This window comes from Photinus pyralis, unplaced genomic scaffold (assembly GCF_008802855.1).
Source record: "Photinus pyralis isolate 1611_PpyrPB1 unplaced genomic scaffold, Ppyr1.3 Ppyr1.4_LG9, whole genome shotgun sequence".
Classification (NCBI taxonomy): domain Eukaryota; kingdom Metazoa; phylum Arthropoda; class Insecta; order Coleoptera; family Lampyridae; genus Photinus; species Photinus pyralis.
The window spans coordinates 20279-81755 of NW_022170878.1; the positions used below are offsets into that span (position 1 = coordinate 20279).

A 61477-nucleotide genomic window follows, 5' to 3' on the forward strand; every position below is an offset into this window, starting at 1 on the left:
AGTAACTGCTAAGGGTACAAAGGGTAAGATGTAGAAAAACCTCGCAGTTTGATTAATACAGTCCAAAAGTTAGTTAACAAAATCATTGTAAAATTATCAAGTTTAAACAGTGGTTAACAAAGATAGTAAATTCCTATAGGTACACCAAGTTGGTTACATCCAAGATAAAAAACACATTTTGGGAACAATGAGTCAGGTAAGAGCAGGTATTTAGATTCTGAGAAAGGGTTAAGACTACATGATGACACTCATCCCTGGTGCAATACAGTCCTTTTGTTAAAAGCAAGATGGAAAATTACATTGCATTCTAGGCAAATTCAACTATCGGCAAAAATATACTTAGCGAATCGTAACTCATTTATCGCACATAGATTCTAAACCGAAGAGTTTTGATTAGCATAATTTTGTCCCCTCGTTCGGGGTTTCGAGCCTACAGTTGAAAGTCGAACCTACTTACGGAATTAGTAGGTATCGTAACTCATTTGATTACAGTTTTCCACCCCCGTGACTGCTTCATTCACGGCGAAAATGTTAGTTTACAAACAACAAGTCAGTACATACATCAAACGAATCAGTAATTTCCACATATTAAAATAAAATGATCTAAACTTATATGAATGCTACTTCAGGGACAAGACCAAGTAATCAACATCAATAAACATAAATGAAGCAAGTATTGCACCAAAAACGTAAACAATTACAAACAAAAGGATAGCGGTATCAAATATGTGATTCTGAAATAAGGTTAAATTAAGTCAATTTCAAAAACAAAGATTGAAACACACAAAAAAATATAAGATGCGGCATACAAAACACAAATACGATATAAATAATTGCAAAAATTACTACCTGCATTAAATAACACAAACTAACAACAAACATTTATGTAGCGACGCGTTCACAACAAACAACAAAATGGGAGACCCAGTCCAGTCAATACACGAGTAACAAAGCGAACAATTGACAACATTACAACTGAATTATTGTGTACATATATACAAGGCTGTGTGCTAGACGGCACGGCATGACGATTTCCAGGCGTTGACCGGTTCATCCATGACATACTCTGAATGAAGGCTGTGGGCTATTAACAAATTAAATTGTTGCAGTGCATTTATTAACAAATTTAAACGAATTTTACATCTTTGCAGTCTTATCTAAAATAGACGTAATCGTGGTACCAAAAACACACATGAATCGAGGAACTAAAGTGCCAAATTTCCACAAAAATTCACCCATAGCAAATATAATCGAACCAGTAGTGGTTTTTAAACAATAAGCAGATCTCAATTCCTTATATAACTTTTAGTAATGAGTCATAAGGACAGGGTTAGAATTAGATAGGCTTGTTCATACCTAAATCCAGTAAAACGGCACCATTTGCAAATATAATTAACAGTTCCATGTGAAATTTGTTTGAAGGTGCTCACATGGCGTGACTACCAAAGTACAAAGGGAGTGAGAACCCCTTGCTCAGAACACATTAATTCAAATGGTGCTTCTGATTCTAAAGGTGCGTTGAGATTGTGTCATGGATTCCATCAAACCGTAATACCAGTACCTTCAACTGTCATTGTGGTTCATCATATTTATTAAAAACATTTACGTATCCAACATTGTTCAGTGTATGGTTAAACTATGCGATAAAAAGACCGTAAAGTATCTCGACGGTATAAACCTGTACGGTTACGATATACATCTTATAAATCCGGAAACTATGACAGAAAGTTAATAGTCGTACTATACTCGTATGTCTTTACTGTGTTGTAGTATCGTAATCCTGAAACGACTTGTAGATTTATATCCGGACTAAACCATGGACTTGTTTTTTTTGTTATCTAAAATAGGCTAAACACAAGTTCATTATTGGATAGATTTATGCAAATATTCAAATATACTTACGTGCAGCCTTACGAGAAGTAACGATGAACCACTAGTTCAAGGAAGAAAACCATAGTCGCCGCAGTCAAACCGACTCCGAGTAAGCCAAACGCGAATCAAAGGTGCGTTAGGGACAGGACCACCGTATCTGGTAGCTCTGCGTGCGCCATTTTATAACGCTGAAAAAACTGTGAGTCATAATCTTTGTATTGTTTGAGCTCTATTCCTGACTGTGCCAACAAAGCGAGAAATTGTTCGAAGTATGGAAAAAAATGGTGGTGACGGCGAGTACTAAGTCTAATTTGTACTGTACCGGTCACGCTGCTATTTGCAAATGTATAAACGTTCAGTTGCTTGCCCATCTTGCTCTCAAGTTTAACGAAGTCTCTGTAAAGCATCACCGCGGACGCATTATTGTACTCGTGTATATTGTTCACGGCATTCTTAATACCTACATCGGTTTTGCGAGCGACACACAAGCTCTTAAGCTTTTCATACAAGAGGTTTCCCGTACTGTTGAAATATACGTGTTGAAATGATTGCAAAATGTATATCGGTAGATTTGAATCCGAGAGCTCGTCCAAGTTACCAATTTGATGCTCGTACTGCGGAAGTGTCAATATGTTGATCAAGTTTGACGTGAACCCGCAATTAATGTGGATTATGTAAATTAGGTAAGTCAGTAGAACGCAGCGAAGAGCAAAACCTCTAGGTACATTGGCCATTGAACCGAGAATCGTAACGGAACTGACGTCGGTGAAAGCAATTGCTAAGTTTTGTAAATGAAGCCTACTGCGTCTGGTTCTCGACAATATGCACCACCATGCAATTTCTAGGTGGGAAACAATGAATAAAGAATACCAGGAAGGAGCATTACTCAGGTTGTATACAAGAGAGAGTGCGACGGAAGTCGGCCATTTGCAAAAGCCACTTATGACTCATTTTTGTTGTGGTTTTTGCAGTGACATAAAATAATGGCTAGTTGTTGTGCTTGTGGTTGCTCCAAAACGGAAAAAAATAAAAGTTTGGGAATTATATTTCATGTGTAAGTATTGATACCAATATTATTTTTATATAGTACATGTAAATTTACAAATTTTTTATCGGAATGTAGTTTGAGGTTAGTTAAACAAAAGTCATAGGCGGAGTAGATACATGGGGGTTTAGATTGTTTTCGTGTAAAATTCTTTATTAATTGTATCCTTCTACAACTGTAAGGTATAGGTACGCCACTGGAACAGGAAACTACTGTCCGCCATTTGCAAAAGCCATCGCGGTCGCACGTATATTGTTGATATTCTCCTTCCTGGTATTCTTTATTCATTGGTGGGAAAAAAGCTGCCTGCGCCACCTAGAAAGCACGAACGAGAGTTACGTTTGGCATCTTGTCTTGAATGGCGATCGTGAACGCGTCGCTCCATGTTGTTATTTTGTGTTATTTAATGCAGGTAGTAATTTTTGCATTTCTTTATATCGTATTTGTGTTTTGTATGCCGCATTTTATATTTGTTGTGTTTGAATCTCTGTTTTTGAAATTTACTTGGTTTAACCGCAATGCAATCATATATGAGATACCGTTATACTATTGTTTGTAATTGTGTACGTTTTTGGTGTAATGTTTGCTTAATTTATGTTTATTGATGTTGATTACTTGGTCTTGTCCCTGAAGTTACATTCATATAAGTTTTGATCATTTTATTTTAATATGTGGAAATTACCGATTCGTTTGATGTATGTACTGACTTGTTTGTTACTAACAATTTTCTTCGTGGATGAAGCAGTCACGGGGGTGGAAAAAAACTGTAGTCAAATTTGTGTTACGACACCTAATTCCGTGATTGTCTTCGACATCCAACTGTAGGTTCGAAACCCCGAAACCAGGGGCGGACTACCCATCTTGCAGGAGCGAGATTACGCTAATCAAAGCTCTTCAGTTTAGAATCTATGTGCCTTAAATCTGTGGCGATTCAATAATTTCCACATATTTTGTTTTTAGTTAAATTTGCCTACAAGGCCATGTAATTTTCCATCTTGCTTTTAACAAAAGGACTTTATGCACCAAAGATGAGTCACATCCTGTGTATTTCACCGTTTCTCAGTATCTGGGTACCTGTTCCTACCTGACCCATTGTCCCCAAAAACTTGCCTTTAACCTTGAGTGTAACCAACATTGTGTATATGCATTTACTATCTTTGTTAACTACTGCTTAAAGATTTACAAAATATTTTGTTAATTAACTTTTGGACTGTTTTAATCAAACTGCAAGGTTTTTCTTCGTCGGACTCTTTTTACCCTTGGCAGTAACTTTTCACAATTTCAGTGTTTTATTTAATGTTCCTTTCCTATTGTGCTTTTCAGGTCAAAGCGTTGTCTATAACTAACGTAAAGGGGCCCTGCCTTAGATGTTTTATCACGTGCCACTTTTCAAATTTAAGCGGGATCTTGTTTAGTTTTAGGAGGGAATAGTCATTCGCAATGAATAAAGAATACCAGGAAGGAGAATATCAACAATATACGTGCGACCGCGATGGCTTTTGCAAATGGCGGACAGTAGTTTCCTGTTCCAGTGGCGTACCTACCTTACACTTGTAGAAGGATACAATTATAAAGAATTTTACACGAAAACAATCTAAACCCCCATGTGTCTACTCCGCCTATGACTTTTGTTTAACTAACCTCAAACAACATTCCGATAAAAAATTTGAAAATTTACATGTACTATATAAACATAATATCGGTATCAATACTTAGACATGAAATGTAATTCCCAAACTTTTATTTTTTTCCGTTTTGGAGCAACCACAAGCACAACAACTAACCATTATTTTATGTCACTGCAAAAACCACAACAAAAATGACTCATAAGTGGCTTTTGCAAATGGCCGACTTCCGTCGCACTCTCTCTTGTATACAACCTGAGTAATTCTCCTTCCTGGTATTCTTTACTCATTGGTCATTCGGGTGGCCATTTTTAAACGTTGCTGCGTTGACTATAAATAATTAATATAATTCCGTGTTTTTGTAGTGTGAAGTTAGCGTAGAACCTGGGGGTTAAGTACACTACAACACTTGACATCTTTATTTATTTGGAACCCAACAGGCTTCCTGTACTTTAACCCAAAGTACTAACTGACTGACTAACTAAGAGAACAAATATGATACAATCTGACTGATTTGGCAACGCTGCATTTGAGTTGAGAAATAGGTAGCTATCTTCACATGCTATAAGGGTGATCGTTGTTCAAGAGGTGATCACAACATAAGTGAATAGATTTTTTACCAAACAAATCAATTGTTAGTTATGGATGGAGATAATGACACACTAGTCATTAAAATTGAACCGAAACAAGAAGAAGAAATCCATTCCTTTCTTCAGGGGCAGATTTCAGTAAGCAACGAAGTGTTGGTGGAGGTCAAAGACGAAATTAGCATTAGTACAGCGAAAGTACAGCAACACTCCGACTTTCCAGATCATTGGAAAACGGTATCTAAGGATTTTCAATGTGCTGATTGTGGTTTTGAGACAAATTATAAAAGTAACCTTAGACGACATTTTTTAACACATAAAGTTTCTAAGGATTTTAAATGTGCCACTTGTGATTATGGGGCAAATAAGAAAGAACTCTTCAAACAACATCTTTTAAAACATAAAGTGTTCAAGGATTTTAAATGTGCTACTTGTGATTATGAGACAAATAATAAACAACTTTTCGAACGACATATTTTGAAACATAGAGTTACAAAGGAGTTTAAATGTGCTTCTTGTGATTATGGCACAAATAGGAAACCGCTCTTCAATCGACATCTTTTAATACATAAAGTTACGAAGGATCTTAAATGTGACGATTGTGATTATGAGACAAATGATAAATGCTACTTTAAACAACATCTTTTGAAGCATAAAATTTCTAAAGATTTGAAATGTGCCACTTGTGATTATGGGACAAATGATAAACGCCTCTTCAAACGACATCTTTTAAAACATAACGATTTTAAGAGTTTTAAATGTGCTGTTTGTTATTACCAGACACATTATAAATACTACTTTAAACAACATCTTTTGAAACATAAAGTTTCTAAAGATTTTAAATGTCCTTCTTGTGATTATGGGACAAATAAGAAACAACACCTCAAACAACATCTTCTGATACATAAGGTTTCCAAAGATTTTAAATGTGCTACTTGTGATTATGAGACAAATAATAAACATCGTTTCGAACGACATCGTCTTATGCACACAGCTTCCAAAGATTTTAAATGTGCTGATTGTGATTATGAGACCTATAATAAAAACAACCTTAAACAACATCTATTAACACATAAAGTGTCTAAGGTTTTGAAATGTGCTACTTGTGATTATGGGACAAATAAGAAAGACCTCTTCGAACGACATCTTCTTATACACAAAGTATCTAAAGATTTTAAATGTCCCGATTGTGATTATGAGACATATTATAAAACATACTTTAAACAACATCTTTTGAAACATAAAGATTCTAAGGAATTTAAATGTGCCAATTGTAATTATGAGACAAATTATAAGCAGCACTTCAAACTACATCTTTTAACACATAACGGTTCTAAGGATTTTAAGTGTGCTATTTGTGACTATGGGACAAATAAGAAACATCTCCTTAAGAAACATCTTTTAATACATCAAGTGTGCTGATTATGATTATGAGACAAATTATAAACGGCTTTAAAAAGCATCTTTTCGTACAGAAAGCCCCGTATAAAGGTTCCAAAGATTTTAAATGAGTTACTTGTGGATTTGGGACAAAAATAAGGAACACGTCAATCTTAACAAGCAGGGGTATGGCAACGGGGCAGGCTCCTTAAATGAGGGGCAGCTCCGACGCAGGCCCTAGGGTCTTATTTTTTGCGAGGGTGCATTAATTTTTTTAAATTAGGTATATATAATATAATAATATGTTTATTCCTCAATATAATAACATGATTTACAATTTAAAAAAAAATTAAAGTTGGTAAATAAGTCACATTGAGAAATATTAGGGGTCCCATAGACAACGTCCGTGGTGAGACCTCCCTCATGTATTGCATATTATATACCCCCGAAAAGAGAATTAGAGCCAGTCATTTATAATATAGTATTGTATCAATTTTATTAGCAGGTAATTGTTTGGTGAAATGAAGTATGTAGAATTATTGTAAATGTTAATAGCGTGAATAAATCTCGACTGTCATTATGTTAAAAATAGCACATTTAAATGTTGGTTTATTATTGTCAAAAATAGTAGTATTGCAGGAATTATTTTTGTACAGACGATATTTTAAACTAATAAATGACCTTTAACATTGGTATAATCCCTTGAAGAGGAATTACCTAATCATTAAATTGATTGATTAAAGAATAGGTAAGCGTTTTGCAGACTGAGAGCTTGATTGTTTCTTGAAGCGCCATCGAAGCAGGCATTGGCATAATCAAAGGAAATTAACAATAAGAAATAATTAACATACTGAATGATTTGGCAACGCTGCATTTGAGTTGAGAGTAGATAGGTGTTCACCTGTCATATTTTAAAGAACGTGACGTGTAGATTTTTAATATTTTAGGTAAGTTTCTAAAGTACCTATAACTGGTGGGGTGGTTATCTCTAAATTCTGTTACTCAGAAAGTAAATAGCTAATAATTTGGTTTTACTGTGATATATCTCTCTCTCTCTATTGTTTAGTACCAAATAGATATTCTTAAAATCCTTAGATTTTTCACACATTTATTTATAACATTATTGTTAGATATGGATAGAGATAATGACACATTACTCATTAAAATTGAACCAAAACAAGAAGAAGAAATCCATTCTTTTCTTCAAGGACAGACTTCAGTAAACAATGAAGTTTTGGTGAGGGTCAAGGACGAAATTTTCATTAGTACACCCTGTTCGAGATCTCTTAATAATGAAGTACAGGAACGGTCTGAGTTTCCACGTCGCCTTTTAACTCAATTGAAAACTGTGTCCAAGAATTTAAAATGTGCCACTTGCGATTATCGGACAAATACGAAACAACGTTTCGAACGACATCTTCTAATACACAAAGTTGCTAAAGATTTAAAATGTGCCACTTGTGATTATGGCACAAATAATAAACAACACTTCGAACAACATCTTCTAACACACAAAGCTTCTAAGGATTTTAAATGTGCTACTTGTGATTACGGGACAAATAATAAACAACTCTTCGAACGGCATCTTTTAAAACACAAAGTTACAAAAGATTTTAAATGTGCTGATTGTGATTACGAGACAAATTATAAATCCTACTTTAGAATACATATTTTGAAACATAAAGTCTCTAAAGATTTTAAATGTGCTTCTTGTGATTATGCGACCAATAAGAAACAACTCTTCCAACGACATCTTCTAACACATAAAGTTTTGAAAGATTTCAAATGTGCTACGTGCGATTATGGGACAAATAAGAGACAGCTCTTCGAACGACATCTTCTAATACATAAAGCTTCTAAAGATTTTAAATGTGCCGATTGTGATTATGAAACAAATTTTGAAAGAAACTTTAAACAGCATCTTTTAACACATAAAGTTTCTAAGGATTTTAAATGTGCTACTTGTGATTATGGGACAAATAATGAACACAACTTTAAACGACATCTTTTAAAACATAACATTTCTAAGGATTTTAAATGTGCTGATTGTGATTATGCGACAAATTATAAAAACAACTTTAAACAACATCGTTTAAAACATAACATTTCTAAGGATTTTCAGTGTGCTGAGTGTGATTATGGAACAAATTATAAAGGCTACTTTAAACAACATCTTTTGAAACATAAAGTTTCTAAAGATTTTAAATGTGCTTCTTGTGATTATGGGACCAATAAGAAACAACTCTTCAAACAACATGTCCTATTACATAAAGTTTCTAAAGATTTTAAATGTGCGACTTGTGATTATGGGACGAATAAGAAAAAACTCCTCGAACGTCATCTTCTAAAACACAAAGTTTCTAAAGATTTTAAATGTGCTCATTGTGATTATGAGACAAACTATAAAAATTATCTTAAACAACATGTTTTGAAACATAAAGTTTCTAAGGATTTTAAATGTGCTACCTGTCATTATGGGACAAATAAGAAAGAATTCTTCGAACGACATCTTCTAATACACAAAGTTGCTAAAGATTTAAAATGTGCTCATTGTGATTATGAGACAAATTATAAAAGAAACTTTAAACAACATCTTTTAACACATAAAGTTGCTAAAGATTATAAATGTGCTGCTTGTGATTATGGGACGAATAAGAAACATCTCTTCAAGCAACATCTTTTAATACATCAAGTTTATAAGGAATTTAAATGTGACAGTTGTGATTATGAGACAAATTATAGGCACCACTTCAAACTACATCTTTTAACACATAAAGTTTCTAAAGATTTTAAATGTGCTACGTGTGATTATGGGACAAACAAGAAACACCTCTTCAAACAACATCTTTTAATACATAGGGTTTATAAGGATTTTAAATGTGCCAATTGTGATTATGAGACAAATTATAAGCAGCAATTCCAACTACATCTCTTAACACATAAAGTTTCTCACGATTTTAAATGTGCTACCTGTGATTATGGGACAAATAAGAAACACCTCTACAAACGACATCTTCTAATACATAAAGTGACAAAGGATTTTAAATGTGCCGATTGTGATTATGAGACACATTATAAAAACAGCTTAAAAAACCATTTTCTCATGCATAAAGGTTCTAAAGATTTTAAATGTGCCAGTTGTGATTATGGGACAAATAAGAAACGCCTCTTAAAACAACATCTTTTAACACATGTCAATGGTAACAGGCAGGGCTCTTAGAAGGGGCCTGGCGACGAGGCAGGCTCCTTGAATGAGGGGACAGCTCCGACAGGCTTTTATGGGAGTGTATCCGTTTTTTAAAATTAAGTAGTATATAGAATTGTACAAATTTTTGGTGAAATGAAGCGTGTAGAATTATTGTAAATACATCTCAAGTGTCATTATGTTAAAAATAGCGCATTTAAATGTTAGTTCATTAATAGTATTATTGTAGGAACTATTTATGTACTGACGATATTTAAAATCAATAAATGACTTTTGACGTTTAAAGAAAATTAACATTGTAATAATCCCTTAAAGAGGAATTATCCACTAACTACTAACTTACTATTGTTGGAAATATGGTGACGTGTTGCGGCATGGCAACAGTTTGTGATTCACCCTGTAGAGTATAACAATCCGAAGTGTTGTTTACTCTATGGCAGAGAAAGGTGAGTAATCAATTGAGGTTAGGTTTTGTCAAAGAAGAAGTCTCGCAGCTAAATCAAAACATTGAACATCTACGAAAATGGTGTGCGATAATTGCCAGAAGAAATTGGGCAAGGTGATAACGCCAGATCCGTGGAAAAGCGGAGCTCGGAACACGACCGAGTCGGGTGGCCGTCGAGTGAACGAAAACAAGGCCCTAACGTCGAGTAAAAATAGGTTTAATCCGTACACGAAACAATTCGAGGTGTGCAGGTAAGTGACCGTGTCAGTTAAAATGACAATGATAACGTACGTGTTCTAGGATATGTAAACAGAAAGTACACCAGATCGGCTCGCACTATTGCCAGTCTTGCGCCTATAAAAAAGGGATATGTGCGATGTGCGGCAAGAAAATGATGAGTACAAAGAATTACAAGCAATCGTCGGCTTAAAGTGGACATATTTCGATTTTGTAAATAATTTTATTGTAATATGTAAAGGTTATTTCATCTTGTGCACTACAGGAGCGTTATGTGTAGTGCAATAATTGTAAATTATTAAGATTAGGAATGTATAAGTAAAGTTTATTTTTTCCAAAGAATCGTTTTGTTTAATTATAAAACTGACCATTAGATTGTCAATGGTTTCAGTTAAAAAAAGGTCATAGGTTAATGAAACTGGGATGTTGTTCAGGGATGGTTAATTAACAAAGGGAGGGGGTTATTACGGTTTTTCATCAATATCTTTTTTCCCTTAGCTACTTCCTATGGCAAAAGCATCTACCTACTTATACAGTGATGTTCATTTAGAAGTAGACATAGGGATTTCTGTATTGTTTGCCCTATGTCTAGTTTTAAATGACAAAAACCTTCAGAAGGACGCCTAATTTTATGCAACCAAAATAACTTCTTAAAACAAATGAAGATTTTGCTGTCATATTAATTAATTGGATTAATATTCCACCAATCACCTTGGTTATTGTTTCAAATTCTAACCAATCAGATGATTTTTTAATAATTAAAAGCTAGGTAGCTTTTTATCAATAGGAATGCGTAAAATATACAGTGGTTGTGAAATTTACTGTCTTTTATTAATCTCCCTAAAATACACGATCTTGGTTTTAAATTTTAAATCGGAATAGGCGTAATCTCGCCCCCAAGATGGATAACTCGCCCCTCGTTCGAGGTTTCAAGGGTACAGTTGAAAACGGAACGCGATTTCGAACAAAATGTTAACGGTATCAAACACATGAACCTGCATTAAGGTGAAATCCAGTCAACTTCAAAATCAAAGATTGAAGCTCACCAAAAGTATAAAATGCCGCATACAAAACATACACTATAATGAAATGCAATAAATATTACCGCGTGCAATAAATAATACAAAAAAACAACAAACTAAAACTACAGGATGCTTTGGGGCTTCGCGTAATAAATCAATATTATTATTAGGTATTTTTTTATTTAGCAACACATTAATTAATTAATTTATTAAAAAATACAAAATTAACAACAGCCTGCAACTGATATTGGCCTTGCTTTTCGATTTTACTGGCTTCTAAAATGCTCTAACGTCAGAGAGAACCTCCGAGTTGGTCCTTACGCGTGAAAGGTTGCGCAATTTGCCTTAGCCATCGTTTTGCGATCTAAAAAAAATACGTTAATAATAATAAAATTCTTCAGTTAAGAGCTAGTTGGAAAATGACCTGGTGAGGCAAATTCAAGGTTACGACAAAATATGTGGAAATCGGTGATAAGCAGCTATATATCACACAGATTCCAAACTGAAGAGGCATAATCTCGCCCCCAAGGTAGATAACTCGCCCCTCGTTCTGGGTTTCAAGCCTACACTTGAGTGTCATAACTCATTTCCGTGATCGTCTCTTCAAGGCGAAAATGTTAGCTTACAAACAACAAGTCAGAACACATACACACATCAAACAATTCGATAATTTCCACATGTTTAAAAGAATGATCAAAAATATACATCCAAGTTGGGGACTAGACCATGTAACTGAAACATAAAAAAAACATTTAGTAAACATTACAACAAAACTGAACGCAATTTCGAACAAAAGGTTAACGGTGTCAAACACATGAACCTGCATGAAGGTTAAACGCAGGTTCGCGTAATAAATCAATATTATTATTATTATTTATTTAGTAACACATTAATCTTATAAAAAACACAAAATTGACAACATCCTACAGCTGTTGGCCTTGCTTTTCGATTTTACTGGCTTCTAAACTCTTCAACTGCTCCAACGTCAGAAGGGAAACTCCGAGTTGGTCCTCACGCGTGAACGGTTGCGCCATTTGCCTTAGCCATCGTTTCGCGATCTAAAAAAAATACGTTACAATAATTAATAAAATCTTCAGTTAAGAGCTAGTTGGAAAAAAATCCTGTGAGGCAAATTCAAGGTTACGACAAAATATGTGGAAATCGGTGATACGCAGCTATATATCACACATAGATTCCAAACCGAAGAGGCATAATCTCGCCCCCCCAAGTATACAACTCGCCCCTCGTTCGGGGTTTCAAGTCTACACTGAGTCATAACTCATTTCCGTGATCGTCTCTTCAAGGCGAAAAAATGTTAGCTTACAACAGAGTCGGAACACATACACACATCAAACAATTCGATAATTTGCAAATTCAAGGTTACATGTTTAAAAGAATGATCAAAAATATACATCTAAGTTGGACTAGCCATGTAACTGAAACATAAAAAAAACAATTAGTAAACATTACACCAAAACTGAAACGCAATTCGAACAAAGGTTAACGGTGTCAAAACATGAACCTGCATGAGGTTAACGCAATAAAGAAACCTGCTGGTTCGCGTAATCAATCAATATTATTAGTATTTTATTTAGTAACCACATTAATCTTATAAAAAATACAAAATTGCAACATCCTACAGCTGTTGGCCTTGCTTTTCGATTACTGCTTCTAACCTGGCTTTTTTCTCTTCAACTGCTCCAACGTCAGAAGGGAAAACTTCGAGTTTGGTCCTCACGCGGTGAACGGTTGCGCCATTTGCCTTAGCCATCGTTTCGCGATCTAAAAAAAATACGTTAATAATAATAAAATTCTTCAGTTAAGAGCTAGTTGGAAAATGACCTGGTGAGGCAAATTGCAAGGTTACGACAAAATATGTGGAAATCGGTGATACGCAGCTATATATCACACATAGATTCCAAACCGAAGAGGCATAATCTCGCCCCCAAGGTAGATAACTCGCCCCTCGTTCTGGGTTTCAAGCCTACACTTGAGTGTCATAACTCATTTCCGTGATCGTCTCTTCAAGGCGAAAATGTTAGCTTACAAACAACAAGTCAGAACACATACACACATCAAACAATTCGATAATTTCCACATGTTTAAAAGAATGATCAAAAATATACATCCAAGTTGGGGACTAGACCATGTAACTGAAACATAAAAAAAACATTTAGTAAACATTACAACAAAACTGAACGCAATTTCGAACAAAAGGTTAACGGTGTCAAACACATGAACCTGCATGAAGGTTAAACGCAGGTTCGCGTAATAAATCAATATTATTATTATTATTTATTTAGTAACACATTAATCTTATAAAAAACACAAAATTGACAACATCCTACAGCTGTTGGCCTTGCTTTTCGATTTTACTGGCTTCTAAACTCTTCAACTGCTCCAACGTCAGAAGGGAAACTCCGAGTTGGTCCTCACGCGTGAACGGTTGCGCCATTTGCCTTAGCCATCGTTTCGCGATCTAAAAAAAATACGTTAGCGCTTTAAACCTTCGAAGGCGATCCACCTGCACGGCTTCCTCCGTCGACAGGTTGCAGAGCGAGTCTTTGAGATGTTCCTGGATCCACTTCGGCAATTTCGATCGTTTATCCGCGCGAGAAAAGCGCTTATCGGCAAATATCATAATACCGTAATCGGTCTTTCCTCTAATGGCGCGGCCGACGCACTGCGCCGCGTGACGCATCGCGTCAAAGGTAAGGAAGTCATTCTCTCGAATCTGCAATTGCACGCTCAATGACGCGGCCTTCTACAATTAACACACCTGAAATTGATCGCGTAAATAATCCAACCTCGCTTTCAGTATACGAGACTGCGTATACACGTACGGAATACCAAACATGAGGACGGCTCTGCCGAGGTGATGATCGAAATCGACCCCCTCTGACACCTTCCCGCGCGCCACCGATAAAAGCACCGCCCCTCTGCCCGATTCGCAGGCCTACCAAAAGCGATTGTAATCAAACATGAAATTACCGCCGTACCAATTACTTTAATGTAATACATTAGCGCAAAACTCGTTTCGGCCGAGTCTTGAGTTTCGATGAATAGCAACTTGTAGCGTTGCAGACTGTCGATTACTCCTTGATCGTACCAGCTTGCGACCACGGATTCGAGGTACAAATACGACGTAAAGAAACAGACAACTCCATCGGGGACGTTAGCTGCAACCTGCACAATAAATAAGTAATCGAGGTTTACGTTGGTGGGGGGAAAAAAGGTGTCGTCATTCTACTCACGGACAAATCGTACCTCTACAAGTAGCTGCCCGTAATTTCTTATGACGGCGATATCTTCGCGAGTTTCAAACTTGGAGGATATCGCGACTTGATCGTTACCTTTAGATACAATCTGAGTGACAATTGAGTATGTAGAACAAATTGCGGCGCCATCTTATCTTACCATCGGCAACAAGCAGGGACGTGCCAGGGTCATCGTAAACGACGACATGATGACAGGATGAAAGTTGAGGATCTTCGGGTACATATCAAGGGGCGAAAGCGTGCCCGATGTGATAACGACCGTTTGAAATCGATCGAAAACAGGCTTAATTGCGATGGACGAATCCAGGCAGCTGAAAAATATTGCAGTAAACTCGAATTGCCGTCAGCGTCACCTACCAAAAGTGCAGAATGGGATTGGACACGGTGGGCGTTTTATCGTCGAACGGTTCGACGATAATTGTAAACCCCTTCATGTAAGTGGATACCAAGGTCGCTAAATGTGTGATTAGGATTAGCGGACTGAAATCGGTCATGTCGGCGATCTCGAGCGTTCGCAAGAGCGATGCGAGCCTTTCGGCGCAGAATTTTAACGGCTTACGTTCGATGCACACCTTGCTTTGTAGATCGCGCAAAAATCCCGCCGGCGTTTCCTGCACTACGTGCTGCACTCTCAACCTGGTCTTGATGTACTCCAAAAATCGCTTCAGAAAACCAATGAAGTGCTCGGCGTTTCGTATGTTTCCCGGAACCACCTCTAAAGACTAATGAGATCAATGGCCATAATTTAGTTAACGTACCGTTCAACACTTCATCCGGCAACACTGGATTCGCAAGTATCACGTCGGTTTCCCGCGCGACGCTTGCGTCCTTAAGTCCGGCGACTAAGCGCTGATACTCGTCTTGTAAACGTTTCGCATCATCCTCGCGCATTCTGTTAACAATGTTAAAATGTGTTGCTTAGAATATGACTGTGTACGCTAACTTCGAAGAAACTAGACCAGTTCTATTCTAAGGAAGTCAGTCGTGACGCGTAGTGCAAACCGTTCGAATCGCATTTTGTGAAAAAAAAACAAGAAAGCTGTGATTTTTAGACTTAAGTGCACTGTGACTTTAGCTCAGTTCCTTAGAATATTACCGTGTGTAACCTCGAAGACACCAGATCAGTTCCATTCTAAGTCAGTCGTGACGCGTAGTGCAAACCGTTCGAATCGCATTTTGTTAAAAAAAACAAGAAAGCTGTGATTTTTAGACTTAAGTGCACTGTGACTTTAGCTCAGTTCCCTAGAATATTACTGTGTGTAACCTCGAAGACACCAGATCAGTTCCATTCTAAGGAAATCAGTCGTCACACGTAGTGCAAACCGTTCGAATCGCATCTTGTTAAAAAAAAAACAAGAAAGCTGTGATTTTTAGACTTAAGTGCACTGTGACTTTAGCTCAGTTCCTTAGAATATTACTGTGTGTAACCTCGAAGACACCAGATCAGTTCCATTCTAAGGAAATCAGTCGTGACACGTAGTGCAAACCGTTCGAATCGCATTTTGTTAAAAAAAAACAAGAAAGCTGTGATTTTTAGACTTAAGTGCACTGTGACTTTAGCTCAGTTCCTTAGAATATTACTGTGTGTAACCTCGAACACACCAGATCAGTTCCATTCTAAGGAAGTCAGTCATGACGCGTAGTGCAAACCGTTCGAATCGCATTTTGTTAAAAAAAAACAAGAAAGCTGTGATTTAGAGACATTTATGACGATCGCAACAAACCACTTACTCTGCAACTGTACGTTCTAAAAGCGTAATATTAGCGGTCGACTTTTCGATAATTCGTTTATTAATTTTAACGCTCATTGAGTCAATGCAGACATTATCGATGTTGTGAGCCTCGTCAAAAATCACAACAGCCTCCTTGGTCAGCTCCTTCGAAACAACGTCCGCAATTTTCGGATCTAGCAAATAATGATAACTGTACACCACAATATTCGCGTGGGTAATCTAAAAGTAGTGGTAACCGTCAACAGCACGCAACTGAAAAACACTTACGGCAAACCGTGCCAGGAAATAGGGGCACCAGTTACGATCGCGACCGTACTGCTTCAGGTCATCGAGACTGTAAACGCCGTAAGGTAAAACACTCTCCTTCCCGTCCATGGCGAAACCTTCGTAATATTGACAAATCGGGATTGTGTCGTCGTGACTGTAGCGGTCACGCACGTAACTCGCGGTGAGCGAATGGCATTTGCTATCTACGATTTTGCCCTCTCTTTCGGTACTAACCTAAAACACACCTGCAGAACTTCTTCGGCGTTTTCACAAGCGGAATACCTCGGGATGAACGCACATGTTCTTACGTGAACTTAAAACGAGACCAGTTAGCGACGGATAACTGGAATCTTGCTTCTCATAGTAGTCCAACAGCTTCTTCAGCTCTTCTATAACCTTTTCGATTTCCGGCACGGTTCGTGAGCAATAGATAAGCTTACGAACAACGTGGGGATTCTCCAACATGTACGCTACGATTAATGAAAGTAAAGTTGTCGTCTTTCCCGTACCGGAAGGCATCTCTAGGACGCAGTGGCCCTTAAATGAAAGTCTTAGTCTTTAATTGAAAGGCGGAGCTCTACCTTTGCATCTAATGCCCTTTTTAACTCGCACATGTAGGCGTATTGTTCAGGGTAGATGTATTCGTAAGGGAAGTAGACGATTAAATCGTCTATGGTCAACCTAAAAAAAAGGATATTAGAGAAATGATATCTAAGCGAAGAGAAAATACTTCATTTTCGGTTATTACTTATTTCATCACATACAAAACACAAATTTTGAGGTTAGGTAAATTGTCAACAACAACATGGCGTGTCTGGGTAGCGTTCCATAATTCTGCCATTGGCTACATTCGCGAATCACGTACACATAACGTATATACCCATTCATTCACAGGGCTCTGACCAGAAAGCAGTTGACACACGAAAGGCCCATTGCGCCTACTCCCTTTTTTTCGCAAATAGGTTCAGAGTTCGTTCCTCTCAATAAAGCACAGGCACTTGTTTCTCCTAAGCTGACATCTGTCTGACCAAGGCGTAGGCATCACAGTTACAGACTACATGTTCGGTAGTTTCATCTGTCTCAGATCATTACAGGTTTCTGAGCATTTCATTGGTTGAGAAGAAGTTAGCCGATTGGTGGAACGTATTCGAACGATAATATTATAATTATCCCAGTTATTATTGGAGCGACTACTGAAATCCCTAACGAAAATCTAAAGAAAGTTGGCATCAACGAGAATACATACTTGCTTGTGCTGCTGGACACGTGCAGAACTCTCCGAACAGAAATACAACAGGAAACACTTCAAGAATTCCTCCATAACGATACATGATTTACTATGCTTGTCCAAATAAAACGTGTAGTAGAGAACCGTGCAAATTTAAATAGTAATAATAATAGAAAACACCATAACACAGATCAATAAGTAACATTTGTGTAAACTTGACGTAAAGTCCGTTGCACAAACTTCCCGAACAGGGAGAAAATTAACAATAATAAAAATGTTACGAAAAAAAAAAATGATTTATTTGACAAGGTTTAAACAGGAGTGATGATTGGCGACGAGGTTAGAAGTAAAAAAGGTCCAAGATGTCGACGTCTTATCTAATCTGAAAAAAAAATAATTTTTATTCCAAACATGATACAAGCACAAAAGTAAAAAAAAATTAATTCAAATTGGAAAAGGCACCACATTCAGTACAATATACGCTGCCCGAATTTTTTTTTCGGGCCTCAAAAAAAGGAAGGTTACAACCTTCCTTTTTTACCAAAAATCGACTGCACCAAAATTTCTCGGGAAAACACTTTTTCTTATTAATTTTGGTGCGTAGAATCCAAAACAATTCGTACTTTTTCGATCAGACTTCTCAATCAAAAGTTATAGACTAGAAACCAATTTCGAAAGAAAATTCAAAGGGCTGTAACTTTTGAACTAGTAGCCCAATCTTGGAACTGTTTGAAATTATGGATTCTACAGGCCACATTCTATAAGAAAATTTTTTTTCCGGGTCGATCTGAGACAATTTTTTTTTCGGGGCTCAAAAAAAGGCAGTGTATAACCTTCCTTTTTTACCAAAAATCGACTGCACCAAAATTTCTCGGGAAAACACTTTTTCTTATTAATTTTGGTGCGTAGAATCCAAAACAATTCGTACTTTTTCGATCAGACTTCTCAATCAAAAGTTATAGACTAGAAACCAATTTCGAAAAAAAATTCAAAGGGCTGTAACTTTTGAACTAGTAGCCCAATCTTGGAACTGTTTGAAATTATGGATTCTACAGGCCACATTCTATAAGAAAAATTTTTTTCCGGGTCGATCTGAGACAATTTTTTTTTCGGGCTCAAAAAAAGGCAGTGTATAACCTTCCTTTTTTACCAAAAATCGACTGCACCAAAATTTCTCGGGAAAACACTTTTTCTTATTAATTTTGGAGCGTAGAATCCAAAACAATTCGTACTTTTTCGATTAGACTTCTTGATCAAAAGTTATAGACTAGAAACCACTTTTGAAAAAAAATTCAAAGGGCTGTAACTTTTGAACTAGTAGCCCAATCTTGGAACTGTTTAAAATTATGGATTCTACAGGCCACATTCTAAGGAAATTTTTTTTCCGGATCGATCTGAGACAAATTTTTTTTCGGGCCTCAAAAAAAGGCAGTTATTACCTTCCTTTTTTTACCAAAAATCGACTGCACCAGAATTTCTCGGGAAAAAACTTCTTATTAAATTTGGTGCGTAGAATCCAAAACAATTCGTACTTTTTCAATCAGACTTCTCAATCCAAAGTTATAGACTAGAAACCAATCCATGTGGCCCTAACACTTGACGCTTAGTCCGTTGCACAACCTTCCCGAACAGGGAGAAAATTAACAATAATGATAATAATAATACAAATTTTATGAAAGAAAGTGATTTATTTGACAAAGTTTAAGCAGGAGTGATGATTGGCGACGAGGCTAGAAGTAAAAAAGGTCCAAGATGTCGACGTCTTACCCAATCTAAAAAAAATAATAAGAATGTTTATTTTCAAACATGATAAAGAACAAAAGTAAAAAAATATATTCAAATTGGAAGTTAGGAACAACGGAATATGGGTGCATCATTTACTTTTTTGTTACCAGCCCTAACGTTGCCTTTACACGGCAGCTATGTTCGAAAACAAGAAGGGGGCACTGTAAAGGGATCTTTGAGCAACATTACAAAGACAACAAAGACAAATTTATTCAGTCATAATAAAATAGTTTGAAAACGCAACTTTAATTAAAATACAAATAAAAATATTGTACATGAAATATTTCCTAAAAAATAATTTATATACTACCTACATAGCTGAAACTGTTTCAATACACGAACAAAATTAGGAAGATTGCATCCCGGGAACACGGGAAAACGAATGGGAAACGAACTCACATACTCATAAATTTACAAGGCCATATTTCGTCCTTCAATCGAAATTTCAACAGCGCGCTGTTTCTTCTGCCGTCGTCCCTCGACGAAACTCTTATAGTGCCTTTCGAATCGATTCATTTGCTTCTTCGTCGACTGAGAAAAGTTGCGGGGATTAATCGAAGGCGGTCGATGGAACGGTTGCTACTCACTCTACTAATATCGACATCCGTGTGCCACTTCGGCCGCACTACGTAATCCTTACTCGAAGGTACGGGAACGCGCGCGCGACCTATCCAACCTTTATCACCGGGCCGTAGTGCTCTGCAAAGAGACCATTGCATATAATGAATGACCGCGATCGTGATTTTCGTACTTTCCCTCGGACGACGTCATCGCCTTGTTGATATCCTTTCTACGTTGCGAGACCTGATCTTCGCTCTTGCGTTTCTTGGGCATCTGTTCCATATCGCGCTGTAGCCTCTCCTCCCTCGACATCGCTAAGCAATAACGTGATCAAGATCTCGCCTGCGCTTCACCTCTTACCTTTGAAATCCGCGGACAAATTAAAAATCGGTCTCGCCCATTCGCTGATTAACTTCCCGGCGCGTTCCTTATTTTCCTTTGTCTCCTTCGGATGCTTATACAAATACATCACAGCCTTACCTATACCCGAATGTTTCAACGTTGATTGGTCTATTGGCGGGAACTGTAATGGAATGCATTTTACAATTTTTTTTGTTTTGTATATGTCAAATTGATTGCTGTGATAGCACGCACTTTTTAGTAAGTTTAGTAAGTTTTTTTTTAGAAACACGGGTCACGCCGCATATGATTTCGTCATTGATTAAAATACCGTAGACAAAATTGATTTGGTTTAAATTGTATAAAATTTGCAGGTGCTCTTTCTTACAAACCTCAGTCAAAAGTTTTAGGATAGCGTCCCGAACTTGTAAAGACGGCATAGACCTATCGGGCATAGGCGCCAACCAATCAGTGAGTACGTTAAGGACGTTGTGCTCGATAAAGGCCAGCTGCAAGTCGTGCTTTTTCAACTGGGACATAACCTTACCGAGCATTGCGATTTTCTTCGTGGCCGGCTTCATGGCTTGATTCAGTCTTCGGTCGTCCTAAAACACGTAAATGACGTTTTAATACTGGGCGGCGCGGCGTCGCTGTTACCTCGGCCGCGTTTCTCATGTCCATCAGAAGTTGCGCGATAATGTCGTCGTTATCGTTAATGATGTCGATGTCCTTGCGTTTCCGTTTTCGCGACTGCTCGTCGCGCTTCCGCTGGAGCATCGCCTCAAAATCGGAAACGCCCTCGCTATTGCCGCTGTCAAAACATAATAGACAATTATCACAAATAGCGGGACATTTTTGGAATGATTCAACGTTTTGGAAAGGAGCTGGAAATGTTTTCAAAATGTTCCAAAAATTCCGATTCTGCTGAAAATATTCTAGTTACAAATGTTGGAAATAAATAAATAAATACAAATAAGGAAATAGCGGTTGGTTGTACTCGTGTTTCCTTAATGATGTTTTGAACAAAACAAAATATTTAATGCACTTTTGCATAAATCAAGCGCGAATATTTCGAGAAAGAAGTTCCTAAAGAATATGATTCTCCTAGTAAAGACAAACATATCGCATATTGTAAACATTTCCCTTAAATTTTAACCATAGATGCTTCTGGTAAAGAAAAACATAACCCATAAACCCACCATTGCTTTACTTTTTTTGGAAACTCGATTTTTATTGAGTTTGATAAAGTACTTACCTTTTGAGTTATTCACAAGTGTATGAAACGTGGTTTTTTTGTTAAAAAAATTGACACCTTCACTCGCGAATAGGTTGCAAAATATGAAGATTCAGAAAAACTTTACAGAACAAAAGTGGTAGACATATTTTCAACGAAAGATCTTTCTCCCCAAGTAGGGGTCAACTTTGAAAACCTTAATCAAAACTTTTACGAAGATGTGGATTTTGCTTATCGTATTGTTAAAAACAAATTTGATTCTTTCAAAAAATCGTTTTTGAAACGTTTCAGAAAACTGTTTAGGAAACATTTTGGAAATGGGTCTAAATGTACAGGGTGGCCAAATAAGAATGCGAGGTATCTGGGAACCTGTCCAACGTAGAGGCTTGCGATAAAAAAATTTATTACTAAAACGGCCACGAGAAAAACCTGGAAAATATTTTTAAGCTTCTGAAATGGCCGCTAGGGGGCGTAACTGCTATCTGGAATCTAAAAAAGTGATCTTTCTGTGAATTCCGCTACATTAATCTAACAAAAAAATACCGGGTCGTTGAAGACGACGATAATCTGAAGCTTTTTTGTTTGACAATTTTTCCTGTATCTCTAAAAATGAAGTGGTGGGGGGTATTCAATGGTTTCCGTAAAGAACACCCTGTATCTTCGAAACGACTGAGCCGATTTTAACAAACTCGGGTTAATTGAAAAGAGTTATTCTTCGGCCAGGAATAATTATAATATTTGAAGTTTTGTTAGTTTCAGATATCGCCACTTGGGGGCTTTTTTCGACATTCCGACAGAAATGGTTAATTTTCTCAAAAAAATTAAATGCACTGGTTCGATTTTTTTTTCATGAAAAAGTAGCTAAATGATGCCTAAACAAGCTCGCGAAAACCGCATCTGCACCAAAATTTCACGGGAAAACACTTTTTCTTATTAATTTTGGTGCGTAGAATCCAAAACAATTCGTACTTTTTCGATCAGACTTCTCAATCCAAAGTTATAGACTAGAAACCAAATTCGAAAAAAAATTCAAAGGGCTGTAACTTTTGAACTAGTAGCCCAATCTTGGAACTGTTTGAAATTATGGATTCTACAGGCCACATTCTATAAGAAAAATTTTTTTCCGGATCGATCTGAGAGAATTTTTTTTTCGGGCCTCAAAAAAAGGCAGTGTATAACCCTCCTTTTTTACCAAAAATCGATTGCACCAAAATTTCTCGGGAAAACACTTTTTCTTATTAATTTTGGTGCGTAGAATCCAAAACAATTCGTACTTTTTCGATCAGATTTCTCAATCAGAAGTTATAGACTAGAAACCAATTTCGAAAGAAAATTCAAAGGGCTGTAACTTTTGAACTAGTAGCCCAATCTTAGAACTGTTTGAAATTATGGATTCTACAGGCCACATTCTATAAGAAAATTTTTTTCCGGGTCGATCTGAGACAATTTTTTTCGGGGCTCAAAAAAAGGCAGTGTATAACCTTCCTTTTTTACCAAAAATCGACTGCACCAAAATTTCTCGGGAAAACACTTTTTCTTAGTAATTTTGGTGCGTAGAATCCAAAACAATTCGTACTTTTTCGATCAGACTTCTCAATCCAAAGTTATAGACTAGAAACCAATAAAAACATTCAAAGGGCTGTAACTTTTGAACTAGTAGCCCAATCTTGGAACTGTTTGAAATTATGGATTCTACAGGCCACATCCTATAAGAAAATTTTTTTTCTGGATCGATCTGAGAGAATTTTTTTTCCTGGCCTCAAAAAAAGGCAGTGTATAACTTCAAATATTATAATATTTGTAGCCGAAGAATAACTCTTTTCAATTAACGCGAGTTTGTTTAAATCGGCGCAGCCGTTTCGAAGATACAGGGTGTTCTTTTCGGAAACCTTTGAATCCCCCCCCCCCCCACTTCATTTTTAGAGATACAGGAAAAAAAGTCAAACAAAAAAGGTTCAGATTATCGTCAACTTCAAAGACAGGACATTTTTTTGTTAGGTTAATACTCGGGTTAATATAGCGGAATTCACAGAAACATCACTTTCCTACATTCCCCATTGCAGTTACGCCCCCTAGCGGGCATTTCAGAAACTTAAAAATAATTTCCAGGTTTTGCTCATGGCTGTTTTAGTAATAAATTTTTCTTTCAGATACAGTACCTCGCATTCTTAGTTGGCCACCCTGTACACAAGTTAATCGGCCATATACAATCAACATACCCTCGCTGGGGATCAATTCCGTCATCCGAATCATCCGAGACCTCCGGCACAATTTCCCGCGGCTCGACGTTCTCAGTTGGCGTGCTCTCCACGTTAGTACCGTCACCCTCGTCGTCACTCACTATTCGCTTAGACGCACCAGCCGCCCCATCCTCATTTTCGGAGTCCGACAAAATTTTCCTTCTCTTTTCGGCCGGCCCCGGAGATCCCGACCGCGAACGGGAACTGCCGCGAGAGCGGGACCGTGCGCGACTCCCGCTACGAGATCTCGACCTTGACTTCGATCGCGAACCGGATCTTGATCGTGCCGAGCCCGACCTAGATCTTGACCGTGACACGGAACGGGACTTTCTCGAGCCCGAACGCGAACTTCTTCCCGATTTGGCCGACCCGGATCTAGATCGGCGAGAGCCGGATCTGGATCTGGGAGAACCGGATCTCGAACGGGATCTTGACTTTGATTTGCGAGAGCCAGAACGTGATCTTGACTTCGATCGATTGGAACCTCTAGAACCCGACCTAGATCGTTGGGAGACCCTCGAACCCGAACGCGATCTGGATCTGGACCGATGTGATGCACGCGAGCCCGACCTCGACCGACTCGATGCTCTCGAGCGATGTGATCCCGACCGTTTAGATCCCCTGGAACCCGATCTTGATCGGTTTGAACCCAAACGTGATCTACGCGAAGTTCTGGAGCCGGAACGGTTAGACACTCTTGAGGCATTTGACCCGGATCGAGAACGATTCGACTTTTGCGAGCCGGATCGTGACCGATTCGACTTTTGTGAGTCGGACCGCGACCGATTAGAAGCTTTGGACCCGGATCGAGATCGATTGGAAGCCTTGGAGCCGGACCGATTCGATGCTTTCGAATTCGATCTCGATCGAGATGGCGAGTGAAAAGTTCTAGAGTAGACTGACGCGGAACGTGAGCGTGAACTTCGGCGCGATCCCGGTGATTTTGATTTAGCAGGCGAAGCACATTTCTTAGGTGACCTCGAGCGGGAACGAGCCGATCCAGATCTTGACCGATGGCCCGAATCTTGTGATGGCGATTTAGATCGACTTTTCCGTGCTTCATACGAGGAATTTGAATTGGAACGAGAACGTACACTTTTCACCGCCGATCCATTGCTTGCGTTTGACCCGACCGATCTAGAACGTGATCTGACAGAGGTACCGTTCACTTCTGGAGACATCGGCGTCTCCAGTTCTGCACTTTCATTATGGGACTTTTCCGAGCTGTTCGAGTGAACAGACGGAGATCTTGGTGCCGAATCTTTCAGCGCTTCCGACGCAGCATCTAAAAACAAAATAGACAATTTAAGGTTATGGTAATTATCCGATTGATATTATTCACCTGCGTCAACTTCCATATTAAAGGATTTTCGGCAATTGCTTGAAATTGTTCAATAAATGCCCTAATTATCACTACACATATTCATATTTATTTAAAATCTTATAAAATATACAAACACGAAATACCATAAACGTAAAATGCTAAAGGCGGTGTCTAATTTACCGACATATGTTGGGTATGCATACCTCCCTAAAGGTCGGTTTACATTCATCAAAATTTTACACGTATCCTAACATATACCGAGTGACATAGAAATTGAAACACCAAACATTTGGTATTCTTACTCGTACGATAGAGGGCACGCCGAATTCCTCGCCCACATTTTAAATGACATGTTCAATGGGCAAAAAACCGAGAGTATTTTTATTTAAGCATGTTAGACAAATTAAAATAATATTTCTGGGGTCTACTCGATCAGCGACTTTTGTTTTCTGTAATCTATCCTATAATGGGAGAGAAAATATGTTGCACTTGTCACATTCATTGCATTAAATGATTCTACAGTTCAAAATCTAAATTCAAATTCCATGAATGTGTGAGAAGGAAATCGCAAAGCAAAATTTAAAAAGCCATATCTCTCGAACGGGCGCTGCTGCTGACCTGAAATTTGAAGTACTTCCCTCACCTGATTTTTGAGAAATCTTCCCATTCTACAGTTTCAATTCCTTTATTTTTTCCCATTCCTCAAATTCTTAATGATCTTCCGATATCTTTCGCTAATTTAGGTCCGCTGGATTCTGCAAAATTTTAAGATTCTTCAGTGTCTACGAGTAATGGCAATTTTAGATTCCTGAAATTATTAAAGCATGATAAACTAATTATAGAAATAATAATTAAAAATTCTGAACTCTACCTTGACTTTCAGTACAGATTTTTTAAAATGAGTAATTTTTTTTCAGTTGTTTGGCGATATAATAAAAAACGCATTCGATAAAAATTTATATTAACACAGAACAGAACACTAATCCTAGGCTTTCTTTTTCTTCTTATTTTGAAAATTATGGCCGTTCTGTTTCCCTTTTTGCTTCCTTTTACTCTTGAAACCGGATCGCTCGCCCTTTCCCATTGTTTTGTTGTAACCCTTCAGCCACTGGTTTCGTTTCTCTTCCCAGGCAATCTGGCGCAAATCTAAAAAAAAAACACAAATGTAACATGGCGCCAACTTTCCACGTTGAAGCATACGGGCGTTATCCTTGGTAGACCAAGCGTTGGAGCTTCCCGGGGCCGTTTTAGCGGCACCTTCCTCTTCCAGCATGGATGCGAACTCTTCCGCCGACGCGAACAAGGACGACGTCTCCTTTTTCGCTTTCTTATGTTTCGATTCGCTCTCCTCCTCTTCGGAATCGAATAATATTTCGCTGTCGTCATCGTCTTCGTTAAATACTTCTGTAACGGTAACCGATTACCTAAAACATTTCAAATTGGAAATTACCTTCGTCTCCTTCGTCGGGCTCAAAAGGATCCTCGTCCAAATCGATCTCGTCCTCTTCCTCCTTTACGTCCTCTTCGCTCTCTTCTTTTCCGCGTTTCTTTTTCGACTTAAAACCTTCCTCGATACTCTCCATGTAATCCAAATCCTCGCCGACGTCTTTGATTTTAATCATTTTATCCAACATTTCTTCAAACTCCTCGCTTGCCACCGAATCCAAATCGCTGTCATCGTCGTCGTCCTTTGCGGGTGCGCCCTTATTTCGCTTTTGTAGGTACCTTGAAAGACACAGGTAATTTGGCCGTGATGATTTGTCCTTGGTATGGAAAGAGAAAACTCAAGAAATGTTCGAAAAGCTAAAGACAAAAACGCAAAAGAATTCGAGGAATCATAAAAAAACCGAGAGATTTTTGAAGAATATGAGGAACTTTGAAGAATCAGAAGAATAAAATCTCAATCTGACAAATTTTTGGATTTGGTGGATCTGAAGAACCCGATGATTCTAAAATTTGAAGATAAAAACTTGAGATATCTAAAAAAACTTAAAAAACAGAAGAACCCGAAGAACCAAAAAACACTGATTGATCTAAAGAATTGGAAAAATCTTTTGAAAAATTGAAGAATTCCAACAGACATGAGTCTCGTGCATATATTTAAGAATTTCAAAAATCACAATAATTTGAAGAACGTGAAGATTTGAAAAATCTAAAATGGGAAGGATCCCAAAAAACTGAAAAACCTAGAAGAATTACATCTTGGGGAAAGTTAACCAGGCTGTTTTTAACTCTAGCCTCAATAATTGTTGAGGGACAATTCCATACCAAGGACACACCAAGAAGCTTACATATATAGAAACCGCTCTTCAATTGGAATATTCTCCTCGTCGTTATTTACATAAGTAGTTGACTGTACGGGTACCGCTCGTATGCCTTTCGGACGATAATTCTGACGCGCTCGAAGAACAGACTGAAGGCCCTCCTTCGGGAAGTCCTGCGCGCGTTTCGGATTCTTAAAGACGAACCGATCTAAGAATCGTATCAAACTAAAATCCTTCAAGGGATCTCCCGTGTAGTTGATCGTTTTTTCTGTAAGGGCAAAGGGCAGTTACACAACGCAAACTGTCGCAATAGTACCATTTAACAGATTCTCCGCGAACAGAGCGACGGTTGGATGGAAGTGACTTTTCAAAAAATTCAACTCTGTATAGCAGCAGTATTCTCCGCCGGCGTGTAACGGATTCCGGTGCAGGCCGTTGTAGCCGACGCGGCGTTTATTCGAGTTCTTTTTATGTATCCAGCTGAAGCACGGCTTGGCTTCGGATTCGTTATTCGTTTCCTCCTTCAAGTTAAAGTCGCAATAAAACAATTTTTTTTTTAATTCGCTTACTTCGGGTTCCTCTTTTACGTCGGAGTATTTCTCGTCTTCATCATCGTCATCTTCGTCTGGAGTGATTGGCAATATTAACGCCGACAGGGCATGGTTTCGTCGTATAACTTGGGACACGACGTATAGTACACCGCAAGCCATTGAGGGTTGTGCATAAATTGCGATCTAAAGTAACCAACTTCAATTAAAAATAATCACGCGGCAAGGTAAAGTTGCACGTTTGGTGCGCACACCCACAAAACGAACAAGTGAAATGATCATGATCTGTTACCTAACGCGTTGCGTTTTCTAAATAGCGCAAGTAAAAGGTAAAATGTCCGTGATCTTTTATTGTTTGCCGATCTTAACAAGAAAACAAATCACCACACCGTTACCTACCTTAAATTTATTGCAATTATGAATGACAAACACAATCCCCACCACTTTTAAATCACAAAGACGTCCTTTGCGAGGAGCATTTCCCGGTTACGCTAGGGAGCGACCTCGTTTTGCGGTGCAAGTTCGTGGTCTGGGGGTTTGAGGTAAAGCAGCACCAACCTAAACTTTATGTTATCAAGTGTATATTTTTTATTTTAGAATTGTTTGTAATTGCGTAATTCTTGGTTAAATTTTATCGCTTTTGTAAATGGTATATTTAGATTTGTGTATTTAATAATAAAACGCGTAATTGAGTGTTAAAATGTAGAGACATCTGGCCCAAGAGAGTCTTATCGGACGAAATTTTATTAACGCACGTGTTTGTCTCCAATCCTCCCCACCGAAAATGGACATCGCCACCGTGGATCTCAGGCCCGATGAGGGGCAAGAAGTACACCCTCGTGAGCGGGATGTCGTTTGGGCTTTCTTGTTTTGGTTGAACGCTTTGCGTTTTCTTCTTTATAAATTTTCAATGCATAATTTGTCATTTTATACCGTTAAACAAATTGTATTGATCGAACTACTGTGACTACTTTTGAAGTGTGTAATCGTGTTGGTAACTGAAGAACGCTCCTACAGTATTCATTGGACGGGGAAATCCAAGGATACGACCTTGCACCATAAAACAAGGTTACTCCTTACGTCACAAAAATCCCTTTTCCGAACAGGTAAACGGCATTTGACTTACCTGAAGTAATCTCTTAATAATGACCTTGATTCGGTCCACTTGTTTGTCGTACGTTAATGTTTTGTAAACCAGGCTGAGTAGAATGGCCTGGTGAAACGTACTGGTGATATGCGGATCGGATAGTTTCCTATACAAAGCCGATAGGAACCTGAGGATCACGTACAAAAACTGGCCGCCGAATACAAGTTTGCCTTACCGATCGTTGACGGTATTCTCCTTGCACGAAACCTGATGAAGCAGGCGGAGCGCGTGCAGGCTAACGTTAAAGTTAGCGATGTGCACGATCCTGTACATTGTGTCGATATGATCGGAGAGCTTGCTAAGCTCCAGTTCCGCGTATGGAAAGGCCCGATTTACTCCCATCAGCAATACGGACATCATCCTGCTGTTCACTTCGCCCTAAGCCAGAGAGTGAATGCGCGGGACTTGTGCAAGTTGTGGAGACCTACCTTCTTCACGCAGGCTTTAAAAAACGAAAAGTACAGTCCGATCAAGTGCTCCGCGATCGCCTTGTTCTCGTGGTTCAGATAGAACTGGGAGAGGAAACATAGGGCGTAGTACTGCGTTCTCGAGGACACGTTCGTGCGAAACAGCACTTTTTCCACTTCGTTAAGGACGACGCCTTGCATGTTAGAGTGCTGGTTCAGCAGCGATGACAGCAAGTAGATCACTTTTGAGGCGATCTTCTTCGAGGGATCTCCCAATTTGTTTACCAAATGCTTTAACAAATTCTAAAAGATTTTTTAATTATTGTATTGTGACGCCTTTTACAGAGAGACCTAGAGGAAAACGTAAAGTTTGCGAGCGGAGGGGAGGGGGCACAGATCGAGCGGGGAGGCGACATTTTTGTGAGGAGTTTGTGTTCAAGTCGTTTACGATAGTAAATCATCATTACATAAATATATTAAAAAAATTCGTAACTCGAAAACGGGAACGGTGCCATGGATTAGGCAAGATTATATCACCTGGGGGAGGGAGGGGTGTAGCCTATGAACAACTCTTGTGCAAATAAAGCGCATTTTTTAATCGAAATAGCTTTTGTTTTGACATCACCAACGGATATATTTGTTGCAGACGTCTCAATCGTCCTTTGTGAGTACCCTCTTCCGACAATCCGCTCTTGAGGTATAAGGGAATATACCCGATCACGATAAGAGGTCGAGGAGGAGGGTTATGTTTGGTAGAAAATAATTCCTTTCGTTGAGACCTTTCATTAGAGTACCATGAAGGATAAAACTAGCCCCCCCCCTCCGCCCCTTAATTTGAGAACAGAAAGAAGGGTAGTGGTTGATAGAAAACGGTTCCTTTCGTTGAGACCTTTAATTAGAATACAATGAAATATAAAATTAATTTTTTACCCCACGCCCCCTCCTCAGGCCCCGTCGCTCAAAGATCTCAAAAAAGAGTCGCACGGGATATACTTTGTACAAACCAATTGATTTCGATGAGACCTTTCATTCGAATACCATGAAGGGTAGAACATGTGTTTACCCCCCCCCCCCCCCCTCCCAAACCCAATTTTCTAAAGTTTAACTTGGCACCACTAAAGGCATGCGTATGCAAAATCTGAGAGCAATGGGTTGTCGTATGTAAAAGTTTTCCACGTTTTACTTTCAAAAACAGCATTTCGGGAAATAATTCGGAAGGGGGGGGGGGGGCTGTTTAGACTCTAGGACCATTTCTCTAGAAGTAGTTCGAAACGGCAGAAGTGGATCCGGAAGGACGGATGGACAAAACGCAAACAATAGCACATTTTTAAGAATTACAAAAAAAATGTGCTATTGTTTGCGGTCTGCCCGTCCGTCCGTTCCGACCCACTTCTATCGTTTTGAACTACTTCTAGGGGAATGGTCCTAGACTCCTAGAATTTTTTGCAGTAGGTAGCCTATACCTTGAAGGTGTGCCGGACGGCCATCAAATTTCGCTGTCTAAAAGGCCCCCCCCCCCCCCCACGAATTATTTTTACTGAGAGTTTAATGAAAGTAAACCCATTGGTTTCAGATTTTACTTTCCCGTGCGACTTTTTTCGAAATGGGGAGCGACGGGGCAGAGGGGTGGTTGGGGGGGGGGGGGGTTAAAAATTACTTTTATCTGTCATTGTATTCTAATTAAAGGTCTCAACGAAAGGAACAGTTTTCTACAAACTACTGCCCTTCTTTTTGTCCTCTTACCAAAGTACGGGGTGGAGGGGGAAGGGGGGGGGGGAGTGGAACTAGTTTTACCCTTCATGGTACTCTAATGAAAGGTCTCAACGAAAGGAATTAATTTATACTAACCATAGTCTTCCTGCCCCATCCCTTGTCGTGATCGATTATAATTCCTTATATCTTAAGAGTGAATTGTCAAAGGAAACTACCTACAAAGGGAAAGCGATTGGGGCGTTTGGAAGAAATATAACCATTGGGCATTTAAATAAAATTTGATACATAGCCACGTGGAATAAAACCAAATTTAACGCCATTTTCAAAATTTCGTTTTGCGCATGCGCAGTGCCAACTTTCTTATTTATGGAGGGATTTAAATGAAATTTGATATATAGCCACTTGGGATAAAAGCAAATGTAGCGCCATTTTGCAAATTTGGTTTTGTGTAAGGATGTGCAGTGCCAACTTTCTTATTTATGGAAGAAATTTCGTAGGGGTGTTTAAAAAATGCGTTTTACCTGCACAAGGGTTGTGCACAATTTGTACTTGTTTTTAATTCTTACAAAATGCGCTAAAAATACGAAGTTATTCGATTTGTGGGGTCGGATCGAATGGACGACGTTCTTCCGTAGGGAGGAGCCTGGTAGGGCAACCCTCGCTCGGTGCCAATGAGGCATCCTATTGGGAATTCCAATGGCAGAATTTTCAACCGCACGCGGGGATCTCGCAAGTTACTTTTGAGACGAAAGCGAGTGGTCCGACCGCGTCAGGTAAGGGAGAAGGCTCCACCGGAGCAGCTGGACCCAGTTCCGTTGCGACGGAGAGGCTCAATCCTTCGCCATTGACCTCCAAGGGGCGTCGGGATTGCTAGGAAAATGTCGGACTCATGTGGAGGTTCTTGGATAAAGAACGAAGGCGGATGTGACTTAATCTTTCCGAGAAATATGATGTGAGAAGGTTCTAGAATAATCGTATGCCTTCGGAAGCGATCGAGATCTTTCGGGAAAGAAGGCGCGTTTGCTATATAAGCAAACGAATTGCGTTTCAGTTCCGTTCCAGTTTCAACACTGAAGTCATAAATTGTTCGCGCTGTTATAAATCGTGCGTTCGTCAGTGATAAATCATATTTCTATATATAAATTAATCAATTTCAAGATTTGTTGTTAATTAACTGTAATAAATAAACGACGTAATTACATTTACGTTACACTCCTATGAAAATCAAGACCAAGGATTAGTGGTTCACCATCCCGACAGTAGCGGCGCAAGTGTGTTAAATTTGAATCGATATGAAAACGACGAAATGAAAAAATTCACCCTGTAGATAGTTAACCCAGTTAGAATAATTGATGATTTGAAACGGAAAACCTTCTTCTAACCGGGTTCATATTAATAACAATAGAAAAATCCCTTTAAACGTCTTTCAAGAATGTTTCACAGTTACACAGTCCGTATTGAAACACAAAAGTACAATTTACCTTATTTATACGGCGTCTAAATCTACCCTTGACACGGTTCAACTTTGGACATTTGGAACACTCTCTAGTTTAGGATTTGGGAAAATGGCAATTCATTGGTGGAAGTTACACCTTAGCGGAAGGAGCCCTTCTCAGGTTACGAACTTCTATAGATTGCACGGCGTTCTGTTTCAACCCTTTAATGCAACTTTAACTTTTTTTTTGTATCAAACCATAGAATGTAGTCATTTGAAAAATATATACAGGGCACTTCAAAATATCCGAACGAGCCAATGTAGGATAGACATTTTGCACGGCGTTCTGATTCAACCCTTTAATGCAACTTTAACTTTTTTTTTGTATTAAACCATAGATTGTAGTCATTTGACAAATATATACAGGGCACTTCAAAATATACGAGCAAGCCAATGTAGGATAGACATTTTTTCAAATTTAAAAATTACACGAGCCGCCCCCGCTCATTCTACAACCAACCATGCCTCTCGCACCGCTAACCGGATTATCCACTCACCTGCTCTTGCTCGGGGTTACCGGCCAGTAGCTTTTTTAACGCGCCGATCGCTTTCTCCTTACTCTTCTCGACGGTGTCGTGCGAAATCTTGTTCAACGACAGCACGAACGTCGTGTAGATCTGCTTCAGTTGGTCCTCGAAGATCCAGTACGCGAGATACTTCTTGCGCGTCGCCGCGTTTCCGGACGAGAGCTCGTCTAGTTTGGTCAGCGGGCGCGTGTGAAACGAGAGCAATTTACGATGAGGAATGAGCAGGTTTTCCAAGAACAACTCGATTAAGCTGTCTGAAATGGGAACGGTTAGTGGCGGGTGGCCGGGCGGGCGGGAGCTACCGATTATTATGACGAATTCGTTTTTCTTTCCCACTTTGACCATTCCCACCAAATTCGATAGGGCGTCGAGATTGTACAGCGGCTTGGATTGTATGGTGACGATGTATGCGGCGACTTTGTCCGAGGTGATACCCTTCGCCATTACGGTCTTCATCCATTGGAAGTTGGAGTTTCCTTTGGAATTTTCTGAAACGGAGCGCAATGATGGATTGTCGTTGCGACAGTCACTTACTAATGTTGTAATTTGCGGCATCGGCAATGAGACTCTTTTCCGCTTCGGTTTTTAACTGAATTACCAAGTCGTCCGTCAGTGCTTCTTGTGTTCGTCCGGCATCTGAAATCTGACTACGAGGTTACTTTGAAAATTTCAAAAGGGGGCGATTACCTCTTCGTACCACATTTTTGGCTTTACATATTCGGAGTCAGGGTCCTCCATTGTCGCCTATTTACAAATTTACATGTGGTTAAGTTGTTTCAAAATTTAAGGTTATGTTTGCTTTCATCGCGTTTCGGCGACCCTTCACCTGAGGGGCTGCACGCACAAATTCAGCGCTTCCAAAAATGTTATTCAAAGCTATTACAATACATAATACAATGCTATTACAATAATTATACTGTTGTGTATTTACAAGTTGAATGATCAGACTAAATACCCTACTTAATTTAAAAGAATTTCCACAAGCAATGTGTAGTGTACTTAACCCCCAGGGTCTACGCTAACTTCACACTACAAGAACACGGAAATAAAGTCAACCCGGCAACGTTTAAAAATGGCCACCCGAATGCCGATTCCATCCAAAACTAAACAAGATCCCGCTTAAATTTGAAAAGTGGCACGTGATACAACATCTGAGGCAGGGCCCCCTTACGTTAGTTGTAGACAACGCTTTGACCTGAAGCACAGTAGGGAAGGAACGTTAAATAAAACACTGAAATTGTGAAAAGTTTGTTTAATAATAATCGTAATTATTATGATTGTGAAAGCCCGGAAATTTAGCTGATGTACATTAATATAAACAAAGTAAGCAAAGCCAAAAGGTGTCGTACTCTCGCAAAAGTCACTGATAAGGGTAAAAAGAGTGCAACGAAAAAAAACCTTGCAGTTTGATTAAAACAGTCCAAAAGTTAATTAACAACATATTTTGTAAACGTTTAAGCAGTAGTTAACAAAGATAGTAAATGCATATACACAATGTGAGTTACACTCAAGGTTAAAAGCAAGTTTTTGGGGACAATGGGTCAGGTAGGAGCAGGTACCAAGATTCTGAGAAAGAGTGAAATCCACAGGATGTGACTCGTCTTTGGTGCAATAAAGTCCTTTTGTTGAAAGCAAGATGGAGAATTACATGGCCTTGTAGACAAATTTGACTACGCCACTCATTTATCGCACAAGATTCTAAACTGAAGAGATTTGATTAGCGCAATCCCGCTCCTGCAAGATGGGTAGTCCGCCCCTGGTTTCGGGGTTTCGAACCTACAGTTGGATGTCGAAGACAATCACGGAATTAGGTGTCGTAACACAAATTTGACTACCAGGGGCGGAATTGGTTTCTAGTCTATAACTTTTGATTGAGAAGTCTGATCGAAAAAGTACGAATTGATTTGGATTCTACGCACCCAAATTAATAAGAAAAAGTGTTTTCCCGAGAAATTTTGTTGTAGTCGATTTTTGGTAAAAAAGGAAGGTTATACACTGCCTTTTTTTGAGCCCCGAAAAAAAAATTGTCTCAGATCGACCCGGAAAAATAATTTTCTTGTAGAATGTGGCCTGTGGAATCCATAATTTCAAAAAGTTCCAAGATTGGGCTACTAGTTCAAAAGTTACAGCCCTTTGAATTTTTTTTCGAAATTGGTTTCTAGTCTATAACTTTTGATTGAGAAGTCTGATCGAAAAAGTACGAATTTATTTGGATTCTACGCACCCAAATTAATAAGAAAAAGTGTTTTCCCGAGAAATTTTGATGCAGTCGATTTTTGCTAAAAAAGGTAGGTAATAAACTGCCTTTTTTTGGGCCCCGAAAAGAAAATTGGCTCAGATCGATCCGGAAAAAAAATTTTCTTATAGAATGTGGTCTGTAGAATCCATAATTTTAAACAGTTCCAAAATTGGGCTACTAGTTCAAAAGTTACAGCCCTTTGAATTTTTTTTCGAAATTGGTTTCTAGTCTATAACTTTTGATTGAGAGGTCTGATCGAAAAAGTACGAATTGATTTGGATTCTACGCACCCAAATTAATAAGAAAAAGTGTTTTCCCGAGAAATTTTGGTGTAGTCGAATTTTGGTAAAAAAGGAAGGTTATACACAGGGGCGGACTGGGTACTTAAGGGCCATTAAGCCATTAAAGTATTAGTGTAGTAATGAAGGTGCCGGGGGGGTAGCTCTGAGGTGCACCACAAAAACATTTTAAAGTACTCCTTTCTCGAAAATCAATTACCATACAGTTTTTTTTTAAATTGCAGCTGATAATTAAAAGTAACAAAATATACAATCCACACGAGGTGCGTCGCCTATCATTGTATTTCAGCACTTTCATGCTACGACAAAAAATGATAAATTCATTGTAAAACACTTCAATTAAAACAGATTTTTTTAACAACCTAATATCAACCCCAATTAGAGAAACGTGTTAATAATTTATTAATAGTGCAAGAAACTAAATACAGCACATACTTATAAATTTCCAACGGGACATTATGATCTACAGGCCAGGTGGCAATCGCCACCCGCCCCCCCCCCGTGCCAGTCCGCCCCTGTTGACTACAGTTTTTACCACCCCCGTGACTGCTTCACTCACGGAGAAAATTGTTAGTAACAAACAACAAGTCAGTACATACATCAAACGAATCAGTAATTTTCACATAATAAAATAAACCATAAACTTATATGAATGTAACTTCAGGGACAAGACCAAGTAATCAACATTAATAGACATAAATTAAGCAAACATTACACCAAAAATGTAAACAATTACAAACAATAGCATAACGGTATCAAATATGTGATTCTGCATTGCGGTTAAAGAAAGTAAATTTCAACAGTGGCGTAACTAGGTAGGTGCCAAAGGTGTCGCGGCACCGCGCTCTAAAGGCGGGAGGGCACGCCAGAGACGCTAAAGTACAAAGGGCACTAAGTCGGGATGGGCAGTACGTGGTGTACCGTATAGGTCAGTCATAAAAGACAAGAACAGCAGTTAAATTCTAATAGTTTGCTAAAGTCGACTACAGGGTGCGCTGAAATATAATGAAAACTAAATTTACGCTTCTTTAGGATGAACGGAACATTATTAAAAAATTAAAAAAATTATCAGTCACCGTGTGAGATCCAAGGCATTTTTGTGTGGCAGATCAGTACTTTTATTAGCCAGTTTTGACTCCACAATCAATAAAATCTTGTCGGGGGCTACCATATTCCCTTTTGTCGGTACCCACTTCTGACGCCCCCACAGTCGGCGGATGTATACAAAGTTTGAATCAAAACACTTGTACCACGCTATGTTAAGTACCTCAATATGAATGGCGACTATGTTGAAAAACAGCCTAAGAGTGTATATAATAACAGTTGTTTCTTACACTTTCTTAATTTTTTATTTCAAAATGTCTGTTACTTTCTGAATGGCCCTTGTAGAACAAAGTTACAGCGGTAGGAAAAGGCTGCAAATTTTAAACTAATAATAATAATACTATTTGTGATCTATACAATAGTCTGTATTAGTGTGACCAGCATTTGCACCCTTATTCTAAGACGCAATCATTTCTACGACTTGTACCCTATGTCATAGCTAAATTTGACGCGAGAATTGAAAACATGATAAATAAATGTATTTCTATTCTTCGTTGAGTGAAAGACTTCGTTATTCAAAGCATTATTTTAAAATTTAAGTAGTGCAGTGCTTTTAAAATTTCGTGTAAAGTTTCTCTCAAAAATGTACAGTGTTTTATTACTTAGAGCTCAATGGTAACTAATAAGGCCCAAAACCTGATCCGGCACCGCTTCGAAAAATACCTAGGTACGCCACTGAATTTCAAAAACAAAGATTGAAACACACAAAAAATATAAAATGCGGCATACAAAACAACAAATACGATATATAGAAATGCAAAAATTACTGCCTGTATTAAATAACACAAAATAACAACAAACATTTATGGAACGACGCGTTCACGACTGCCATTCAAGACAAGATGCCAAACACAGAATAAGACCTTAAAAAAAAAGAAGGCCGTGATGCCAAACGTAACTCCCGTTCGTGCTTTCTAGGTGGCGCGGCAGCTTTTTCCCCACCTACAAATTGCATGGTTGCCAACTCTCAAAAATGTATGTATCGTCGTTTAAGTTGTATATACAGTGTGGAACCTCTCAAATGTTTGCTGACTAGTAAAATTATCGTGGTTATTATGATTGTAAAAAGCTCTGAAATTTAAGTCAACAATAAATTACATTGCAAAAATAATCTTTGAAAATGGTAGTTCACCGAATAAAAATAGAAATAGGCTGGGGAAAAAAAGAACTTACCAATAAAAAAACCAGCCGTCAAATTAATATTAAATTGTGTAGTAATATTAATTGTTTGTAATGATATGAATGCGTATAATATAAAATTATAACTTCAAAAAAAGGTAGCCTGTAGATTTCAGGAGGTATCATGGGTTAAAAACAAGTTTTGGGAATTATGGGCCAGGTAAGCATGTACCAAGATAGGGCAGCCTTCGCTGAAACCCCGCCCACTCAAAAAAATAAAGATAAATAAATAACGCTATCCTTGTTCCTGACCGCAATGATGCCAAACTGACATATGATTGAATTGAAGTATTAAAGCAAAACGTAATCTCATTGGTATGCGATTTAATTGAGTAGTTACGAATTTTTCCCGGAGCAGAAAATATCGGAGGCGAAAAGGGAAAGAACCTCTGGAGTTGGATCAATCATTCCAAGAGCAGTTCTTCTGGATCTGGTTGCTTTGGAGGTTTTTGTTCGGAAAAGTACTTTGTTAGTATGTGAGTATTTGACAGTGGCGAATTTTTCCCCGGGGGTAGATCTGGAAGTGAGTACATGCCTGATTTTTCCAAACTGGATCGAATTCTTCTGAACGCGAATCTTTCTTCGAAAGGGTAAGATCCAAATAAGCGAGTATTCTCCGGGAGTTACTTTTTCACTACTATGTACTTCTTATGTACGTAAAATGTATATAATAATATCAACAATGTGCGTAATTAAATACTATACATAAGTACATGTTAGGTACAATGTGCGTCCATAAAAGGTACACTGTACGTCAGTTCACAAACATTCATTATGTCCATGGTACGTACAGAGTGCATCTGTGGGCTATGCGAGAGCAAAATTCGCAGGAAAAACGAAAAACTAATGAAAATGATGTAATGCACTCAAGACCTGGATGGTGTATGGATCTAATGCCTGAAAATTTGTAAAGGAAAAAGAAAAGGCGCAATTTTCACCCTGATGAAACTCTAGCGTGCGTTTTTTTTGTACATAAGATGACTAATAAACATAAGGGTTGGTTTTAAGTTACTTAATGCATGTAAAATTGCCAACTTTCCACTGCGGTTAACACATTAGTGGAAGGTGCGTCATGAATGATGGCTATTAAATTCTACACCTTGTACTTTTTGTAATAAAATCAATTTAATAATAATAACCTTGCCATGATTCCGATCCATTTATCATAAGACGAAATGATCTTGTCAATAATGCATTATGCGAATTAATTTTTCGAAAAGCGTAAAAGGGATCTAATTAGGTCACGGGGCGCCTTTTAAAATGCAAATCGTAGTGGCGTAGTGTTTGACAACAAAGAATTTTGCAAGTCAGGTGCTTATAGATCATGTGGAGGGCAACGACCGTCTTCATGAGTATAAAGTGTGCTTCCTTTTGCCGGAACCGGAACGGCAGTAATTATTCCTCGACCATACATCTGCTGCATGGCATTATGCAATATTGTAATTAGGACGTTGTACGCTATATTGATTTACAGGTGGTGCGTTTGGGACTTTTGTTGCGTATAAAGATCTAACAGTTTCGGCGATTACGCTTTGTTGTTCAGCTTAAGAATTTTGGCCACGAGGTCACTTTTTTCAAACCGACACATTTGACCTAATGACTTACCTGCTTCTTGAAAAGGAAACGATCGAACAGTACCGAAGAATAGAGGAAACCATGAGAAAACCAGGAACAGTAGGAAGCCTCCCAGCACACAGAAGGAATTGATTAAGTTTCCCCAAAAATTACCATGACAGTTGCTACTGGGATAAGGTCATCAAATCTACCTTACCCCTGGGGGGTATTCCATACCCTCCAAACCCCCCGGTGGTACATATCGACTACTCCAAAATTTCTCGGAGAAACACTTTTTCTTATTAATTTTGGTGCGTAGAATCCAAATCAATTTGTACTTTTTCGATCAGACTTCTCAATCAAGAGTTATAGACTAGAAACCAATTTCGAAAAAAAATTCAAAGGGCTGTAACTTTTGAACTAGTAGCCCAATCTTGGAACTGTTTGAAATTATGGAATCTACAGGCCACATTCTATAAGAAAATTTTTTTTCCGGGTCGATCTGAGACAATTTTTTTTCGGGGCTCAAAAAAGGCAGTGTATAACCTTCCTTTTTTACCAAAAATCGACTACACCAAAATTTCTCGGGAAAACACTTTTTTTTATTAATTTTGGGGCGTAGAATCCAAAACAATTCGTACTTTTTCGATCAGACTTCTCAATCAAAAGTTATAGACTAGAAACCAATTTCGAAAAAAATTCAAAGGGCTGTAACTTTTGAACTAGTAGCCCAATCTTGGAACTGTTTGAAATTATGGATTCTACAGGCCACATTCTATAAGAACATTTTTTTTCCGGATCGATCTGAGACAATTTTTTTTTCGGGGCTCAAAAAAAAGGCAGTGTATAACCTTCCTTTTTTACCAACAATCGACTACACCAAAATTTCTCGGGAAAACACTTTTTCTTATTAATTTGGGTGCGTAGAATCCAAATCAATTTGTACTTTTTTGATCAGACCTCTCAATCAAAAGTTATGGACTAAATAAAGATTTTGACAATTTCCACAAAAATCATAAACATATTCATTTTCGTAAACTTTTTGGGGGGAGAGCGTCCCACCGAGGGCAATAACCCCACCCCCTACCACCAGCACACAAAAGGTATCACTTGATTTTTCTCGAAAACAATCATGACAGTTGCTTTTGGAACATGGTCATCAAATCTCCCTTAGCTAAACGTGTAGAATCCCAATGATCCCTTAAAATCATCCAAAAGGACCAAGCCTTTAAAGCATTTTTTTTTCTATTGAGAGTATCCAAAAATTTTGAAAACGCCCTATTATTTGGTAAGAGCATTCCAAAGGCCTTTAGAGGGTTTAAAGATCCTTTAAAATACCCTAAGAGCCCTGAAAGTATTTGATACTTGGTGATAGATGTAAATCTAAGGATTGTTAGTGTTTGTTAGGCTTCAAGATATACGAGGAGTCCCTTAAGCTCCTCCTGTGTCAGTTTTAAAGACCTTCTATCCCGTAATAGCCTTTAATTAGTTTTTGTAGTACATAAAGGCATTTAAAATGAATTCAAATATCTTTAAAGGCTTTATAGAAGTTTAATGGGTTTTTTAAAGGTCTTTTACAGTAGCGTCCAAAGGATCAAAAAATTTCAAGAAACTTGTAGACCTTATAAAACATTTAAGGACCGGGTCTTTAAAGTAACCTTTGATTGATTGATTGATAAGAAAACACTTACTGAAACCTGATTCTAATCCACCCATAACGACTCTCATGACTCCTTAAAATCGTGAAAAGCCTTTTAAGATCTTTAAAAGCGCTCAAGTACTTTTCAAAGTCGCTTTTAAGTTTAACCACCCTTAAGGAGGGTTAAAGGCTTTGAAAGGCAAAGCCTCTAAGACCCAACGGTGACTCCTAAAAATACGCTATATATATATTGTCGAAATTTGTATTTAGTCCATAACTTTTGAATGGGGGGCCTGATCGAAAAAGTACGAATCGTTTTGGATTCTACGCACCAAAATTAGTGAGAAAAAGTGTTTTCCCGAGAAATTTTGGAGCAGTCGATTTTTGGTAAAAAGGAAGGTAATACACTGCCTTTTTTTGAGGCCGGAAAAAAAATTGTCTGAGATCGACCGGGAAAAAACATTTTCTTATAGAGTTTGGCCCGTAGAATCCATAATTTCAAACAGTTCCAAGATTGGACTACTAGATCAAAAGTTACAGCCCTTTGAACTTTTTGTCGAAATTTGTAATTAGTCCATAACTTTTGATTGAGGGGCCTGATCGAAAAAGTACGAATCGTTTTGGATTCTACGCACCAAAATTAGTGAGAAAAAGTGTTTTCCCGAGAAATTTTGGAGCAGTCGATTTTTGGTAAAAAAGGAAGGTAATACACTGCCTTTTTTTGAGGCCGGAAAAAAATTGTCTGAGATCGACCGGGAAAAAACATTTTCTTATAGAGTTTGGCCCGTAGAATCCATAATTTCAAACAGTTCCAAGATTGGACTACTAGATCAAAAGTTACAGCCCTTTGAACTTTTTGTCGAAATTTGTAATTAGTCCATAACTTTTGATTGAGGGGCCTGATCGAAAAAGTACGAATCGTTTTGGATTCTACGCACCAAAATTAGTGAGAAAAAGTGTTTTCCCGAGAAATTTTGGAGCAGTCGATTTTTGGTAAAAAAGGAAGGTAATACACTGCCTTTTTTGAGGCCAAAAAAAAATTGTCTGAGATCGACCGGGAAAAAACATTTTCTTATAGAGTCTGGCCCGTAGAATCCACAATTTCAAACAGTTCCAAGATTGGACTACTAGATCATAAGTTACAGCCCTTTGAACGTTGTGTCGAAATTGATTAGTCCATAACTTTTGATTGGGGGGGCCTGATCGAAAAAGTACGAATCGTTTTGGATTCTACGCACGAAAATTAGTGAGAAAAGTGTTTTCCGAGAAATTTTGGAGCAGTCGATTTTTGGTAAAAAAGGAAGGTAGGGAAATTGTTAAAAGTTTGTTTAATAATGATTGTTATTATTATTGATTGTAAAAGCACGGAAATTTAAGTCGAAATAAATTACATTGGAAAAATAAACTTTGAAAATGGTAGTTCACCGAATAAGAATAGAAATAGGCTGGGGAAAAAAGAACTTACCGATAAAAAAACCAGCCGTCAAATTTATATTAAATTGTGTAGTAAGTTTGTAATGATGTGAATGCGTAACATAAAATTATAACATCACAAAAAGTAGCATGTAGACTTCAAGAGGTAACAGTTTTGGGAATTATGGGTCAAGTAAGCAGGTACCAAGATTCTAAGAAAGGGTGAAATACACAGGATCATCTTTGGTGCAATAGAGTCTTTTTGTTAAAAATAAGATGGAAAATTACATGGTCTTGTAGGCAAATTTAACAAAAAACAAGATACTGAAGAGCTTTGATTAGCGTAATCCCGCTCCGGCGAGATAGGTAGCCCGCCCCTGGTTTCGGGGTTTCGAGCCTGCAGTTGATTGTCGAAGACAATCACGGAATTAGGTGTCGTAGCTCAAATGGTTACAGTTTTTACCGCTTCATTCATGGTAAACTCAAAACGATCGGCATTGGTCTTGCTTCAAAAAATCGGGAGTGACCTCTCGGAATTTCAAAGTCTCGAATCGACCTGCGACCCCCAAAGTAAAAATAAACATGGTCAAATCTGTTCGATTTCGGTTTACATAAAGACTGACCGTGCGTGACGCATTCGAAAAAATCTCTTCGCAAAGCTCGACTAAAGTACAATCTGACGTAAATGATGGGAGGGTGGTATATCATTAGTGTGTATGAAACCTAAAAGTGGGCTAAAGGAACGTGGAAGGAAAAAAGGCGGCAGCATCGTGTGGCGCGCAGTTTGCCACCTGCGCTCTGATACGAATGTATTTAAACAGTTCCTATCCACCCGACGCTAAACGTAATTTTCTTCCTATTTTTTTTTTAGAAATGTCGCGTCTTAATTAGCTTAGTTGAATGGAAGTGTGCCCGCCGTTCATTACGCTCCTTTAATTAAATAGCAGTGCAACATGTGATTAAAATTTTGGCGATGCAATGTTTTGTTTTCGTTTCGGCGGTTTTGATGGGTTGATTTTCTGCGTTTCGGGTAAGTAAAACGCCTGGGTAGTGGACTCTACCTTTCGAATTATACAATTGCATAAATTAAAAAAAATCAATGCGAAAAAGATTAGCATATGTCTTGTTCGGTGTAATAATCGAAGCCGAAAGGCGCGCGTGTTTTCTGTACAGGAGAAGAAGAATTTCAAATTTCGTCGGAATCTGATGAGAACTGTATCCGGCCCGATGCCCGCCTTGTAAAAATAGTCGAGCTATTTTCGAAACTTTTAAAAAAGAAATGCATTTCCACGTACCTATAGATTGAATCGAAAGGGGTAGTCATGCTTATGAGCGCATTTTCCATTTGGAGCATGAATGTTTTCATTTACTGTTACTTGTATTATCGCAATTAGTTCAATTAATCACTGATGGTGTAGGTACGTGAAAAGAAATTTCGTTTGAAAAAGAAAAAAAGTCAAAAAGAAGCGTTTCCTATTTATACACTTCCCTCGTGTGGGATCCAAATCGGGAATGTCATCTCTTGGTATTTGATATTCCCAAAACTAAATCCTCCTCCGAAGAGAGCTGTGTGAAGTTACCAAAAACTGCATATTTCTTTGCAGTAACGATACAGCAATAAATATGCATATAATTAGAAATTCTATTTAGGGGTATTTGGACACTAATTACATCAAATGTTGCGATTGATATTAAATTTGCTGCACACATCATCCCTTAAAAAACTTGATGTGTACCCGTACGCTGTGTGAAGATAATTCGTACCAGAACACCCTAATTTGGATTTGTTTGTCCCCACTACATCCACTAAAGAATAGAGGGCAATTTTGTTAAGAAAAATAAAATTCACGTGTATGAATTTAATTGTCGATTCGTAAGGGATGACACGTGTAGATACGGATGCTGTGTGCGATGGTAAACGGTCACTAAGCCACCCACAAAAGACCAATCCAGCTGGCTCTCGATTATTTATAGGTACATTGTTTAAGTCACGTCCGACCTCAGCTACAATTAAAAAACAATCTCGATAAAGACCTAATTTTATTAATTTAGGAAAAACTTGGATAACACCGAATATAATTTAGGTATCACCAGAAAGAAAATTATCATGAAAACTCTAAGCTGAGTCGCACTTTGGGTTCGATGAAACACACAGCACTTAATTGAGAAAAGTAAATTCAGTAAGACACATACGCCGAAAGAAAGAGATGCTTTATGGAATACCCCCCAGGAAAAAGAAAGGTTAAAAATTCCTTTCCTTACACATATCATAAGATCTTCTGAACACTGGAGGGCATTCTATGCCCCCAGACCCCCCGGTGTGGTTTTCAAAAAGAACACTGCATGTTCGTTTCCTGAGCAGCATCCCCACCTCCACAGATGTCTGGTGTTACATTTGATGACCCTTTTCTAAAAATTACGATACAGGTGCCAAAGGTAGGTGGGGGAAGCGTGTAAAACCGGGGGGTTTGGGGGGTATGAAATACCCCCCAGGAACAAAAAAGGTATAACTTTCCTTTCCTTACACATATCATAAGATTTTCTGAATGCTGGGGGGCATTCCATGCCCCCCAGACCCCCCGGTACAGCGTTCCCCCTTAAAACATTCAGCCCTAGGGACTCCGATATAGTTTTTCAAAAAGAACCCAATGTTCGTTTCCTGGGGAGCATCCCCACCCCCACAGATGTCTGGTGTTACATTTCATGGCCTTTTTTTTAAAAATTACGATACAGGTGCCAAAGGTACAAATTATATGGGGGAAGCGTGTAAAACCGGGGGGTCTAGGGGGTATGAAATACCCCCCAGGAACAAGAAAGGTTTAATTTTCCTTTCCTTGCACATATCATAAGATTTTCTTAATGCTGGGGCCATGCCCCCCAAACCCCCCGGTACAGCACTCCCCCCTTAAAACATTCAGCCCTAGGGACTCAGTTATAGTTTTCAAAAAGAACCCAATGTTCGTTTCCTGGAGAGCATCCCCACCCCCCCAGATGTCTGGTGTTACATTTCATGACCTTTTTTTAAAAATTACGATACAGGTGCCAAAGGTACTAAATATGTTGGGGAAGCGTGTAAAACCGGGGAGTCTGGGGGGTATGGAATACCCCCCAGGAAGAACAAAGATTTAATGTTCCTTTCCTTACACATATCTAAGATCTTCTGAACGCTGGGGGGCATTCCATGCTCCCCAGACCCCCCGGTGCAACAATCCCCCCTAAAACTTTCAGCCCTAAGGACTCTGTTACAGTTTTCAAAAAGAACACCGCATGTACGTCTCCTGAGGAGTATCCCCACCCCCAGAGATGTCTGGTGTTACATTTCATGGCCTTTTTTTAAAAATTACGATACAGGTGCCAAAGGTACTAAATATGTTGGGGAAGCGTGTAAAACCGGGGAGTCTGGGGGGTATGGAATACCCCCCAGGAAGAACAAAGATTTAATGTTCCTTTCCTTACACATATCTAAGATCTTCTGAACGCTGGGGGCATTCCATGCTCCCCAGACCCCCCGGTGCAACAATCCCCCCTAAAACTTTCAGCCCTAAGGACTCTGTTACAGTTTTCAAAAAGAACACCGCATGTACGTCTCCTGAGGAGTATCCCCACCCCCAGAGATGTCTGGTGTTACATTTCATGGCCTTTTTTTAAAAATTACGATACAGGTGCCAAAGGTACTAAAACATGTTGGGGAAGCCTGTAAAACCGGAGGGTCTGGGGGGTATGGAATAACCCCCAGGAACAAGAAAGGTTTAATATTCCTTTCCTTACACATATCATAAGATCTTCTGAACGCTGGGGGGTATTCCCATTGCTCCCCAGACCCCCCGGCTGCAAACAATTCCCCCCTAAAACTTTCAGCCCTAAGGACTCTGTTACAGTTTTCAAAAAGAACACCGCATGTACGTGTCTCCTGAGGAGTATCCCCAACCCCAGAGATGTCTTGGTGTTACATTTCATGGCCTTTTTTTAAAAAATTACGATACAGGTGCCAAAGGTACTAACATGTTGGGAACGCCTGTAAAAACCGGAGGGTCTTGGGGGTATGGAATTAACCCCCCAAGGAAACAAGAAAGGTTTAATATTCCTTTCCTTTACACATATCATTTAATGATCTTCGTGAACGCTGGGGGTATTCCATGTAGTTTTTCAAAAAGAACCCAATGTTCGTTTCCTGGGGAGCACCCCAACCCCACAGGTGTCTGGTGTTACATTTGATGGCCACTTTGTAAAAATGACGATACAGATGCAAGAGGTACTAAATATGTGGGGGAAGCGTGTAAACCGGGGGGTCTGGGGGGTATGGAATACCCCCCAGGAACAAGAAAGGTTTAATATTCCTTTCCTTAAACATATCGTAAGATCTTCCATAAGCTGACCCCCCGGTGCAGCATTCCCCCCTTAAAACATTCAGCCCTAGGGACCCCGTTATAGTTTTCAAAAAGAACCCAATGTTCGTTTCCTGGGGAGCATCCCCATCCCCACAGATGTCTGGTGTTACATTTGATGGCCACTTTGTAAAAATGACGATACAGGTGCCAGAGGTACTAAATATGTGGGGGAAGCGTGTAAAACCGGGGGGGTCTGGGGGTATGGAATACCCCCCAGGAACAAGAAAGGTTTAATATTCCTTTCCTTACACATATCATAAGATCTTCTGAAAGCTATGCCCCCCACCCCCTCCGGTGCAGTATTTCCCCCTTAAAACATTCAGCCCTAGGGATTCCGTTATAGTTTTCAAAAAGAACCCAATGTTCGTTTCCTGGGGAGCACCCCACCCCCACAGGTGTCTGGTGTTACATTTGATGGCCACTTTGTAAAAATAACGATACAGGTGCCAGAGGTACTAAATATGTTGGGGAAGCGTGTAAAACCGGAGGGTCTGGGGGGTATGGAATACCCCCCAGGAACAAGAAAGGTTTAATATTCCTTTCCTTACACATATCATAAGATCTTCTGAAAGCTGGGGGGCATTCCATGCCCCCCAGACCCCCCGGTGCAGCATTCCCCCTTAAAACATTCAGCCCTAGGGACTCCGTTATACTTTTCAAAAAGAACCCAATGTTCGTTTCCTGGGGAGCATCCCCATCCCCACAGATGTCTGGTGTTACATTTGATGGCCACTTTGTAAAAATGACGATACAGGTGCCAGAGGTACTAAATATGTGGGGGAAGCGAGTAAAACCGGGGGGTCTGGGGGGTATGGAATACCCCCCAGGAAGAAGAAAGGTTCAATATTCCTTTCCTTACACATATCATAAGATCTTCTGAACGCTGGGGGGCATTCTATGGATTTCACAAGAATCTCTGTCTCCCACCAGACTTTTACTTAAATAGCTAGTAGTTGTATCAGAGTCACAAAGAGAGACAGTGTAAAATGGAACATAATTGATAAGCAAACACGCCCTCAAATACCAGTAACTCCTCTTAAAACGGTTTTTATCAGAACTTTGCGTGTCGCTCTCCTACCGATACCAATTATCTTTTAAAAATTCGTTATGTGGGTTACATAAGCGCAAGAAGGTGTAAAAGGTGGAACATCGTACCTGTTTCCCTAATTCCTTTTCAATCACCCACAACAATAGGTAATCAGGATAGCATCGACTCAAGGAGGCCTTTTGCGTATTAGGTGCTCCTAATAGCCAATTCAGTACTAACAATACACTCTATTAATGCATGTTAATTGAATTCTTTTCACAATTTTCTTATAAAAGGAGATCAAAAGACCTAGAGCACCGATCGAAGCTTCAATGAAAAGAGAAAACCCTCACCTGATGACAGTTTAAGAAACTACTTATGATGTTCTAAGGACGAAAACGAGGCTATAAACATTACAAGCTTAATATTGTCGTAATTACTACAATTGAGTCAAAACGGAAGGAACCAAGGAAGCGAATTAGTTAAACAACCATCCGACGATACCTCCCAGAGAGGCCACCGAACCATCGCCTAATACCACTAATCCAAATTGAAAAAAACGTGTCGAGCACAAATGCCTAAAATCTGTACGAGACAATTGGCCAGAACGCCACCGCTTTAATCTCGTCGGGCCCAGAGAAAGCTCCGAGTAGAAAAGAAAATCGACCATTTTGTCGCGAATACATTTTACACGTTTGTAATTACGAATTGTTATAATGAAGCGTTCCTAATTAGCTCGATTTCATCACGATTACGTCTTCCTCGTTCGAAATTAATGCGGGTGAAAGTTTGTTTAATGGCGCAGAGGGGACCGCACGCGCAAATGGCACTGCAGATTACGGTGATTGGGTTTTTTTTTCTGAAAAGGGGGTCAAATTCGGCACTGTAAAACGACACCGTTACCAAACCGTTTAGATTTATGCAGAAATCAATTAACATTGATGACGAAGGAGATCTGGGCGATGTAATTAAGTTATCCATTATAAAGCTTGCTTATATAATACTTTTAGTCTGCACAATACATGAGTAAATACAGTATTGTTTATTATGTAGAGATTCCGTGGATATCGTGCATAGATGGTCTAGAAATTCCGTAAGCAAATTGCAGTGATTTTCTTGAGAATTTGTGCTCCGTAGACACTGTAGAACGATTATGTGAAAATGAGATTATTTAAGGATTCTGAACATGAAATTTGTCCCTAGAGACCGTAGAGATTTTACATTTCGTAAGGGTTTCATAGTATGGTAGGATTTATTATTATAACGTCATCACTAAGTATGTTTACATAGCCTGCATCATTCAGTTGGGTGGAAGAGAAACCTTCTTCGGGACAAAAACCCTGGCACCCAGTAATAAAACCATTCATGTTTCCGGCATGTAAAACTGCATACCTTAAATAGTTATAAGATGATATTGTTCTGATCAATACCAGTTTAATTTTTTTTACGTTACCAAAACGGAATTCGAGTCGCGTCTCCGCACGTACGCCTAAATTAATGCTCAAAAGAATCGTGCACCTATATCTTCGTTACCTTTACCGCGATAAGTAATTAAATTACGCCCGATAACATTTCTTATCGCAAAACGACCAGATAGCACTTAAATGCACTCGGCCAGATGTGCCTTAATTTTAAGACAATTTTTATCTTATAATTTAAATAAACAAATTTAGATGAATGACAAAATGTAAACAAGAAATTAAATCATTAAAACAATGCTAAATGGAAAAATAGACACTAAAATAACAAACTCAAATGAAATAAATGAATATACATATAATCTGTACGCAATCTGTACTGATTCTCTACAGAATCTAAAGAATCTCTGTAGAACTAATACTTTTAAGTAATATAAAATCTGCGGCATTTGCGGAATATACATACAATTTCTGTGTAGTATTCTGTAGATACTTTTTTGAAAACCCTCAATCGGTCCTTTGGAGGTTCCCTATGGATTTCGTGGAAATTCTCGAATGGTTTCCGAAAAACTGACAAATTCCGTAAGAATCATAAAGTTACTGCAGTCTTCGTAGAGACACTGTAAAGATCTTATATTGCGTAAGGATTTCGTCACAGTTTTATAGAAACACTTTTGATTCTGCAGAGTTGGTAAATTCTACAGATCATGCAGAGATTTTTAAAATATTTTGTGGACACCCTGTGTAGGTCCTGTGGAGATTCTGTAAGGATTTAGCAAGTTCTGTATCTATTTTGCGTATTCCGTAGGTACCCTGTAAGTTTCCGTGAGGATTATCTAATAGTATCTTTAAACTGCAGAGAGTCGGTGGATTCTGCAGATTATGTTGAGATTATGTAGGTATTCTGTAAATATTCTATAGATACTTTGTAGATATTTCGTAGATGTTCCGTAGATATTCCGTAGGTACGTATTCCGTAGATATTCCGTACATTTCTTAGATATTCCGTAGATTTTCCGTAGAAATTCCTTAGTAATTCCGTAGATATTCCGTAGATATTCCGTAGATATTCCGTAGATATTCCACAGATATTCCGTAGATATTCCGTAGATATTCCGTAGATATTCCGTAGATATTCCGTAGAAATTCCGTAGATATTCCGTATATATTCCGTAGATATTCCGTAGATATTCCGTAAATATTCCGTAGATATTCCGTAGATATGTGGATATTCTTTAGGTATTCTGTAGATATGTTGTGGAAACTCTGCATCGGTTCTCTCCAGATTCCGTATGGATTCCATAAAGATTTTGTAGAAATTTTGTAGAATATGTTGAGATCCTAGATACCTTTGCAGCACTTGACAATGCTGCTTCTAGTAAATTTTGGAGATATAGGTACTGTGGAAACACCTTGGAAGGGTCTTGCTAGTTCTGATGACAGAGACTGCGTAGTGCTTCTTCACAAACTCTTTTTCTATCAGAGCCGTTAACCAAGAATGGTGAACACTAATTAAGTACACGAATGCTAACGTGTAAAAATTGAAAACGCATCGCGTTGTAATAATAATTGCACGTTACGCCCTAGTTATAATGTAAACTAATTTTAATATTTATGACTCTTATATATTTCCAATTTCTACACAGAACCAGTGAAAGCACGCGCCGCTTACTCAAGAATGCATTAGATTTCACAAAAAGCAATTCAGTTTCGGTTAATAATTATTTACTAATCAAAGATTCAAACGATAATTTTCATTTCAGGCAGTAGACGATGGTGATGGTTCGGTCGATGTGCTGAGTGTGTCGAGGTGCGGATGATGAAGCTCGAAGATGTGGTCCTCGGATGAAGACAGTCAGCTGCGCCAGCAGCAGCAGCAAACCCGTCGGGCCGGAAGGACCTTCGAGGCGGAACTGCAACTGAGGTACCTATCGCCGGGTGCATTTACGATATTGCCACCCGATGTGCAGGGTGCGCCGCCGGATTCTCCTCCGGCAATCAATAATTATAGGTAAGTGAGGGCCAATCTTTGATAGTTCAAAAGTTACAGCCCTTTCAATTTTTTTTTCGAAATTGGTTTCTAGTCTATAACTTTTGATTGAGAAGTCAGATCGAAAAAGTACGAATTGTTTTGGATTCTACGCATCAAAATTAATAAGAAAAAGTGTTTTCCCGAGAAATTTTGGTGCAGTCGATTTTTGGTAAAGAGGGAAGGTAATAACTGCCTTTTTTTGGGCCCCGAAAAAAAAATTGTCTCAGATCGATCCGGAAAAAAAATTTTCTTATAGAATGTGGCCTGTAGAATCCATAATTTCAAACAGTTCCGAGATTGGGCTACTAGTTCAAAAGTTACAGCCCTTTGAATTTTCTTTCGAAATTGGTTTCTAGTCTATAACTTTTGATTAAGAAGTGATCGAAGAAGTACGAATTGTTTTGGATTCTACGCACCAAAATTAATAAGAAAAAGTGTTTTCCCGAGAAATTTTGGGGCAGTCGATTTTTGGAAAAAAGGAAGGTTATACACTGCCTTTTTTTTGCCCAGAAAAAAAAATTTTCTCAGATCGACCCGGAAAAAAATTTTTCTTATAGAATGTGGCCTGTAGAATCCATAATTTCAAACAGTTCCAAGATTGGGCTACTAGTTCAAAAGTTACAGCCCTTTGAATTTTCTTTCGAAATTGGTTTCTAGTCTATAAACTTTGGATTGAGAAGTCTGATCGAAAAAGTACGAATTGTTTTGGATTCTACGCACCAAAATTAATAAGAAAAAGTGTTTTCCCGTGAAATTTTGGTGTAGTCGATTTTTGGTAAAAAAGGAAGGTTAAGTATTCAAATACTTTGCGAAGTATTCGAATACTAAATATTTGTGAAAGTATTTGAGTTACAAATACAAATACTGCTTCCATAAAAGTATTTAATTACAAAGTATTTGAATACTTTAAAGGATTTGAATACTAAAAAGTATTTACAAAATCGAATACTGCCCAACTCTGGTTAGGGATACCTTTAAAATAAAAGAAAAAGAAAGAGATACTCTGTTTCTGATTCTTGAGAAATTGACAACAGTCTCTAATGTAGGTATCTTTAGAACTTGACTTAGAGATAATAAACAAAGGGGATTTTTAGAGTCAAACCTTCAAGGGCTTGTAAGAATCTTCTAACGAGCCTATAGGGGTAACCTTTTGGTCTGGTAAGGATTCTAAAAAACTTGATGGGTGCCTCAAGGAATCTTTAAAGGCCTTTAGTAGCATTTAAGAAACGAAAATAGTCTCCAATAGCCTTAAAAAGTTTCCATAAGTCTTCGGTCCAGCTTTTAAAGCCTTTGACGGTCCAGTAGAAGCTCTTGAGAGCTCTTAAGGGCCTTTAACAGAATATTTAATACCCAAAATTGGACCTGACAGTAAGAATGATTGCGAGTATTGTGAGTCTAGGTGCCGTTCAGGGTATTTTAAAGCCAAAGGTCATCAAGAAGCTAAAGGCTTTAGTGTTAAGAGTCGCTATGAACTTCCCAAAGTGTTAGAAGGCCTTCAAAACACATTTTTAAACATCCTTAAGGATTTCCGCGCTTAATTTTCCGTTAGCGAATATTTCGTGTTCACGAACAGACTCCCCCCCATATCCCCCAGGCTCATGGTGATACTTTCACTTTCAAAACGTTCAGCCCTAAGGCTGGAATACATTATTTCTCGTTTTGAAAAATGTTTACCATGAATTCTATACCCCCAGCCTCGAGGTGATACTTCCGCCCCCAGAACGTTCAACCTTTAAGCCTATTTTCAAAAAATACTCAACATTTTGGGGAAGAATGTAGAACCGAGGGGTCTGGGGGATATTTAAGTACTCCCCAGGCAAGAGAAATTGTAAGTTTTCATTTTTCTACAACTGACATAAAGACCTTTGTACACTGGGGTATTCTATACCCCCCAGACCGCTCGGTGATACTTTCACCCCCAAAACGTTCAGCCTCAAAGCCTATTTTCAAAAAATTGCGGAGTACTAAATATTTTAGGGAAGAATGCAGAACCGGTGGGTCTGGGGACAATAAATATGGTAAGTCTTCTTTTACCTACAACTGACATGAAGACCTTCGTGCAGGGGGGGGGGTATTCCATGCCTTCTACATCCTCCGGTGATACTTTCACCCCCAGAACTTTCAGCCTTAAAGCATATTTTCAAAAAAATACGGTGTAAAGTACTCAACATTTTAGGAAAAAGTGTAAAAACGGGGGGGGGGGTCTGGGGTTATGGAATCCCCCTGGCTAAAGAAATGGTAAGCCTCCATTTTCCTGCATCTGACATAAAAACCTTCGAGCACTGGGGATATTGAGACTTTCACACCCAGAACGTTCTACCTTACACCCTCCTTTGGAAAAGTATTGTGTAAGTGCTAAGGACATTAACATTTTGGGGAAGAATGTAGTACCGGTTAGCGGGGGGGGGGGGGCAAGAGAAAGGGACAACCCCCATTTTCCTACAACTGACTTAAACACCTTCGTACATTGACGAATACTCCATACTTTCACCCCCACATCGTTCAGCCTCGAACCCCATTCAAAAAATTACGGAGTAAGTACTAAGAGTACTTTTGGGGAAGAATGTAGAACCGCGGAACCTGGGGGTATGGACTGCCCATTTGAGCCTATGGAAAGCCTATTTTCAAAAAATACGGTTCAAGTGCTAAGGGTACTAAAAATCTTGGAGAAGAATGTAGAAACGTGGGTATCCCCCAGGTCAAAGTGGTATTCCATACCTCCCAGACCCCCGATGAGACCCAGAACCTTTCGTACTAAAGCCTTTTTTCAAAATATGTGGTCAGTGCTAAGGGCACAAACCATTTTGTGGATGAATGTAGAACCAGGGGGTGGGCGGAGGGGGCGGAATACCACCAAGAAAAAGAAACTCAATCTTCATTTCTCTATTTTGCGTATTGTGAATGTTTAATTGTTTCTTAATGGACTCTGACAGGCCTTTCATACCCTTTAACGTAAAATTTAAATAGCCCTTGAGACCTTTTACGGGCTTTAGAGGTCTCTAAGTGCGTTTCGGGGTCTTTTAAAATTGGTAAAGTATTTTATACTTCAACAGCCTCCAAAAACGTTGGAGCCTTTTATAATCTTTAAAATCTCCAAGATCCTTCTAGAAGTGTTGGTAGTTTTTGAATGGCAGTTAGAGAGTTGAAAGGTTCTATAAAAGGCTTTAAGTGCTTTTATATGTCCTTATTCGTCTTTAAAACGGTCTCCAGGAGGGTTTTCGAAAGTCTTCCAGTAACTTTCAGAAAGATTTTGGGATTTTCTTCGCTTTTCAAGTTTTAAGGGCTCGGTTTTTAAATGCTAGTCGTTTTAGACGTTTATAACAGCCTTTAAAGGTTTCTTTGTCTCGTTAATTCTCCAGACATTAAAAAAAAAACCTTCATCAGTCTTTTACGGACTTTAATAACCTTAGAAAGTTTTAAGGGCCTTCAAGACCAAGGCATTTAATGCTTTTAGCGTTACTTGAACACGTTGGTTGTTTTGGGGTCTCCTCCGTGGAAAGTTAGATCTGATATACCGTGGAAGATTCTGTAAAAATTATTGTGTATATTTAGATACGATTCTGTAAAAATTCTCTAGAGATCTTACACACTGACATACTTAAAAATTCTGTAGAGGTACTGTAGATATTTTATGTATATTATTAGAGACTGTATAAAAACATTCTGTAGAAATTCTGTACAGATTCTTTAGATATTCTGTAGAGGTTCTGTAGAGATTCCGTGGAGACTGTACACATTTCTAGAGATGCTGTAGGGATTCTTTAGAGATTATGCAGGGTTTCAGTAGGAACTATGTAGAACTCCTATATAAATTGTCTAGAAATTGTGTAGAGATTCTGTAGAGACTGTAGGGATTCTGTACAAATTTTGTGGAGATTATGAGATTGTTGAGACTATAGAAATTCTATGAATTCTGTAAAAATTCGGTAGAGAATCTGTAGAGGTTTGTAGAGATTCTGGAGGGGCGAATTAAAAAACGACATTAACGCAGGTCCAGAATCTCTACAGATTCTCTACCGAATTTTTACAGAATTCACAGAATTTCTATAGTCTCAACAATCTCATAATCTCCACAAAATTTGTACAGAATCCCTACAGTCTCTACACAATTTCTAGACAATTTATATAAGAGTTCTACATAGTTCCTACTGAGACCCTGCATAATCTCTACAGAATCCCTACAGTATCTCTAGAAATATCTACAGTCTCTACGGAATCTCTGCAGAATCTCTACAGAACCTCTACAGAACCTCTACAGAATATCTAAAGAATCTGTACAGAATTTCTACAGAATGTTTTTATACAGTCTCTCACAATATACATAAAATACCTACAGTACCTCTACAGAATCTCTACACAATTTCTAGACAATATATATATAGTTCTACAGAGTTCCTACTGAAACCCTGCAGAATCTCTACAGAATATCTACAGAATCTCTGCAGCATATCTACAGATTTCTACAGTGTCTACGGAATCTCTACAGAATCTCTACAGAATCTATACAGAATCTCTACAAACCTCTACAGAATCTCTACAAACCTCTACAGATTCTCTACCGAATTTTTACAGAATTCACAGAATTTCTATAGTCTCAACAATCTCATAATCTCCACAAAATTTGTACAGAATCCCTACAGTCTCTACAGGATCTCTGCACAATTTCTACACAATCTATATATATATAGTTCTACAGAGTTCCTACTGAAACCCTGCAGATTCTCTGCAGAATCCCTACAGAATATCTACAGAATCTCTATAGAATCCCTACAGAATATCTACAGAATCTCTACAGCATATCTACAGATTTCTACAGATTTCTACAGAATCTCTACAGAATCTCTGCAGAATCTCTACAGAATCTTAAAACTTGAAAAGTGAAAAAATCCCAAAATCTTTCTGAAAGTTACTGAATGACTTTCGAAAACCCTCCTGTGGACCGTGTTCATATCCACCGGGCTCTTAAAGGACTATAAAATCCTCTAAAGACGGATAACGACATAAAAAAGCACAAAGCCTTTTATAGAACCTTTCAACTCTCTAAGCGCCATTCAAAAATACCTCTAGAAAGCGCTTGGAGATTTTAAAGATTATAAAAGGCTCTAACGTTTTTGGAAGCTGTTGAAGTATAAAATACTTTACAAATTTTAAAAGACCCCGAAACGCACTTAGAGACCTAAAGTCAAGGGCTACTTAAATTTTACTTTAAATGGTATGAAGGGCCTGTCAGAGTCCATTAAGGAGCAATAAAACACTAATAGGTAGAAAAACAGTCTTTAAGAACAAAAAAGCCGGATCCACAATACGCAAAATAGAGAAATGAACATTGAGTTTCTTTTTCTTGGTGGTATTCCGCCCCTGGTTCTACATTCATCCACAAAATGGTTTGTGCCCTTAGCACTGACCACATACTTTGAAAAAAGGCCTTAGTGCGAAACGTTCTGGAGGGTGAAAGTCTCATCGGGGGTCTGGGGGGTATGGAATACCACTCTGACCTGGGGTATACCCACGTTTCTACATTCTTCTCCAATATTTTTAGTACCCGTAGCACTTGAACCGTATTTTTTGAAAATAGGCTTTCCATAGGCCCAAATGGGCAGTCCATACCCCCAGACTCCGCGGTTCTACATTCTTCCCCAAAGGTACCCTTAGTACTTACTCCGTAATTTTTTGAATGGGGTTCGAGGCTGGACGATCTGGGGGTGAAAGTATCACCTGGGGGTGCGGGAGGTAGGGAGTATTCGCCAATGTACGAAGGTTTTTATGTCAGATGTAGGAAAATGGAGGCTTATCATTTCTTTGACCAGGGGGATTCCATAACCCCAGGCCCCCCTCCCCCGTTTTTACATTTTTTCCTAAAATGTTTAGTACTTTACACCGTATTTTTTGAAAATAGGCTTTAAGGCTGAACGTTCTGGGGGTGAAAGTATCACCAAAGTATGTAGAAGGTATGGAATACCCCCCCCCCCTTACACGAATGTCTTCATGTCAGTTGTATGTAAAAGGGGATTCTGTAGAGATTATGCAGGGTTTCAGTAGGAACTATGTAGAACTCTTATATAAATTGTCTAGAAATTGTGTAGAGATCCTGTAGAGACTGTAGGGATTCTGTACAAATTTTGTGGAGATTATGAGATTGTTGAGACTATAGAAATTCTGTGAATTCTGTAAAAATTCGGTAGAGAATCTGTAGAGGTTTGTAGAGATTCTGGAGAGACTCTATAGAGATTCTGTAGGGAGTCTGTAGAGGTTCTGTAGAGATTCTGTAGGTTCTTTAGAGATTCTGTAGAGATTCTTTAAAGATCCTGTAGAGATTCTGTAGAGATTCTGTAGAGATTCTGTAGAGATTCTGTAGAGGTTCTGTAGAGATTCTGTAGAGATTCTGTAGATACTGTACATTCTGTAAAGATTCTGTAGAGTCTGTACAGATACTGTAGAGATTCTGTAAAAATTCCGTAGAGACTGTAGAAATCTGTAGATATGCTGTAGAGATTCTGTAGATATTCTGTAGGGATTCTGTAGAGATTCTGCAGGGTTTCAGTAGGAACTGTGTAGAACTATATATATAAATTGTGTAGAGATCCTGTAGAGACTGTAGGGATTCTGAACATATTTTGTGGGAGTTATGAGATTCTTTTGTTTTTATACAAATCCTAAGGATTATTTAAAAATCCTTTCTTACCGTGTCATATAGTTGGAATCCGTAGTATGATTTACAATAAACAATAGCGATATTCCTCCCACTTGACCAGCCTGTAACGCAACGGCATCGCCCTATAAGACTTTGGAAAAATAATTTATCCTGAGCACTAAGAAGTGGAACACGTGTACGTTAATTATTTTTTCTTTACACAAGACGTGACCGAACAAAAAATTAATAATCGCATGCGTGTTGTAAAACACTTCAAATGGAATCGATTTGTTTAGCGGCCTATTTCCACGTGCATACATTTTCCCGCTTTTTATATTCTTCGTGCTAAAGATTTCCTGACTACAATTTCCAACTTTTCTTTCAGGCTAACGCCCACAGCACGTCGCCATCGAAATGCGGCATTTTCCATCATAGCCGAATCGTGTAGCAATCCAGGATCGCGCAGCCCCTCTCCAACGGGAAGAGTCAGTCCTTTCCGTGGTCGCGGTTTTAATCCAATAGGTTCACGACATGCGTCGCCAGCACCATCTCCTCGGCACGATGACAGCAGAGGGCCTTCCTTTCACCACCAGCAAAGGGAGGAGACGTCGTGCGGCAAACAACGGTCGAAAATACCAACGCTGTCGCGCCGTGGAAGCAACGCGGACCTTTATCTGGAGAAGCCGGTTGCTGGACTGCCGCCGAGAGCTCTCAGATCTAGAACGAATCTCACGCGAGAGTACAGCAAGAGCATGACGAACGTCTCGCCGAAGCAGCTAAGCCAGAAGACCCTGCACGCTCCGAATAAACACGCGAAACCCCCGGCCTTTCAGAAGTTGTCACCGATCGTCGGCAGCTCGCCGGAGCGAACCCCAGAATCCGGAAGGTTGAGACCTTCTCCGTCGAAGATACCCCGAAGCAGAAGCCAGCCTCCCGCTTCTCGCGCCTCGGGAACGACCAGCGAAACCGGTTCCAAATCCAGTTCGAGAAACGCGAGTAGAGACCAAAGTCCGCTCAAAATTCCTAACAAGAACAATTACAAAAATGTCAAAGCGAAAGTGAATAGTTTTAATTCGATTAAACCGAAAGTGCCTATCAAACCACAAGTGCCTATGCCAAAACTAGAACGAAAAAACAGCAAAGTTAGTGTTACGCAATCGAGTAGTGCCTCAAACAGTCCCGCAAAGGGCCGGACGAAAGTTAGTGCAAAAAGTGAGCCCTCCCGAATTGAGCTGGACGATATTGAAAACGACGCCGTATCGTCCAAAGCGTCCAGCCCCCAGAAGGCGGCGGATACGTTTACAGCATCCTCGACCGTCGTGTCCAGCACGACCACAACTGCGACGAAACCTCTCAAAATCGACCTGGGCGACAACGACAAGGACTATCTTCCCGACGTGCGAGCCTTGAGCGCGACGAGCGTTTCGACCGCCCTCAATCGCATGAACGACACCGTCTTGGACACAAGGACCCTGATGAAGGACACGAACATGTCATCCCGAATTCCGCCGACCGTCGTGTCGGCCGAAAATTCGCCGGCCACCGAGGCGACCCCCGCGTTGGGGATGAACAACAACGTCGAGGAGGTGAACGCGAAGAGCGGCACGAACGGAAGAACGCACTCGCCGCGGCACAGCGTCGTGGGGCTAGACGTGCTGCCGAAAAGCGCGAACGAAAGGATTCGGGAGGCGAGGACCGTCGTCGCAACCGACGTGCAACCCATACGGATTATGGTCAAGGAGAAGCCCTCGAATCCGGAGGTGCAGAGCGGAAACGTGAGGCTCGCTGTTAGCGCTACGAACGGGATCAGCGAGCGGCCAGGGTAAGTTTCCTTATTTATTAAACTAAACTTGTCCGTTCAGGCGGATTTATCGACCTTTTCCATTTCGTTCCGTGGTCGAATCGATTCTATAGCATTTTGAAACGAACTTCCACAGGAAATCTGTCGAATTTAATCGATTGATTTATTCAGAAACACCTGAAACAATTAAAACAAAATCCCTGAGAGAAAAGCTTGTTTGGAGATAATACCCCGCACACATGCGGTCGATAATTAAAAATTGAGAAACCGCACTCGCTGACAGCTTCAGGAAGCTTCACTTTTGATTTATGAAACTATATGGATCAATGAATTGAACTGCAACCCTCTTTTTTTACGTTGATTCCAGTATTTAAGGTAACACCACTTCCACCATAAAATTAAAAAAAGTGTGTTGAGTGCTGAGACCTTTCAGTATTTTTTAATGTTTTTTTTTGGGTCATATGGATTTCTTACATATCCCTTACAGATATGTTGAGATTCTGTTGAAATTGTGTTGCTGATCTTTCGAATCTGTTGAGGCTATGCGGATACTGTTGATATTGTGTTGATCAAGACTGTTGAGAATACGTTCAGATTCTGTTAAGATTGTGTTGAGGTTTTGCTCAAACCGTTGTGAAATCGGATTCTATTGATGCTGTAACGAGCGTAGGTTGAAATTCTGTTGAGTTTGCAGATTCTGCAGAATATATATATATATATATATATATATATATATATATATATAAAACCTTAATACATTTTGCTCTAAAATAATTTGGGGAGCCAATAATCGCATGTTATGAATTTTACATTGAAATCCCTATGATGCGTTACGCAAGTCACCACCCTGTATATATATATTGTCGAGATTTGTATTTAGTCCATAACTTTTGATTGAGAGGTCTGATCGAAAAAGTACGAATCGTTTTGGATTCTACGCACCAAAATTAGTGAGAAAAAGTATTTTCCCGAGAAATTTTGGTGCAGCCGATTTTGGTAAAAAAGGAAGGTAATACACTGCCTTTTTTTGAGGCCGGAAAAAAAAATTGTCTGAGATCGACCGGGAAAAAAACATTTTCTTATAGAATGTGGCCTCTAGAATCCATAATTTCAAACAGTTCCAAGATTAGGCTACTAGTTTAAAAGTTACAGCCCTTTGAATTTTTTTCGAAATTGGTTTCTAGTTTATAACTTTTGATTGAGGAGTCTAATCGAAAAAGTAAGAATTGTTTTGGATTCTACGCA

At 38.9% G+C, this 61477-nt stretch overlaps 6 protein-coding genes across 9 annotated transcripts; 3 read left to right on the forward strand and 3 right to left on the reverse strand.

Annotated features, from left to right (window-relative positions):
- The first annotated feature begins 7390 nt into the window (after positions 1–7390).
- On the forward strand, positions 7391–9932 carry LOC116181384 (gastrula zinc finger protein XlCGF58.1-like). The gene is made up of 2 exons (XM_031501735.1): positions 7391–7456; positions 7640–9932. The coding sequence occupies exon 2, from the start codon at positions 7642–7644 to the stop codon at positions 9727–9729; it is 2088 nt and encodes a 695-aa protein (XP_031357595.1). The 5' UTR covers positions 7391–7456; positions 7640–7641; the 3' UTR covers positions 9730–9932.
- A 208-nt stretch (positions 9933–10140) lies between these two features.
- Positions 10141–10738, forward strand: LOC116181385 (cysteine-rich PDZ-binding protein). The gene is made up of 2 exons (XM_031501736.1): positions 10141–10410; positions 10460–10738. The coding sequence occupies exons 1-2, from the start codon at positions 10238–10240 to the stop codon at positions 10587–10589; spliced, it is 303 nt and encodes a 100-aa protein (XP_031357596.1). The 5' UTR covers positions 10141–10237; the 3' UTR covers positions 10590–10738.
- Positions 10739–12279: 1541 nt separating this feature from the next.
- On the reverse strand, positions 12280–17725 carry LOC116180933 (general transcription and DNA repair factor IIH helicase subunit XPD). 2 transcript variants are annotated; one of them, XM_031501119.1, is made up of 14 exons: positions 17427–17723; positions 17278–17377; positions 16979–17233; positions 16697–16930; positions 16428–16648; positions 15455–15588; positions 15054–15411; positions 14836–15007; positions 14686–14784; positions 14425–14604; positions 14198–14374; positions 13943–14152; positions 13261–13897; positions 12280–12476 (listed from the first exon to the last, which is right to left on the reverse strand). In XM_031501119.1, exons 1-13 carry the CDS (start codon positions 17429–17431, stop codon positions 13763–13765), a joined length of 2280 nt encoding a protein of 759 aa, XP_031356979.1. In that variant the 5' UTR covers positions 17432–17723; the 3' UTR covers positions 12280–12476; positions 13261–13762. The 2 variants fall into 2 exon arrangements, with proteins under 2 accessions (XP_031356979.1, XP_031356980.1); XM_031501120.1 differs by lacking the exons at positions 12280–12476; positions 13261–13897 and having other exon boundaries at positions 14060–14197; positions 14262–14374; positions 17427–17725.
- Positions 17726–19612: 1887 nt separating this feature from the next.
- Positions 19613–25587, reverse strand: LOC116180322 (IWS1-like protein). 2 transcript variants are annotated; one of them, XM_031500253.1, is made up of 9 exons: positions 25426–25587; positions 24063–25368; positions 21267–21420; positions 21002–21214; positions 20631–20793; positions 20461–20584; positions 20297–20408; positions 20109–20240; positions 19613–19696 (listed from the first exon to the last, which is right to left on the reverse strand). In XM_031500253.1, the coding sequence occupies exons 1-8, from the start codon at positions 25439–25441 to the stop codon at positions 20121–20123; spliced, it is 2208 nt and encodes a 735-aa protein (XP_031356113.1). In that variant the 5' UTR covers positions 25442–25587; the 3' UTR covers positions 19613–19696; positions 20109–20120. The 2 variants fall into 2 exon arrangements, with proteins under 2 accessions (XP_031356113.1, XP_031356112.1); XM_031500252.1 differs by lacking the exon at positions 19613–19696 and having other exon boundaries at positions 19902–20240.
- Positions 25588–26351: 764 nt separating this feature from the next.
- On the reverse strand, positions 26352–34458 carry LOC116180321 (CCAAT/enhancer-binding protein zeta). Of its 2 annotated transcripts, XM_031500249.1 has the most exons (13): positions 34196–34455; positions 34043–34151; positions 33811–33996; positions 33479–33762; positions 29795–30076; positions 29542–29744; positions 29346–29493; positions 28241–28405; positions 27988–28192; positions 27699–27939; positions 26858–27132; positions 26608–26811; positions 26352–26553 (listed from the first exon to the last, which is right to left on the reverse strand). In XM_031500249.1, the coding sequence occupies exons 1-13, from the start codon at positions 34244–34246 to the stop codon at positions 26393–26395; spliced, it is 2514 nt and encodes an 837-aa protein (XP_031356109.1). In that variant the 5' UTR covers positions 34247–34455; the 3' UTR covers positions 26352–26392. The 2 variants fall into 2 exon arrangements, with proteins under 2 accessions (XP_031356109.1, XP_031356108.1); XM_031500248.1 differs by having other exon boundaries at positions 27988–28405; positions 34196–34458.
- A 9265-nt stretch (positions 34459–43723) lies between these two features.
- Positions 43724–60257, forward strand: LOC116180288 (putative uncharacterized protein ENSP00000383309). The gene is made up of 3 exons (XM_031500198.1): positions 43724–43965; positions 51532–51779; positions 58817–60257. The coding sequence occupies exons 2-3, from the start codon at positions 51601–51603 to the stop codon at positions 60255–60257; spliced, it is 1620 nt and encodes a 539-aa protein (XP_031356058.1). The 5' UTR covers positions 43724–43965; positions 51532–51600.
- Positions 60258–61477: the final 1220 nt, after the last annotated feature.

Coding starts and splice junctions, on each gene's coding strand:
- LOC116180933 (XM_031501119.1), bottom strand. Junction 16,931..16,978: donor ACATGTGCGTTCATCCCGAG/GTATTCCGCTTG, acceptor GGTGTGTTTTAG/GTTAGTACCGAAAGAGAGGG. Junction 14,375..14,424: donor CGCTAATGTATTACATTAAA/GTAATTGGTACG, acceptor CGCTTTTGGTAG/GCCTGCGAATCGGGCAGAGG.
- LOC116180321 (XM_031500248.1), bottom strand. CDS start 34,246: ATGGAGGACCCTGACTCCGAATATGTAAAGCCAAAAATGTGGTACGAA. Junction 26,812..26,857: donor GCCCGACGAAGGAGACGAAG/GTAATTTCCAAT, acceptor TTACCGTTACAG/AAGTATTTAACGAAGACGAT. Junction 26,554..26,607: donor GTCTACCAAGGATAACGCCC/GTATGCTTCAAC, acceptor TTTTTTTTTTAG/ATTTGCGCCAGATTGCCTGG.
- LOC116181384 (XM_031501735.1), top strand. CDS start 7,642: ATGGATAGAGATAATGACACATTACTCATTAAAATTGAACCAAAACAA.
- LOC116181385 (XM_031501736.1), top strand. CDS start 10,238: ATGGTGTGCGATAATTGCCAGAAGAAATTGGGCAAGGTGATAACGCCA. Junction 10,411..10,459: donor AAACAATTCGAGGTGTGCAG/GTAAGTGACCGT, acceptor TACGTGTTCTAG/GATATGTAAACAGAAAGTAC.
- LOC116180288 (XM_031500198.1), top strand. CDS start 51,601: ATGTGGTCCTCGGATGAAGACAGTCAGCTGCGCCAGCAGCAGCAGCAA. Junction 51,780..58,816: donor CCGGCAATCAATAATTATAG/GTAAGTGAGGGC, acceptor CTTTTCTTTCAG/GCTAACGCCCACAGCACGTC.
- LOC116180322 (XM_031500253.1), bottom strand. Junction 20,794..21,001: donor TCCTAAAACTTTTGACTGAG/GTTTGTAAGAAA, acceptor ATTCCATTACAG/TTCCCGCCAATAGACCAATC. Junction 20,241..20,296: donor CGGATGTCGATATTAGTAGA/GTGAGTAGCAAC, acceptor AACTTTTCTCAG/TCGACGAAGAAGCAAATGAA.